Here is a 56100-nt window from a genome sequence, read left to right as displayed (position 1 = left end):
AAATGTTCAATTATGATATCAAACTTATTTATTACCCTCAGATTTAAAACTATTTTTTTTTTTTTAAATTCATTTTTTTTTAATGAAAGACTTTTAAGTTGTTTGTTAAATTTGATACAATATTTCATTTTTTCATTTGCTATTTCCTTTTACGCCAATACTTAGAACAGCGGTTAGGACATCCTAGCTAAGATAATCCTAATTTAGCCTCAATGTCCATGCATGTCGGTCCTAATGTTATCATAATTTCGGTCCTCAGAATATCTAATAGGACCGATCTTAGAACATGCAGTCTTGATAATAGGCCCCAGTTGTCATAATGTTATTATGCAACACATATATTTTTTATTTAAATGAATAAATGTCATTTATTTACTCGCATTTATATTTTAGGCATTAAGCTTAATGCCTGCACACATATTTCAGGATTTAAGCTTAAATCCTAGGATTTAAGACTAATGCCTAACATCATTTAGGCAATAGACTTACTGCCTAGGCGTTAGCTTATTGCCTAGGATTTAAGCTTAATGACTAATTTTACTTATTGCCGCTAACATATATATATAAGCATGGGTCATTTTTCAAATATTGTATATAAGTATAGGTCATTCTTTCTTAAATATTTATATAACTACTAGAACACACCCGTGATATCACGGGTCCGTGACTGAATTAAAGTATATTACTATGCACAAGCCTTATTTTAGTATTATCTTTTTATCTGATAAAGTCATGCCGATTATAAGATACACAGTTTTCTCTGCGTTCAAATCTTTCTGTTCGAACCCGTCGAACTGGAACTTATCAATATGATTGGTAATATTAATTATTTGGAAAACAAAAGGTCCTGGAATGGAGTATTTTTTAATCAATATTGCACTGTCCTATATTAGTTATAAATAAAGTTGAATTCTTTGATTCGCTGTTTAACGTCATGCCTGCTAACAAATTGAAAACTGTATCTATACGCCTTATTTTTAGTCCAGATTCTTAGTATTCGTATTGTTATCTTAGAAAGTCTTACTGATTAAAATACTACAATAGGTAACAGTTTGACTATGATTGAATTTAGTAGTGTCAGCCCTGTGATTATGACCCGTGTATATAGCACAATCCTAAATACACTAGTACTGTTTGGTGGTGCGCCTGTCAGATGCGGAACGTACAGATAAGGTAATAGGTAACAGGTGAATATATACTAGATATTGGTATCGGTATCGGACTCGACCCGGAACTTCTTAATTATTGGCAATATTAATTACGTGGAAAACAAAAGGGCCAGGAGTGGTGTCATTTTTAATCTACACCTTTGTACTATATTAGTTATATATGAAGTTGAAATCTTTGATTCATCGATTTTACGTGATGACGGCTGACAAATTGGACCTCGTAATTTTAGTATTATAGATAGGTACTAAATTGCAGTGAATGTTATATTAAAATGGGTACGTTTTTTGAGGCAAAAATGGCACACCCCTACCAAAAAAATATCGAAGATACCCCCCTCCCCCCTTCCACCCCCGTGGATTTAGGTTTATATTGTGTCATATTTATGTATGCACATAATTTCGAGCTAAAGTTCGTCACGATTTATTTTTTGTTTTATCATGTTAACAAAAAAAAAAAGATTTTCACCTCGCTATTTAGACATTTTTAGGTCCAAACAAGTTACAATTAACAGATGTCCAATTTAATTGTTTCTTGAACATTTCATTATCGGAGCAATTGAAATGCCCAATGTGATGTTGGGGTTATATTATATATATTTAAAAAAAAGTGGTATATTTATTTATAAAAAAATCCAAATTATAACAGACTGAGAGTACTGGAAAAATGAGAACAATCAATATGAAATATGTTAAAAGATATAGAATGTCAATAATTTTTTAATTATGTTGTAAATATTTCGGTTTTCTTCGGAAATATGTGCACTTAATGACTGTATTATAAATATCAATAAGATGTGCGAGTGGTAATGTTTTTGCAGTGCTTTTGTTTATTTGTTCTAAACTTTATTGGTTGAATAAATTGTTTTTTATGTTATTTACAATAAAACCAAGTTTTTGTCACATTTCTTGTTGCCTGGTTATCTAACTTATAAAAAAAAGATATGTGATAGTATTGCCAATGAGACAGCTATCTACCACGGTTCTCTTAAATATAGAAGTAAGAGGAGGTTATTAGTTTCAATGAATCGTCACAACTTGAATGTGTAAAACGTAAACAATTATTGGGTAAAGATCGGCCTTCAACATAGATCACACTCAGGCTCACACCGACCAGCCAGCTATGAAGGGCCCCAACATAACTACTGTAAAACAATTCAAACAGAAAAAAACAAATTGCTATGTTATATATAAACAAGAATGTGTCCACAGTACACGGATGCCCCACTTGCACTATCATTTTCTATATTTACTGGACCGTGAAATTGGAATAAATTCTCTACTTTTGAATTAAAATTAGAATGATCTTATCTAAGGGAACATGTATACTAAGTTTCAAGTTGATTGGACTTCAACTTCATCAAAAACTACCTTGACCAAAAACTTTAACCTGAAGTGTAACAGACGGACGGACGGACGAACGAACGGACGCACAGACCAGAAAACATAATGCCCCTCTACTATCGTAGGTGGGGCATAAAAAAGAGAAATGAGAAACACATACGAACCACATCAACAAACGACAACAACTGATGTCTCTGTTTGTGCAATATTCACCACAACAATTACTTCCTTATAGTGAATCATCATCATTGTGATATATGGCAAGAATCTTCTGTTTTCATATTTTGACTTTTACACAGACCAAGTGGTGATGGTAAACTGTGGTGATGTTTTACAAATGTTATGGCACAAATAATTATATGGAGTATATGATTGTAATTAATGAGACGACTTTCACCAGAGACCGAATGTCGTAAAAGTTAACAATAGGTCATTGTACGTCATTAAAAAATGAACACAACCTTTCTGCACAGTACGTTTTAGCCAGGAGTAAGGGCTTGATTATTTGTAGAATGTGTCACTTTCAAGTACACCATATAACTAAATTGTAAACAATATATTGTATATTATGCTAATGTTTAAGTGTGGAATTTTTAAATGTTGTGCCCTCTTCAAACGTTTAGATGAGTTAGTGGCTTCGGTAATAATTTTAATTTCCACTACAAATTAAAGTAACCAAAATCATTTATTAAAAAAATAACAAATCTGCCAGAAATTAAAAGAAAAATATGCATTATACACTAATAACTTGGCAAACATATGCGTTTAAAAGTTCCTCCTCATTGTGCACATGTTTGATGGTGTATACTAGCTTTACAGATGTTAGTTTTTGATTAGTGCGGCGATCTTTTGGTACAATCAATCCTCTGATTAGCAATTTTCAATTCTGAGTACTCGTAGGAGCTCGAGCCAACCAGTGGCGGATCAGGAATTTCAATAAGTGGGGGCCCACTGACTGACCTAAAAGGGGGCCCGCTTCAGTCACGCTTCAGTGATTCCCTATATAAGCAATCAATTTTTTTCCCAAAAAGGGCGGACCCGGGCCGCCTGCCACCCCCCTAACTCCGCCTCTGCCAACTACCATTTGTCAATGAACTCCTCTCCAAACGAATTTCGAATGGTCCGTGCCTCATACACGATGGTTACTTTATAATTAAAAGATTATTATACTTATTTTGTCACAGATCGACTTAGAAGATTGTTTCCACCAAAAACAAATTGTGATATTTCTGAATTTTCTCTTGTATTCCACTGAATGGGAAAACTCTATTACAAACTTTCCGAAATTGCGGACATACAAAACATTCAAATCAGACGATTCACAATGGGATTGGCTTATTGGTGAAGGCCGTAAGGTGGCCTATAGTTGTAAATTTCTGTGTCATTTTGGTCTCTTGTGGATAGATGTCTCCTTGCGATCGTACCACATCTTCTTTTTTTATAATAAATGCGTGCATCAAAGCACACGCTGAATTAGTTCTTTATTTGAAAAAGAAATGTGAATTTTATTTATCTACAAACTACTGTTGACACTTAATATGCGTTTGCAAATACATATATATAGAAAACAGTGTATGTTTGAGTCACAAGTACATAATTGTCAGTTATTTTTAATTCAATAGAGATACCTTTTTTACAAATAAAACATAATAATACAGGAAACGTTTGATGGTTTATTTATTTCAAAATCTAAATAAGGCGTATAACCAAACAGATTTAGTTTTATTTCGACTGAATCAGCATCCACAATCCTCCGTATAAAGTTATAGTTTAGTGTCGCCGAAAAATTCAATAGGATTTACGTTTTTACCTATAACTGCAGTGGTATTTGAATCTTCTGTGCGCTTTGATTGAAATTTATTGATTAATATTGTCTCATATTTCAGTTCACAATTGTCACTGCTATCAGTTTTTATACCTCCCAGCAAACCAACTATTTCCCATGTTTCGCAGTAATTTTCAAATAGTTGTTCCATTTCTTCCAAAAGTAAAAAGTGGTCGCTTTTAAAGTCGAAAACATCGTCCGATTTGAATAAATATCGTCTCAGAATAAGCGGTATTAATCCACCCCCCTAAAGTTGCTATGGCTTGATAAGTTCCAGGAATTCCTTGTGATTTACCAAAAGCTAATACAATTATAACAACAAATGTTAAGAAACAAAAAATCATCAGAAAATTAAAAGCAGCTTTTTTGTAATTTTCCCATAAAGACCCAGGCGCTCGTAGAACCTTCATATGACACATTTTGAAGAATGCTTTTTCGTTTAAATATGGCTTACTATTTTCATCAAAGAACAAACAAACATGGATATTTTGATTTTAGTAACACTTTGTTGCATGTATCGTCAAATTCAATTTCAAACTGTGATTTATTTGAACTGTCATTTGATAATTTGAATTGAAATGCAGAGTATTTTATGTCTTTTTTTTCTTTAAAGGTTTCAATAACTTGTTTCTGCATGTCAGAAACGGAAAAGTCAATCACAGCTTGGCCAAATGTTTCATACTTTTTCTTTACATTACGTAGAGTATCATAAACATAAAACAAAAGCATACCTCCAAAAGTAACATACGTTAAAACACTAGAAGCGTTTAAAAGAATGCCTATTGTAAAATACATGCCTATCTGGAGAAAAAAAATTACAACCTCCAAGCAAATAAACATTGACGATCCAATAGCCATGAAAACCATAATCAAAATAATTGAACGAAGTAAAAGCAGAAATGCATCTTTACATTTACCATGTTTACGTGTTCTCCTTTCCTCCTTAACCATCTTCATAAAGGCATTCACTATGCCACATAACAAAGTCCATGATACCTTGAAAATTGGGATATATGTCAGTATAAACCTAATGATAACTAGAGGTGAAATTATTATAATATAGAAAGGACTTATTAAACACCCAATCAAACCTAGTGTTCTACAAGGTTTGACAAGTAACTGAACTAATTTCTTAGATTCTGTACTTAATTTCTTACTGTCATTGAAATTCGATTCTTGCATCGCCCATTTTATAAATATTTTATTTAAAGGAACAAAGCAAATAAACCCATAAACGCATATAAAAAATAAATGATTTGGTTTTAGCGAATATGTTAAACTCCATTGTAAAATATTAGGATAATCCAAATTTATTTTTCGGGCAAAATTCTCCCTGTTATTTCTATCTTCCGACTCAAAAACATAAAAAAATAATATTCTGACAACCCATGGTATAAGGAGACACAATAGAAATATATGTTGCATAAGCGGCTGCAAGCAATTATGCCATACAAGACACTTACTGGTTTCTTTTGTACAATATTGAACTTTAAAAATGTCGGTATCGCAGCAATCTTTCACATATTCGTGGTCTTTCACGTGGCATTTAATAAAAGTTCTATACAAATAATGGAATATCCCTGCGGGTACGAAGTCCGTTGAAACTGTGTTCATTTCTAGAATTTTAAGTTGTATTCCGTTTACTACCATGTGAGAATCCAGTTTGTCACTTAATATGTTTACCATGCTAATTTTTGTTTTCAATGGCTTTGCTATTTCATCACTCAGCTTTAATTTGAAGATTCGTTCAATTCGAAGTGTTATTCTATTTATACTTGCCTTATACCAAGATGTTGGTATCAACAGCGGTGAATATAAGAAAACTATAACATAACAAATGTTCATACCAACTAGAAGGACGCCCATCCACTTATTTGTCTCTAATCTGTTGCAAACAAACTTGCCATTATTTTCGACGGTGCAACAATTGTAGTAAAACGATGCTAGTCCATCCACATTTTCTGCATGCGTTTGACATAAACGAGCAAGAGTACCATCATTTTTCTTTTGAAGCAACCCAAGATCATTTTTTACAATTTTGAGTAGTGTTAGTTGAAGCTCCTGTTGTTTTAAACATCTTATTGGCATTATTCGTAATGGAATATGGACGTGTTCTACACCAAACATCAATGTTCCTATCGACAATTGTTCAAATTGAGGATGCATTGCTAAAAGTTCATTTCCAAATCCGCCTATTGTTCGCACTATAGTTAGAATATTGTAAATTGTATCATTTGGTCCATACGAAATTCCTGTGGTTCTATTTGATAAATAACAAGAATTTGTCCTCAGTACACGAATGCCCCACTCGCACTATCATTTTCCATGTTAAGTGGACCGTGAAATTGGGGTAAAAACTCTAATTTGGTATTAAAATTAGAAAGATCATATCATAGGGAACATGTGTACTAAGTTTGAAGTCAATTGGACTTCAACTTCAACAAAACCTACCTTGACCAAAAACTTTAACCTGGAGCGGGACAGACGGACGGACGGACGGACGAACGGACAAACGGACGAACGGACGAACGGACAAACGGACGAACGAACAAACGGACGAACGGACGAACGGACGCACAGACCAGAAAACATAATGCCCCTCTACTATCGTAGGTGGGGCATAAAAATGTAGAAAGATAAGTTCCTTACCCTCAGCCACAAATGACTGGACTTGTTGTTTGATACCATCGTCAGTCATTTTGAAAGAACATCCATGATTAGTTGTAGTGCTCATTGTACCATTGGATACCATGAATGTTGGTTCAGGGGATATACCATTGTTTAGGGTAACGTTAGAATGAATTGTCGAAATTTCAATTGTTGTCTCCTGCTTGTTAGTTGATTTAGTGGACACTTTTAAATTGATACCCGGAAACGTAGTGTTAGCAGCTGTCAATTTTGACTCGAAGTCAAAAGCGAGTAATACGCACATAACTTGTTTAATTCGTAAAGCACGGCTCATTATCTGAAATATATAAAATTCTTTTCTAAAGTGTGCATCACAGGTAAGAGTTATTAAGAAAGAACATAGGTAACGTACGTTGAAGGATATTGGCTAACACATATTTAATCAACAAATTCTAATTTAAAAAAAGAGAGAACATGTGGACGATTGTAAACTTACCACTGAAGAACACATAACGTAGAATTTAACATCTATAAATCATCATGCAGACTACAACAAGGAAAAAATCATATTTAACAAATTATAAAAAAAAATCAACCGAGAAAACTAGCGACCTGATTATGAACAAAACAGAGTAATGAATAGATTTTTAAAAACAATACTTATAGTATTTTTAAAAACATAATTGATAATTGATAATTTAAATTAAATCATTCGTATTCAGCAAGTGCAAACTATTTGATAACCTTGTTTGATTAATTTGAAATACATGCACGGTATTTGTTTAAACCAAGGTCTTTTGTATTAAAAAAAATAAAATAAAATAAAAAATAATATAGAATGATTATTTTTATACTATGCAGGGACAGAGATTTATCAAGGATAGTGACATTGCGTATACAGCACTGTGTGAAGAGTTATTATCAGATGTAACTGTATTCATCAAAATATGTTTATCGTAAATCTGGCTTCTGATTGGTTTTGAATATGGTTCGCGCGCATAGACCAAAATATTGAACATCGCTAAAGTGTTAAATAAATGCAACAGTAGTATACTGCTACAAAAACAAACACCAATTGGATTATTTTGCAGTGTGAATAATACAGATAAAATGACAACATTACGTGACAGGAATACAGTACAAATAAATACCAAACTCTAAAGACAGAGAAATGAATATATATAATATAATTGTACATTGCAACATCTAAACGGCCACATTATGATAACGAACATATCCCATGTTCCCCAAAATAGGATTATAAATTGTGCGTAACACGAATGTATCAACACCACACAAAATGCTGTCATAGGTATTTTAAAAAAAATGCCCTTTAATAAACTTCGTAATTTATTTAGCCTTTTCATCTTTTTGGACTCGAGCGATTGTAGATGAAAGGCGCGTCTGGCGTAAATACAAAATTTAATCCTGGTATCTATGATGAGTTTACATACTACTGTTGTCTATTTGTTTTGTTTTGTTTTTAGGGTTACACGCCATTATTCCGACAGCCCATTAATCTGACAGCCCATTAGTCCGACAACCCATTAGTCCGACAACCCAATAGTCCGACAAACCATTGCTCCGACAGCCCAATAATCCGACAACCCATAAGTCCGACACTTATCAGGGTATCATCAGTGTAAAATAAAATGTGTCTGTCTTTATTATTTCCGTGGGGGGGGGGGGGGGGGGGTTACTGACTGTTAAAAAAAACCTTGTTCTCATCATCAGGGCATAAAAAAACATCCGTGTTCTAACCAACAGGACTTGAAAAAGAAACACGGTTCTAACCAGCAGGGCATGAAAAAGTGACCCTGTTTTGCGGCAAACCTATACCACTAAAAATATAGTAAGTACCCCCCGGGGTATTATTACGTTTAAGTTATAACATATTTGATAAATAACTAGTTCATGAGAAAGATGCAACCAAAGTATTCATGGAACAGACGGACGAACTGATGAACTTACTGACGGATTGGCGGACAGTACCCCTCCCCCCCCCCCCCCCCCCCACACACACTTTTTTAGAATTTGCGGTATAATGATTGAGTCAACATTAAGACATTACAATACAAGTATGATATAATTATCTTTATAGTAGCAGCATAAGCCCCAGTCAGAATCGGAGCCAAAAAAAAAAAAAAAAAAAAAACTAACACATTGATATCCTAACAGTCAGTATCAAGATCTGTGCTTCATAATTCAAAAGAGCTAACAATATAATAAGATTTGTTCCCATAAAAGTTAAGTTTTCTTGTGTTGACATCAAAACAATCGAAGATTCATCATGTTTATTTAACTTTTTAAAGTTCTGACAAGTGCTAGAAATATGCTGAAAGAGTTCATCCCTCCAATATTATAAAGTGAGCATGCGATTGAAAAATGACGCTCATCCTCATCTTTATATCAGCTGTACATGTACAATCCTTTTAAAGTCCTAATGTAGTGGGTGAGAACCGATTCTTAAGCAACACATGAACTGGCTTTTTAAATCACAATATATCTAAATATTTTTCTTCAGAGAACAATTAAAGGTCTTTCCACCTCGATAATAAGAATGAAATTTAAAAAATGATGTTAGAAAATGTCACGCCGTGTTGATTTTATGTGGAAAAAACTGATATAAAAAAAATATATTAATAGGTTTAAGCAGACGACTTTTAAAAATTCTTTTATAATGAATCAGAAAGAATTTTTAGCAAAGGTCAAAATCTAGAACGTCAAATTGACCTTTGACCTTGACCCCAATTTTGAAGTCATATGTCAGTGATCTCAAATCAAAAGACCCCAGGTCAATCACTTGTATGGCTGTGGAGACATACTGATACATAAGGGGAGAAAACTCCTATAAGGGTTAACTAAAACACTTCGACTGAAATAGGTTGAAGTTGCGCCTTATTGTAAACAGTAATTTGGCAAACACATCATACTATTAACTGGAACAGTTTCTTGTGAAACACGATTACAAGCAAAATTCTAAATTTATAACATGACCTTGACCTTTGACCTGGATCTCATTTCCCTTCAAATGCACCAAGGACTTCATATCAAAAGACTGTAGGCCTCTACATCGTATAACATATGAATTTATCCAACAAATCGCCTAACTTAAATTATTTTCAAAGGAAAATACCTCCCATAAGATGTCTTCTGATCAATCCAGTCAAATAAAACCAAATCATTCTTAAGAGTAGACGAACCATTTGGTGAAAACAGTTTGTTAAAATCTTTTACGGTTTTAGAGATATAGCGATAACAAGAAAAAAGGGACGCAGGGAGTTAACTCCTGTAAGAATAAGTGTGCGGTCACACAGGGTGAGTTTTAAAACCCCCATTACTGTACATCATTGGCAAAAAATCCATTCCATATGTTGTAAGACAAAAAAGCATCTCAGACGGCAGAAGGACTAAAAAATATTCAGAAGAAAAAGAAAAAATCGAAAAGTCAAAAGACCTAATAAGTGTCAAGTTTGCTTTTGTCAGTGGTCATTGTTGGATTTTTTTAATAGATGATACCAATATGTATATTTAACTAAAAACATTATAATTTACTAAGTTTTTGAATACAATTAGATAATTCAAGGATTTTTATAGTTATATAATATACTGAGACAAATATCCCACATGAAAGAATATTTGGAATCAAAATGGACAACCACAAATAGTATAGAGAGCGGTCTTTTTAGAGAAAATTTACCCATACACATGAGACAGATGCATTTAGAAATAGTGAGCTGTCGGAATAATGGGCTGTCGGAGTACTGGGCTGTCGGAAGAATGGGCTGTCGGAGTAATGGGCTGTCGGAATAGTGGGCTGTCGGAGTAATGGGTTGTCGGAATAATGGTTGTCGGACTAAGGGATGTCACCGTTTTTTGTTACATGTTGTTGGGTGTTTTTTTTTTGGTAAATACGTCTTTTGGCGTTAAATTTGATCACATCCACATTTGATGAAACCCAGACCATGACAGTTTCAGCTCTTTCAAAATTAAAACGTTTTAAAACCTTGAGGTCCATCAAACATCAGACTCATGAATATCTTCTTTCTCGTGTGTTACAAAAGATTCGAAGTATTATTAGCGTAGTTATTTTGACTTACATCTTTCGGCTATTCACATCATTCACAAGGCTGGATCGGATATTGGGAAAGTGGATGCATAAAAACTGAAGATGATTTATCTTTTGTGCGCATCTTAATTTGTCTTGATTGGTTTGTGTTTCATTTCAACATTAGTAAACTGCTATATATTGTATCACACTTATTCATCCAATTGTAAAGACATGAGAATGACCCTGAGACAGTGACGCGGACGAAGATAACATAATCATACTTACTTTACAACCAATCATGACCATAATGAACCAATTCTATACAGGTGAATTTGTTTTACTGTGCTACATGTCTATGGGCTGATAACAAAAAACGACATCCAATCAGAAGATTCATAACATCAAAACTTCAATAATTAGGTACTAACCCACCTACCATGGATAGATTTAAAATTGAAAAAAAAATGAAAAACAGGGAAAACAAATTTAATAAAAAAAAAAAACATGATAGCAAAAATACTAAAAAAATCAAACAAATTAAAACAGAATTGGTTTGACTGTGATGTAAATAGTCAGGTAAGTCATTGATATAAATCAAAAATAGTATTGGACCTGATACAGTGCAAATTGTCATACCACACATACTGACATATTAAAAAAAGTTAATCAAACACCAAGTCTAGCCACGAACAAACATACCGACAAATTCGATGCAGCAAAGACGGTTACAAATTTTTCTGCCAAACTATAAAAGACTGGAACAAATTACCTGAACCAATAGCCTGCAGAATCACTAGAGGGATGCTCCTCGACACTTATAATATCTACATGTTTAATATGTATCTTGTTTTTATCTTATACCAAAAATTAAAAATAAAAATTGAAAAATATTACTCACATATATTCATTTGTATTCTATATAAAAATAGAAAAAATATTATGAAATCAAAAATATATTTTTATTCATTAACAATATTGTTAAACGAGGCATGCGATGCAAAGTAATCATGAACCAGTTGATGTGTTTCTGTATATAAAGAAAAAGAACCAAAAAAAAAACCATTTTCAGACAAGCTTTTACAAAAGCTAATGCTTTTTTTTCTGTTGACCCTCACAAAATTTACCGGATGTTATTTTATAGCGTAAGAACGACAACTCTGTCTGCGTGCCAGCTGGCAAAGAGAGTTTCAAATATTCAAAACAATTGATTTTCACATTTTGACAAAGTTGACATTTAGTATACATTCGTCTACGGAACAAAGTGGAACATGATGAGTACTAAACTATTAGTGGGAGCCTCTAGAAAAAGTGTGACAAAAAGTTTTTCGACAAGTTCTGCGTCGTTGGGGCGTCATTACAAACTGCTAATTGTTGGTTCCGGTAGTGGTGGATGTGCCACTGCAAGTAAATTTTCAAGGAAACTTGGTGCTGGACATGTTGGAATTATTGAACCAAAAGATGTAAGATATTAGTTTTGATATTGTACAACAAAGTGGGAAAAAATATCATGAAAAGTAGGTGAAGGCCACCCAACATCTTACTACATGTATGTTGCAGTAAATAAATGGTAAACTAGTCCAAATTGTTTATTATTACCTCTTTAAATGCCTTAAGAAAGTGTCACAGAAAACAATTTAAAGTAACTTTTCATTTTATTGGACTTCCGTTTAAAAACAAAATTTAATTTAAAAGACTGAAATTATCTTTTCACAACTCTTCTATGAGGGGGGCAAGGGGGGTCCCCATAACAACACAGGAATGTAAGAAAACTGCTTACATTTCCTTAGTAAGATCTACAATGGAATATGCAGCAACAGTATGGGACCCCTACAGTATTGCAGACTCAAACAAGCTGGAAAGAGTACAAAGACAAGCAGCACGCTTTATAACAGGCGATTATAGAAATAGAGAAGATGGCTGCATAACAAACATGCTTACAAAATTAAAACTACAGGAACTACAATTGAGACGCACGAGCCAAAAGCTTATATTTATGTACAAGGTGGTTGAGGGGCTGGTACCTGCTATTGATCCAGACGACTTCCTCAAATCAGCGAGACCAAGACGAAACATCACAGCTAAAAAGTTTGACAACTATCAAGCCACAAACATTGTTGAAAAACAAGTGAGGAACAATACCAGGTGTTTTGACATTCCTACTAGTAAAACACCGCAACATTCAAATTCATTCTTTGTGTCCACAATAGTAAATTGGAACCATCTAGAAGACACTATTGTACGCGCAACTAGTATAGAGAGCTTTAAATCTGCTCTCGGGAAACGTCAATAAATCGACGGCGCCTTCACTCCCGTTGTATAAAAGCCAGAATTGGTAGCTACGACGTACCCATACAGATACAGATACAGAACAAAACAGTGAATTGATTTGGCGAAAAACAGATAACAAGGAATTGAAAAGGGATAATAACAGATAACAGTAAATGAAATATGAAAATAAATCTGCTCAGGACCAATCCAGTAGATGATTTGTAGATCTTAATATATAACTTGTGGTATGGACCTAGAAAATTGTAGTTTGTGTAAACAAGACTTTCGGCCGTTGAGGCAGTTCTGCCTTGGTTGATTTTTTCTGTAACTTGTACAATAAGTTATAGTATGAATGCTGATTTTTTTAACGAAATTACTAGTTTCTGTTTTTGAGATAGGGATATTTTTAAATTAGGGCATTTGAGGGATCAATTTTTAATGATTTAGGATTTTTTATTTAAGTTTTAAAAATAGTGCAGCCAGTGACACTTTATTATCAATTTGATTTTTAGATAAAAAAAAATCTGAAAAGCAATATATATACTTTATAATAAAAAAAAAAAAAACATTGATGCACAATATATTTTATTTATCCAATGACCTCATGATAAAACTTACTTATAAAATACAAAAATACCCAGATCAGTGGAAACAGGACATGTACAACTGAAACACGCATGCCAGTTATGGTTATTCTGATAATAGAAATTGAGTCAAGTGACAATTCTGATAGTAGAATAGAAATTTACTCAAGTGACAATTCTGATAGTATAATAGAAATTGACTCAAGTGACAATTCTGATAGTATAACAGAAATTGGACCTAGTGAAAATTTGGATGACACCAAGTGAAACACCAATCATGTATCTTATGTGAAATTATAGAATATGGAAAATTTGGGTACAGCATTGGAGAAGCTGTAGGATTTTAAAAAGGGTATTTGTCGAAAAATTAAACTGAAGACACATTTGTATTGCATCAATGGTTTCTGAGCTTCAATATTCGCCATGTGAAGCAGTTAAAAAGCTTTTAAAAGTATGGTGTTCAGGGGGTTCTCTTTCATGTGAATGAAAAGAGAGGGAATAGCACTGATAATATAATGCTAAAAGAAAAAGATGTTGTATAATTCACAAAGCCATAATTCCCACACCACTTAGTTATGTAAAACAATTCAAAGAAGAAAACTAACTGTCTTATTTATCCACAAAATAGTGAACGAGAAACTTAGTAACACAGTAACAAACTACAACCACTGAATCCAGGCTCCTGACTTGGAAATAGGCACATACAGAATGTGACTACGTCAACCTAAGCAAGCTAGTTGCATGGTGTCAAATCCTCCCCTAATCAGGGACAGTGGTGTAATAGTACAGCATAAAGATTATTATGTGGTCATTGAATAAAAAAAATCTATTGGGTGTATCACTGCTTTTTTTTATAACAAAATCCATACTATAAGTTATTGTACAAGTATATTAAGTGAATTATAATTTATACAAAATGCTACATGTTCACAGACAATGTAATTTATTACGAAGGATAATAATAATAAATACTGGAATGATCCTGGGTCCAATTGATTTTATATGTTTATGTGATGTAAGTTACTGACATTCTTCTGCAAATACAGGGCCACTCGATATTACCAGTAGAAAGACCCCAATAGATATACATTGTAAGAAGATGTGGTAAGCATGCCAATGGACAATTATCCATTCAAATCACAATTTTCAATGATCTTCAATTTCTACGGAAGATTGCAGACTGTCAAAATGCTAACATTCCAATTTCCAATAACAGTTAACAGCAAATAGATCCTCACAATAACAGATAACAAAATAGATAATAGTCCTATAACAGCTAACAACGAATAAGACAATAACAGCTAACAGTAAATATATTTTCAAAATAACAGATAACAAAGAATTAAAATGCCCCATAACAGCATAACAGTTAAACCCCTTGCCCCCCCTCTTCTATCATAAACTAAAGGGTGTGCCACAAGTAGGCAAGGAGATAACTCTGGGAAACAACTCTGACCGTCAATAAGTCAACTTGGACTTACTATCCTGACAACTCATTTAGCATTGCCATTTAGTGGCAGCCATTTCGAAAATTTGAAACGGGCAATGCATTAAAATGTATAGGGGGTCTCATTAGGGGGTTCCGATCCCAGATCCCGCTTATTGTTTTGTCAAATTCCCGTATCCCGCTTACACTATGTACGTAAGCGATTCTCATCTTTTCGTCATTTACAGAGACCGTTAGACCTCATTTCCTGTTTTCATGACACAATAATTTGACTTTCACGTATCACGCTTTCAAAAAATAAGCAATCACGGGTCACGCTTAGACCCCAATGAGACCCACTGTATATATGCTTACATTTTTCTGTAAATTTTCAGAACATTAAGAGTATTTTGAAATTTTCCAAACTTCTGCTATTTCCATGGTTATGACAAGGATTTGTAAACAAATCCTTGGTTATGACAAAACAAATAAACATGATACTGTGGATTCATTATTATTCTTTGGATACCAATTTTTCGTGGATTTTGTTGATATAGGTGAACCACAAAATTAAATGTCCACTAATATGCAAGTTTTCCTTCATCCTCGAAAATTGGTGCCCACCAAAATAAATGAATCCACAGTAAGCATGGTAAGTGAATAACAAAAAAATAAATAGATAGACAACAATTATTCTTATTTCAGGACCATTATTATCAACCTTGGTTTACACTTGTTGGAGGAGGTATCAAGAAAGTTGAAGATTCAGGGAAGAAAATGTCAGAGGTCATACCTAAAAAAGCTGATTGGCTGAAAACTACAGCTGAGGCCTTTGACCCTAAGAACTGTACTGTTACCACAGCAACTGGTGAAGAGGTATACTACAAATTGTTTTTTCATGTTTATTGTGCTTTCGATGAATGTTAGTACATGTACAACATGTACAATGTACCAGCAAAAAGATGTAGGTTTCTTGAAATTGTCATGATTGTGACATACTAAAGCTTGACAAATTGTATCCACATTCTTTTTTAAACTGTTTATTTTCCCTTAGATGTATCTTGCTTTTTGTAGGGATGCTGTCTCATTGACATATACCTAAAATCTCCTTTTATTGTTCAATGAAAATAAGCGTACACGGCACAAGTGTTTATGAACCATATTCTATCAACACATAAAACTTGTTTTATAACCTTACTCAAGGAGTTCTGGAAGACCAAAAAAAAATATTTATGCATCTATGATTCGTTAGTTACCAGTGGATAATTTAAGAGCCTTCAACTTAAGAGGATAATTTCGTATTAAGAATATTTCTAACATATGACTACTTATCATTGGGGGATTCAGATTAGAAAAACCTCCACCACCATTATGATTGTCCTAATTTTTATCTGAGTAATGCAAATTATACATGTAATATTTTTTTTTGTAGATAAAGTATGACTTTCTTGTCATGGCTTGTGGTCTTCAGCTTAACTTTAATTTGGTATGTATACTTTTAGAAGAACTTTTGATACATTATACAGCAATTTGGGCATTTACAGGACTGAATTGATGATTCTTCAAATTTTCTGAGAATTTTTTTAACAAAATTGACAAATCAACAGGACTGAATATATGTTTACAGGACATTTCCTGTTGGTCTGGTGCTAATTCAGATGGCTGATCAAAAATTCTTTAGTAATGGACGTAATACTACATCAAATCCATGCTTTTTTACATGTAAAAACAGCTTTTCACATCTACTTTGGATTGGATTTTTTTCATTTTGGACTTTAAAATTGAGCTTTCAGAAGAATAAAATAAAAGATTTTGCAACTGCTTTGAATGTATGATTGTTTTATTCAGATCAAAGGTTTACCAGAAGGATTTGACAAAGATCCTATGCTATGTTCCAATTATGATTATGAGTATGTACAGAAAACATGGCCAGCCATTCAGAAGTTCAAGGGAGGTAATGCTATATTTACTCTGCCAAATACACCAGTTAAATGTGCAGGAGCTCCACAGAAAATTATGTACTTAGCTGAAGAGGCCTGGCAAAAGGTAGGATTTATTTATTATAGTGAAAGCAAATTAACAGATCTAACATTGTTGGGTTGATATTTAGACAAGTTGTATATACATAATGTACACAGCCATGTATCACCATCATTGATGGTGATCCGATGGATAAATCTGTTGTAGAGTTGTCACTGACTCAGACGTACTTGCATATTCATTATAGTATATCTAGAATACGGAGACAATTATTGCGTGCATTTAATATTTATATTTTTAAAGAATAGACAAAAAAGTGAGATTAATAATTGCTATAACTTTGGGAAAACCTGCATACTTGGCATACTGATATATGTATTGAATATCATAATCCAAGGTATTATTATGGATATTCAGTGAAACCTGTGTTATCTGACACACTTGGGGACCAGAAAAAAATAAAGAATTAAGCAGGGAATCCGAATACTCAGGTTTTTTTCTGAAAAGATATGCATATATGGAGACAATGAAAATGTGTCTGTTAAAGCAGGATTTTAGAATAGGTGTTGGATTAGCATGATTAGGCAGGTTGCAATGTATTCTTAACCAGTGTTAGTATTTGCATTTCAAACCATAAACCTCACTATACCCTTGTGATTGTTATGCCCCATTTATGGGCATTATGTTTTCTAGTCTGTGTGTTCATTCATTTGTCTGTGTGTTTGTCCGTCTGTCCAGCTTCAGGTTAAAGTTTTTGGTCGAGGTATAGTTTTTAATGAAGTTAAGAGTCCAATCAACTTGAAACTTAATACGCATGTTCCCTATGATATGATCTTTTTAATTTCAATACCAAATAAGAATTTTTACCCCATTTTCACGGTCCACTAAACATAGAAAATGATAGTGTGGATGGGGCATCTGTGTAAAATTAAGTACCAAGAGGACATAGGAAATAATTATTGGCAACCCTCTATTACTTTGAGGGAAGCTTAGCATGTCAGCATATGTATTCTTGATTTTTTTCAGAGTGGTGTGAGAAACAAGTCAACTGTAATGTATAATACATCATTATCTGTTCTGTTTGGGGTCAAAAAGTATGCTGCTGGTCTACATAAAGTGGTGGATAGTAGGTAGGTTTTATCCTTTATTGTAAATTACAGAGTTTTAACAAAAATACTTTTTGACGGTGAAAAGCTAGGGGCTTTATCACTGAACTAGTATGTATTTGTTTAGGGGCCAGCTGAAGGACGCCTACGGGTGCGGGAATCCTCTCTTCATTGAAGACCTGTTGGTGACATTCTGCTGTTGTTTTTAATATGGTCGGGTTGTTGTCTCTTTGACACATTCCCCATTTCCATTCTCAATTTTATTTCAGTTTAATTAAAGAAAGTGGGATATATTACACTAGACAACTTTTATAAATAGAAAGCTAGAGGCTTCCATGGCCAAGTGGTCTAAAAATTTACTACTGGTATCACTAGCCAGTCAACACTTAGGTTATTAGTTTGAACCCTACTCCTGCAGATGCACTTGACTCCAATCTTAATTGACTAGGATTGTTAGTTTTCCTATCGAAAGGTCTGGTTTTCTACTTAAAAAAAACTGGCTGTCGCAAAATAGCCTAAATGGGGTGCTCAAAATTGGTGTTAAAACACCAAAAATCAAAAATCAAATCAAATATAAAGATTGATAATGTCAGTTAGCAGAACAAATGGAAAAAGATTGTCATATTCCAGACTTTTAGAGGGAAAAGAAAAGTTTACTTAACTATAGAATTTAAAAAATAAAAGAGAACTTAGATCTTACAATATGCTTTCTGAAATTAAATAAAAGTTTTTGTTTCTGCTCTCTATTTCTAGCTACAAAACAAATCCTGTTTATAAAATTATTGGAGTTATCTCCCCTTGCTTGACTTATTTTCAAAATATTAAATAAATTATGTAAAAAGTGGTATAAAAATAAGACAGATCATTAATATGCATTTAAATGAAAAGTCTTACAAATGGATTGAAGACCTGTTGGTGACCTTCTGTTGTTGTTTTTTTTTATTTGGTCGAGTTGTTGTATCTTTGACACATTCCCCATTTCCATTCTCAATTTTATTGCATTTTTTTCTTGATTTTATGCATATTTCATTATATATCTAGACAGAAAACATCTGATATCTGAAACAATTTACATGTTCAATGTTAAATTGCTAATATTATTACAATAATTATAACAATAAGAACAGATCTATCTAGATTGTTTATTCACTCAATTGTTGCGTCTCAACTCATTCATTAAAAAAACAAGAGATTAGTCTCTGGGGAAGAAACTAAATTTTTGAATGAGAAATAAAATTAAATTCAAAAATTTTCCACAAGGATATTTTTAAAATGCTTAATTTTTTTGAAAATTCACCAAATTTTAAGGAAAAAAGGAGCTGCTGTGTACACATTTTCAATATCCGCCTAAGAAAAGGCTAGAGGGATTCCAAATATTTGTTTTATGTTAAAAAAAATGACGAGACAGTTACATCCCTTAATTTACTGTGTCTAATTTACTTTCCAATGTAGCCATTCAGCTGACATAAAAAAATATATTCATAATTAACCATGTGGCTGCGTTCAAAGCATTTGAAGAATGTCACATCAAAATTGAAATAAGGTCATATATATATAAGTCTACGGAATATTTATTAGTTTAGTTATGTTTTTCAGGAATATCAAAATCAATTATCAAAGAAATTTGATAGAAGTAAATACAGATAAAAGAGAGGCTATTTTTCAGAAACTAGACAGTCCTGGAGAAACTCAAACTTATAAGGTAAGGCTATTTAGGCCAAATAAAATAATGATTTGCGTTTTTCCTATTACATCTTTGAAAAATAGGGTAGGTAGGTAGGGATTTTTTTTATTTAACAATTTTATTTACATTGAGTCTATGGTAGATAAATTCTGACTTTAACTGTGCTTATAAAAAACATTAAGGTAGGCCATCTCTAAGGTTAAATTATAGGGTAGGTAGGGAAATAGGAAACACACACATTTTTTTGTTTTGGCCTTATAATATTTTATTGATTGGTGTTTAATAGTACTTTCAACACTTCTGTGCTATTTTATTGTGGTGGTCAATTTTTAAGTTTTGGAGGAAGCCGCCATGTCTGGAAATAAACCAGTTGTGCTATTTTTTGGTGGTCAATTTTACATTTGTGGACAAGTTACTATGCCTGGATAGAACCAGTTGTAATCAATGTTTATACCCAAGACGAACGGAGGGAGCATTAAGTTTCACCTTGTCTGTCTGCAAGTAGTTATCAAAGGTACCAGGATTATAATTTAGTACTCCAGACATGCGATTTGTCTACATAAGGCTCATCAGTGACGTTCATATCAAAATATTGCAAGACCGTCCATATGCCCGTCCATCTATACCAGAAGTTGGTTTCCATTCTCTAACTTCAGTTTTTCTCAACCAAATGTTATGAAACTTATTTACAATGCTATTAACCACATACCACAGATCAAGTTTGAATTTTGGTAGTGTCACTTTAACCATTCTAGAGTTTTTGCCCCTTTTACTAATAGAAAAATTGTTTATTAACCACAAAACTCTGATCAAGTACCAATTTGGGTAGCATCAATTTTACAGTTCTTGAGTTATGTCCCTTTATAACATTATAAATTAGCAGGGCAATCACATGTGTCCCATGGACAAATTCCCCATTTACTTTTTAAATTGATTATATAATTACTTTTTATTGCAGTATGACTTTATGCACATCACACCTCCCATGTCCACACCTGACCCAGTAAGAAAGAGTTGTCTGGTAGATGAAGCAGGTTATGTGGATGTTGATCAAGGCACTTTACAACATAAAAAATATCCAAACATCTTTGCCATCGGTGATTGTTTTAATGCTCCAACATCAAAGACAGCAGCTGCAGCAGGTAAAGTATGACCATTACAGAATCTAATGCATTCTGGGTAATATTTTCAAAACCGTACAAAAACACTGATTGGTTTAAAACATGCTAAACAATGAAAATTCAACCAATGAGGTGATGTAATTTTCATTTTTGTGTATAAACAATGAGATTACCCATAGTACTCTAGATTACGGAAAAGCTAATTGCAGTGTTGTGTATCAATATTGTAAATGACAACAAACAAAAAGATTTGAATCTAAACCATTTGTTTGAAATACATTCATTCCAAAAGGTACAACATAGGGTTGGATCAAAGATTTTGCACAAGGGATAAAAGGAGGGAGATGTAATTTGATAAAAACAAATATATATATATATATATATATGTATAATTCAATATTTTTAAACAAATTCATTCATATCTGATAAATCTTTTCTTGAGGGAAAAGGAATCAAAGGGGAGCTGAGCATACACATACCTGCCAACTGTCACTGTTTGCCAAGGATTGCACCCATGTATGCTCCCATATGGAAATTTTGAAAGATCAATTTTGTCCACATTTAAACAAAACAATAAATTTTACAATGGCTATACAGGCTTGTAATAGTATGAAGAAGCCAAAAAACAACATTACAATATATTTGGAGGCCCCCTTGAAGGTTCTGTAAGACTATAAAAGCCATCTTGAATGTAAAACCCCCATGAGCATTTTGAAAAATTGGCAGGTATGATACACTTTCTATACACCAGAGAGATCATTGGTGAGAGGAGAATATGTTTGCTTGAAGTGCAGGAGAGCTTGGATTAGATCCTCACCTGCTTCAGAGTAAAAACTTGAAACTAGGTATTTGCTGCTGTTCTGCTTGATACGAAGAATTTTGGATAATATTAAAGACTAGCTTGCTCTCAGTCAGGATATTGTGTCTGGGATCTATGGTCCACAAATAGTCAAAAAATAATATAAGGACCTAAGAGGTATGATACCGCAGCTAGGAAAGGGGTATTTGTCTTCCAGTGGACAGTTACCTTGTGAACTACCAATCTAAAAAAAAAATGGCTCAGCATGTAAGTTTTGTACACAGTGAGGTCCAATTTCATATTACATTTATGCATGTAGCCATGTACATGTAATATTTGCTACTGAACCTTAATCCATCTGTTTATGCATCAGCTATCAGATAGATACAGGATTTGTTAAATCAGAATAAACTAGGAATAGATTACTGTAAAATCAGAAATAATTGTGTGCATTTATTATTGGGATTTTGTCAATTGAGTCTTAGATACGATTTTAATTTTTACGATTTTGATAAAAATCGTGTTTAATCATATAATATATTCCAAAATGCGAGTTTAACTTATTGCGTTTACAACTTTCACATTTTTCGCAATAATAAAAACCTCGCAATAATTTCTGAATTAACAGTATAAATTATTAATAATTAATTACTGCTTGCAGCCTCCCAGAGTGGATACCTTGAGAAAAACTTGACAGCTGTAATGAATGGGAAACCAGCTTATGTTAAGGTATAAATAACTAGATGTCAAATATGGAACTAAAATTGAGAATGGAAATGGTGAATGTGTCAAAGAGACAACAACACGACCATAGAACAGACAACAGCAGAAGGTCACCAACAGGTCTCCAATGCAGCGAGAAATTCCCACACCTGGAGGCGTCCTTCAACTAGCTGATCTAGCAGTATAAATAAAATTTACAAAAACCTATTGGAGTAATTTGTAGGTTTAAAGTGTAAATTGCAAAGGGATATTATAAATAGATCTACTTACACTGGATTTAAAAAAAAAATATACATGTAACTTATATATTTGGAATTTGATGCAACTGTTATACAAGTGAGAGGTTTATAGCTCTATAAAACCAGGTTCAATCCACCTTTTTTACATATGACAGTTGTTGTCCATTTATTTCATGTGTTTTATCATTTGATTTTGCCATTTGATTAGGGACTTTCTGTTTTGAATTTGCCTTAAAGTTGAGTATTTTTGTTATTTTACTTTTTCTATAATGGATCAACAAAAACTCAGGCAAAATGATATGTAAGTTGACAGTTTAGTCCACACAGTTTCCAAACCTCATATTTTGTCTTTTATTATAGAATTGCAGTTATAAATGCATGTACCGGTTATGATTTCTGAATGTACAGTATATAGTTTTATTTCAGTATGATGGTTACACTTCCTGTCCCTTGATAACTGGACGTGAAAAGTGTATAATGGCCGAATTTAATTATGATAGTTTGCCATTGGAGACCTTCCCACTTGACCAAGGGAAAGAGAGACGGTCAATGTACCATGTGAAGAAAGATATTATACCAATGATATACTGGAATATGATGTTGAAGTAAGACTTATAAACTAGTTCTTTGCATACCTGCCAATTTTTCAAAATGCCCATGGGGGTTTTACGTGCAAGATGTCTCTTACAGTCTTACAAAACTTTAAGGGGGCCTCCAAATATATTCTTGTGTTTGTTTTTTGGCTTCTTCATACTTTTATAAGCCTATGGCCACTGTAAAATTCATTGTTAAGTTTGAAATTGTGAACAAAATGTCAATTTTGGAGCGTCCATGGGGGAAATCCCCTGCAAATGGTGACATGTAGCAGGTATGTATTTGTTGATTGCTTAGCTGTTGTATGAGGGAAACAATTATTAGGCTGATATACAGACAAAGTGTTTGAAATAATAAAGAATAGAAAAAAAATGGTACATATTTTGACATAATTGTAATATCATCAGATTAAAATCTTTTTCTTTATATTTCTTGCATGACCCTTTACATCTCCAAACATAATCAGTCAATTTTAAATAGTTGTCAAGTATTTTATTTTCTAGGGCCAAAGCAGGGGCTCATTAATTCCCCTACCTTTTTTGACTCATAAGTTTGTAAATTCTTCATTTAAAATTTTAATATGCAAAACATTTTTTTTAACCATGTACCTTTTTTCAGGGGATATTGGAACGGACCTGCTGCCTACAGAAAATTGATGCATTTGGGAACAGATGGTCCAGAAAAAGAAAAAGACTCATATTAAAAAGAAAAGTCCAATAGAAAAGTCTCTGCCTTAAAGTGCTGTATTTCCAATTGTCTAACTATTTAAGGGAGATAATTTGTGATTATAATAATTATAAAATGAATCTCAGTTCATATTACCTATAGCCTATAAGTTAGTTTCAAAATTAATATATTTATACAGTACTCTTGGTGAATTGGTGCATAATAATTTGTAAATGATTACCATATCTACAAATACTTGAATGTGATTAGTGGTTAGAATTTTTGAACTTGGTTTACACTTAAATAGACATTGTTGAGTCTTCTTTCTTGAGCTTTGTACAAACTATGTTGATTTCAATGTAATGTATTCTTTTGTGATACACATTGAATGGAACAAGAAAGTTGAAATTTAAAAAAATAACAAATGGTTGATTTACTAGCTTTTATCGAAAATTTAACAAAATTTTTTTGTGTGTTAACTGAACCCTTAACTCTGACAAATTATTATAAAAGTCCTTCAATTAATTATTCAATTTATGAGTTAATATGACTTATTTCACATCTTGATAACCTCTAAAACAAATGTTTAATCCTTCAAGAGAGATCTGATACATTCAAATACGGTATATTGATACTGTCCCATTTTTTTTCAAATTAATCTTTTTATTAGATTGAAAAATATGTTTTGGTTTCTCTTAAAATGAATGCTGCCATTTTTGTTTATTCTACATATTGATTTTATGAAATAAGTATTAATATATTACCCACCACTCATTAAGCATTATTGAAGTTTTTGCAGAAGTGTCTCCACTGTTTGTTGAGGCGTCAGAGGACCCTTTTTCGGGAGACATTTAATAAGCAGGAATTTAGGAATGGCTAGTTCAAACATTTGGAATAGGTGATTTTAAGATTTGATGATATGATACTGAATTTTTTTTTAACTAGATGTGGGAATTTGGGATTTTTTTTTAGGGAAGTTGTTTGAGACCCCACTTACCACCCCTTTTTGTTGTGTCAAAAATAGGCATTGTTAAACATATAAAAACAAATCTATTATATAGTATTTTGTTTGTTATTTGAAAATTATTATATTTGTAACTTCTATGTCATTGGTCTCTTGTAAAGAGTTGTCTCATTGTCAATCATACCGCATCTTTTTATTTTTATGTTGTGTTGTTAGATTGCCGTCAATATTGTATCATTGAGGTTTTTTTGTATTTTTTAATATTCATAATTTGTATTCTGTATTTTATTAAATTGTGCAATTAGGTTAAATAGCTTTATTTTTATTATATATTTGTATGCAATAGTAATTATTTAGAGTCCGGTGCTGGTCTCAAAAAGAGGAAGTTCAATGACCAATCTGCTTCAAACTGTGTGCCTGTTCACTTATTAATCATACTATTGTGCCCTTGTTCCACCTCATAGTGCAGGATTGATTGATAAAACTGAGAATGGAAATAGGGAATGATTGCTTTACCTTGCATTAGCGCTAAAAGGCTATTTCCCCAGTAATTTATATTAATTGTCTTATTTTTTTTCCATTATTACGTTCATTTATTTTATACTAATAAAGATAAATTGCCTGTGATGAATATTGATATTTCAATAAACAAAGTTGATGGTTCTTTAAAACGATGGATGACCATATTGTTCGGGCAAGTTATTTTTAACTTTTGCTTTCGTTTCATAATCATGCTATAACAATTCAAGGCTATAAGAATAAAATGCATAGAACATAATTTAATGTAGGAATCTAGGTATGATCTGATTTTTTTTTTTTAAAGATATGGAGTTATTTCCCTTACAATGTACTTTTCTGTAACAAGTTTTTCATGCTGGTTACTCCTTTATACAAATACATTTCAGCTTTTGTATATGTTTTTTTTCTAGTCTTAACTTAAGTGCCATAATATTGAAAAATTTTATAATGTATCTTTAAACATGTTTTTTTTAATGAAGTCTTTTAAAGGCTTAGTGCCATAGCACTTGAAACTATTTATTGTAACACTGAATCATTTTTAAAAAAAATGAAGTCTTTCAAAGACATGTATTACTGTATGAGCCTTGATATATACTATATACAGGTTTTTAAATATGTGTTGGTTTAAGCTTGTGTTCCATATGTTGTTGTTAATATGTGTTGCCATAAATTTGTGTTCTTTATATTGTTAAGCTTTATCTTTACATGGTAGAAATTCTATTTTTTATTCTGTGGTATTTAAAATCAAACATGTTAACAGACCCACTTTATATCTACCATAACAATGATCTGATGTATTTTTTCTGAGAATTTGTAAATTTATATATATTTTATTTTTACTCCTGCTAGAAGCCAGGAGTCAGTTTCATAAAACATCTTATTACTAAGATTAATTGCAAGTATACTGAATTGAATATGACTTACAATCAATCTTAGTCGAAAGTTTTTTTGTGAATCGACTACTGGTACTTTAATAATACCAATTGTTAATCATTGGCATAAATCAAATAAAGATCATTTTGTAGTGGCCAAATAAATCATTGCCTTTGTATTTTCAATAAATTGTAAACACTTGCTATGAAATTACAAAAAGGGAGATAATTTTAGATTGGTTTTCTTCTTCTTAGTGTTTTCAATGAACTTGAACACTCACTACTTTATACCAAAAGTGAGAGAATTCTGGTATTACTAAATTTTAAAATGTTAATAAATTTATGTTGGTTGAATAAATAATTGCGTAGAAGTATTTTTCAATTAAATTTAAGCATTTATTGCAATTAAATTGGTTTAATTGATAATTGCATTTAAGTGTTTTTCAATGCATTCAAACATTTATTATGAAATAAACAAGGAGATAATCTTAAATCGGTTGAATAAATAATTGCTTTTGCGTCTAAGTGTTTTCTAATGACTTTTAACAAGGATTACAAAATAACAACAAGGGAGATAATTTTTAATTGGTTGAATAGTATTTGATACTGAAGAGTTTTCTGAGACTAGCATAAAACATTTCACCTTATTCTCACTTGAATAAACCATATTCTGGCTATTCTACTTATTTTCTGACATGTTTATTTTGAAATAGCTTTTCTGATATTGTTATAGTTAAATTTAAGAATTAGTTAAGCAAATGGATCTACAAAACCTTTGAACTATAAAATCATATATGGACCTTATAACCATGATAATAAAATCAAGTTCAGATGTTGCCTGCCTGAAAAACCTAAAAAGCATTCCATATACCAAATATAGGTTACCTATTGCTTATAGTATCTGAGTAACAGGCCAATAGAAAAAAAAAGGCCAATGAACAATGAAAAACTAACCGAAGACAACTAGCCTTTGAATTAATTTAAAGATTAATATTTTTCTACAAAGTTGATATTTTTCTAAATTTCTTTTGATTTTTATTGAAATCAATTCAGCTCAAGTTTTACTACATTCAAAGTACTGCAGAAAATACCAATATTTCAATTAAAGTGGGTCTCATTGGGGTCTAAGCGTGAAGCGGGATTGCCGATTTATTGTAAGCGTGACACGTGAAAGTCAAATTATTGTGAAAACGGGAAATGCGGTCTTGCAGGACCCGGGAAATGACAAAAAATGAAAATTGCTTTAAGTATATAGTGTAAGCGGGATACGGGAATCTGACAAAACAGTAAGCGGGATCCGGGATCAGAACCCCCCAATGAGACCCCAATTAAAGGTTGTTATGATTTGTAAACTTGTTTAATTTTTGTTGAGATATTTACTGGTGGAATTTATTATTTACTGCTATGTTAACTGCTTGTTCAATAAAGTATAACACTAATTTTAGTTACTGTGAATATTACTTACCGCCATGTATATCATTTTTGCGTCTGTCCCAAGTCAGGAGCCTCTGGCCTTTGTTAGTCTTGTATTATTTTAATTTTAGTTTCTTGTGTACAATTTGGAAATTAGTATGGCATTCATTATCACTGAACTAGTATATATTTGTTTAGGGGCCAGCTGAAGGACGCCTCCGGGTGCCGGAATTTCTCGCTACATTGAAGACTGTTGGTGACCTTCTGCTGTTGTTTTTTTATTTGATCGGGTTGTTGTCTCTTTGATACATTCCCCATTTCCATTCTCAATTTTATACAATTGTAGATTTTTTTTCAAAATCAATTCAACAATCTCAGCATTAATGATGAGTTTGTGAACATTTGATTAAGCATACAAGAGCATACTAAAGTTGTTCACAGTAAAACCTAGCCCATAGAAGCCAGAAACACCATGTCTTAGTCTTGCTTTACAACTTTGTCAAGACAAGACCAAACCAAGAGTTGCAAATGGCTTGCTTAATTATGTAGTATGAAAAACAAACTAGAGGCTCTTAAGATCTTGTGTTGTTCACCTTGGCCTACGTTCTATTGTTAGCCATGTTGTCAATGACGGTTGGCAGGCAGGGTAATTGGACACATTTATTAAATCAAATACAACGTTAATTAAATTTGCTCAAGTAGTTTAAGCAGATTTTTGTACAAGTTAACCGACGATGACAGTATACACAAAGTGATGAGAAAAGCTCACCTGGTCAACTAACAGAATAACAATAGATACAAAGCACTGGTAGTTTCTGAAAGCTACATGGAATTACAAATATCAAATGAATCATGTTATCCTAGTCTAAAAAATCAATCCTTAGCAATTATAAGAGAGGGATCTTCTTCTTATGATGAAACAATGTATTGAAGATCCATTGGAGGCCTTCAACTGTTTTCTCTTTGTTCAGGTTGTTGTGTCTTTAACACATTCCACATTTCCATTCTCAATTTTATCCAAGTTTTGGTCCAATACAGGCATCACCCATTCATTTAACTCATGAGTCTTTGTTTTAGTGTCTGGCCTTCAGCTTAATCTAAAAATTCATGGGTTTTACCACCTTCTGTGACTCCATGCCAACAAATCTTTGCTTTAACTCCTAAATACTTGGCAGAAAAGTACTAAATACAATTTTTTTTGTTTGAAAAAGGCAGAGATTGAACAAAAGGCCCCCAACATTCAAGATGAACTAACTGTGATAAACTTGCATTTTTAACAAGTGACTTTAAAAAGAAAACCACCAACATTGCATATTGTTTACCATAAAAAATATACATTATGGATAAATTACTCATTGTGGAAGGCAATACAGTGACCAGTATTATATCTGATGTTTGTCCTTTGGTTTTATGAATAGTTGTCTCATCGGCAATCACACATCTCCACTTTTTAAATAACACTTATCACAGAGGCGTTAAGATTTGGAATGCACAAATAAATAATACTACAAATACAAATGCAGAGTGATGAACTGTTGGAAGTGGGTCTCATTGGGGTCTAAGTGTGACACGGCATTGTCAATTATTTAGGTAGCTTGACATGTGAAAGTCAAATAATTGTGTTGTGAAAACGAGAAATGAGATCTTTCGGGAAATGACAAAACTAGAGGCTCTAAAGAGCCTGTGTCGCTCACCTTGGTCTATGTTAATATTAAACATTGTACACAAATGAATTCATGACAAAATTGTGTTTTGGTGATGGTGATGTGTTTGAAGATCTTACTTTACTAAACATTTTTGCTGCTTACAATTATCTCTATCTATAACAGTAGTTTCTGTGGAAAATGTTAGTGAAAATCTACAAATATTGTGAAAATTGTAAAAAAATGACTATGAAGGGCAATAACTCCTCAGGGGGTCAATTGACTATTTTGGTCATGTTGACTCATTTTTAGTTCTTACTTTACTGTACATTATTGCTGTTTACAGTTTATCTCTATAATAATATTCAAGATAATAACAAAAAAACAGCAAAATTTCCTCAAAATTTCCAATTTAGGGGCAGCAACCTAACAACCGATGATCCAATTCATCTGAAAATTCCTGGGCAGATAGATCTTGACCTGATCAACAATTTCAACTCTGTCAGATTTGCTCTTAATGCTTTGTTTTTTGGGTTATAAGCCAAAAACTGCATTTTACTCCCATGTTCTATTTTTAGCCATGGCCGCCATCTTGGTTGGTTGGCCAAGTTACCGGACACAATTTTTATACTAGATACCCCAAAGATGATTGTGGCCAAGTTTCAATTAATTTGGCCCAGTAGTTTCAGAGGAGAAGATTTTTCTAAAAGATAACTAAGATTTACGTAAAATGGTTAAAAATTGACTATAAAGGGCAATAACTCCTACAGTGGTCAACTGACCATTTTGGTCATGTTGACTTATTTGTAGATCTTACTTTGCTGAACATTAATGCTGTTTACAGTTTTTCTCTATCTATAATAATATTCAAGATAATAACCAAAAACAGCAAAATTTCCTTAAAATTACTGATTCAGGGGCAGCAACCTAACAACGGAATGTCAGATTCATCTGAAAATTTCAAGGCAGATAGATCTTAACCTGATAAACAATTTTACCCCATGTCAGATTTGCTCTAAATGCTTTGGTTTTTGAGTTATAAGCCAAAAACTGCATTTTTAGCCATGGCGGCCATCTTGGTTGGTTGGCAAGGTCACCGGACACAATTTTCAAACTAGATACCTCAATGATGATTGTGGCCAAGTTTGGTTAAATTTGGCCCAGTAGTTTCAGAGGAGAAGATTTTTGTAAAAGTTAACGCCGGATGCAGGACGACGACGGACGACGGACAACGACAGACGACGGACGCCAAGTGATGAGAAAAGCTCACTTGGCCCTTCGGGCCAGGTGAGCTAAAAATGAGAATTGCTTACGTATATAGTGTAAGCAGGATACAGGAATCTGATAAAACGGGATCCGGGATCGGAACCCCCCAATGAGACCCCCTTGGAATATGACTGGACAGAACAACTGGATGTTACTACAGTTTAACCTGTGTTATATGACACACTTCAGGACCAGAAAAAAATGTTGGATTAAGCAAGGTGTCAGAATACTCAATTTTTTTCTGCAATGATAGGCATATTTTGGGACCATGAAAATGTGATGGTTAGATACTCAGGATGTTGGAAAACTGATGTGTCAGATCAGGCAGGTAACACTGTAGTTAACATTGTTCAACCCTCCTTTTGCCTGAACAAAAGTTAAACAAGACCGCATTTGATTTTCAAAAGAAAAAAAAACAAATCCTCTAAACAAGCCATTCTAAAATCCATACAGATAAATCACTACGTATCTAAACTGTAAAATCTGAAATTATTGCGATTTTGTCATTTAAGACTTAAATGGGATTTAAATTTTTACAATTTTAAGAAAAATCCTGTTAAATTCATATAAAATATTTCAAAAGGCGTGTTTAAATTATTACATTTACAACTTTTTCAAAAAGAATCTCACAATAATTTCTGAATTTACAGTATACATGCATAAAGGAGCTAAATCATATGAAAGACAACAAACAAATTTCTTTATAATAATGTAATAATTTATTGTATTTAAACAATTTTTATAACATGGACAAAAGGTTTCAAACACCATTTTTTTATAATTATTAAATTCATATTGAACATTCCTCACTTATATATAGTTGCTTTCCTACAATTGTATATAAAAAAACATGACATTAAGGTGGTACCTAACACAACAGGGAGATAACTCTGTAATATCAGCTAAATGTTTTAATTACGTTGCCTTGTGAAGGCAATATTAAGCTTCACAATGATCAAAATTAGTGTTTGTAAAACTACAATATAACCAGTGTAGTTTTTCTGATAAAACTCTTGGTTCAATTTTTCGATTTTTTTATATTTTTGTAAAAAGGTCAAGGTAAATAATTTGTCAAAATTTTATGAAAATTAAACGAGTCAAATTAATTTTAGTGAAAGTGTTGGGTACCACCTTAAGAATGTCTTATTTGCTACTTTTGTGTTTACATTTTCTTTATGGATAAATGCTTAATAAAGTTCATACAATAATACTCTTTGAGGCTCCAACATGGTAAAACATAGAGGGCAACAGGCCTGTAGCCAGGAATTTCAAAAGGGGGGAGGGGGTATTTGGTCTCACAAACTTGACTTTAAAAGTCACAACTCGATCAGAACATTGACTTTAACAATGCTTTTTTGTTTTCAAGGGGGGAGGGGTTGTCTGAAACCCCCGAAACCCCCGAAACCCTCTGGCTACAGGTATGGGCAACTTTCCACCTGAGGTCTCACTTCAAAGGACATGTGACTTTTTAAAATGTCTAAAACAGAGAATCAGTTTAAATTAGAACTGTATAGAATTTGAAATGTGACCATGCGACCTGTGAGGAGTATTCTACTACTGGTGACCCCTTTCAAATATAACAATACTAAATTGGTATCAAAATATTTACAACAGTTGAGGTAAAATCTAAACTTTCTCAAAAATAGCAACAGTATAAAAATATCTTTAAAATCCATCAGATGGACAAATAAGATTGATAATTATATAATTGTGTCTTTAGTTTTGGGATCATAGAAGTAACATACAAGTTGATTTCTGACCTTGCAAAAGTTTGTGTATAAAACATGCAAACTGTAATTATAGAAAACTAGAGGCTCTAAAGAGCCTGTGTCGCTCACCTTTGTATATGTGAATATTAAACAAAGGAAGCAGATGAATTCATGACAAAATTGTGTTTTGTTGATGGTGATGTGTTTTTAAATCTTACTTTACTAAACAGTCTTGCTGCTTACAATTATCTCTATCTATAATGAACTTGGCCCAGAAGTATCAGTGGAAATGTTAATTAAAAATTGACTATAAAGGACAATAACTCCTTAGGGGGTCAATCGACCATTTCGGTCATGTTGACTTATTTATAGATCCTACTTTGCTGAACATTATTGCTGTTTACAGTTTATCTTTATCTATAATAATATTCAAGATAATAACCAAAAACAGCAAAATTTCCTTAAAATTTCCAATTCACGGGCAGCAACCCAACAACAGGTTGTCAGATTCATCTGACAATTACAGGGCAGAAAGATATTGATCTGATAAGCAATTTCACCCCAAGTCAGATTGCTCTAAATGCTTTGGTTTTTTGAGTTTTAAGCCAAAAACTGCATTTTACCCCTATGTTCTATTTTTAGCCTTTGTGGCCATCTTGGTTGGTTGACCTGGTCACGCCACACATTTTTTAAACAAGATACCCCAAAGATGATTGTTGCCAAGTTTGGATTAATTTGGCCCAGTAGTTTCAGAGGAGAAGATTTTTGTAAAGATAACTAAGATTTACGAAAAAATGGTTAAAAATTTACTATAAAGGGCAATAACTCCTAAACGGGTCAACTGACTATTTCGGTCATGTTGACTTATTTGTAGATCTCACTTTGTTGAACATTATTGCTGTTTACAGTTTATCTCTATCTATAATAATATTCAAGATAAAAACCAAAAACAGCAAAATTTCCTTAAAATTAACAATTCAGGAGCAGCAACCCAACAACCGATTGACCGATTCATCTGAAAATTTTAGGGCAGATAGATCTTGACCTGATAAACATTTTTATCCCATGTCAGACTTCCTCAAAATGTTTTGGTTTTTGAGTTATAAGCCAAAAACTGCATTTTACCCCATTGTTCTATTTTTAGCCGTGGCGGCCATCTTGGTTGGTTGACCAGGTCACGCCACACATTTTTTAAACTAGATACCCCAAAGATGATTGTGGCCAAGTTTGGATAAATTGGGCTCAGTAGTTTCAGAGGAGAAGATTTTTGTAAAAGATTACTTTACTTTACGAAAAATGGTTAAAAATTTACTATAAAGGGCAATAACTCCTAAACGGGTCAACTGACCATTTTGGTCATGTTGACTTATTTGTAGATCTTACTTTGCTGAACATTATTGCTGTGTACAGTTTATCTCTATCTATAATACTATTCAAGATAATAACCAAAAACAGCAAAATTTCATCAAAATTACCAATTCAGGGGCAGCAACCCAACAACCGATTGACTGATTCATCTGAAAATTTCAGGGCAGATGGATCTTGACCTGATGAACATATTTACCCCATGTCAGATTTGCTCTAAATGCTTTGGTTTTTGAGTTATAAGCCAAAAACTGCATTTTACCCCTATGTTCTATTTTTAGCTGTGGCGGCCATCTTGGTTGGTTGACCAGGTCATGCCACACATTTTTTAAACTAGATACCCCAATGATGAGTGTGGCCAAGTTTGGTTTGATTTGGCCCAGTAGTTTCAGAGGAGAAGATTTTTGTAAAAGTTAACAACGACGACGGACGCCGGACGACGGACGACGACGGACGCCGGACGCAAAGTGATGGGAAAAGCTCACTTGGCCCTTCGGGCCAGGTGAGCTAATAAGGCATCTGTATACATGAGGTTTCAGAGTTTTAACCTTCTGAAATGTAAATTAAAGCTTAAAAATAGTACATTTCTTCTATCACCACATAAATAACCCTCAGGGGGTACAAGTCTTGCAATCTGTGAGTTTTTTATCATGATCACACGCAAAACAAACAAAATTACTTAACAAATAACAAGCATGTTGTCTTTAATAAATAACCAACATGAACTAAACAAAAACAAAATAAACGCATTTTCATGACTTTGGAAGAAGTGTATTAATTGAAATAACTCATTGGGTAAAAACTTTGAAATTGTGCTGTTAAAACAAATCAAACACACAACAAATTGCATGCAACAATTAAAAGTTTAATTAATTAATATATTTTGTTTTTTAATGTTGACAACCTTTGATAAAACAAATTTTTAATTAACTTCCTGATGCAGGAAAAAATTGTGAAACAAAAATTCATTTAATTGAGGAACCTGAGGGGGTTTTCAGATAAGCAAAAAGTGGGCAAAATCTTTAGGAATGTGGGAATGTGAGAAAATCACAGTATCATGATCATTGTTCATTGGATGCTAATTTTCATGGGATTTGTGGGTACAAGCAAAGCGTGATGCATGAAAGTCAAATTATTGTGTCTTGAAAACGGGAAATGAGGTCTAGCGGGACCCTGGAAATGACAAAAAAATGAGAATTGCTTACGTACAAAGTGTAAGCGGGATACAGGAATCTGACAAAATAGTAAGTGGGATCCGGGATCGGAACCCCCCAATGAGACCCCCTTTAATGTTCAACAAATTTACTATAGGGTTTGTTTGCACACATTAGCAAAATCATGAAATAAATATCCATGAAAATGTAAATTTTCCTTAATCCATGAAAATTGATGGTTATGAAAATCAGAGTATCTCCTTAATATTTCAGCTCAGGATGACTTGTTCAAAACAAATCCATGTAAATCTTACAAACATCGATAATTCCTAATCACAATAACAGATTATTCAGCTTGACAAAAATCTGGTTAGACAATACTTAATATACATAGACTTTCAAACTAGTTCAATTTACATTTTACTGCAGTTTTAACATTTGTTTAAAAGTAGAATATTTACACTTTAATATAGTCCTATACAAAAAGACAAAACATACAAAATAATTATATATAAACCTGCAGTGTGTAGTTTTTCTGTAAAAAAAACTTTATAAACATTCTACTCAATCAATCTTAAATACTGTAAATTCATAACACTCTAATCATTATACAAAACAATAATAAGGTGTAACACAATTTATAAAACTGGCCTGCATTTCTTTTTAAAGCTAATAAAAATAGTTTCTTTTCCTGTCTCCTAAACTTTACTAAATATTCATGACTACTCTAACACATTTTAACAGATATTTAAAGTTTAGAAATGTTCCAAACAGGTAGTCAGGTAGTAGTGTATACAAAATAGTTCTTAAAAAAGCTACCCTAACCTTTTAAACAGGAGGTAGGATTCAAGCGAATCTATTTTTGGGACATAAAGTAAGAAAACTTTCTCTAATTCAACAATAAAAGAACATCAATATCATTAAATACAAAAATACAACTTTTGTGATTTTGGTTTAGTAAGCACTCATCACTCCAAAGTGATGGAGCTTTTTTTTAATATATTTTATTGTTCAAAATGATATCAACATTTGTTATTTTCAATGATAAAATATGCTTAAAATCACTTCAAAGTGTTTGTATCAATCTGTATTTAATCACAGAAGAATAAACTTGATTGTTTTTCTCAAAATTCTTCTCCAAACGTCATATAGTCTCTTCCATCCTAAGCAGAGGCTGCCTGTTTTTCTGGACCATCCATTCCCAAGTGCATTAACTTTCTATAAACACCAGGCCCATTCCAATGCCCACTGAAAAAGAAAATAAGTTATTCCTATTAAAAAAGATTTCTTTTAGAAAAATATTCACTGCATTTGATTTTTTTTAACGATCTTAAAAAAATCTTAGTAAAAATTCCTAAAATACAGACTTTCCGTTTTTAATGTTCCTCAAGGTTCAGAATTTTTGTGATTTTACTTTTTGTGTATTCATTACTTGTAGTGATTTTTTAACCATGAGAGATTAGCTACTGTGACTCGAGAAAAGGAGTAACTACATATATCTCTTTGAGTCTAAATTCCCAATAAAATATTGAACAAATGAATTTACAAGAACTTAGTGGTTGTTCTCGGTTACTGTACATTATTTGTCTCTTGCTATTATTTTTCTTGTTTGATTTGTTTTACATACATGCATGCGATTAATAGTCCTTTTAAAGCTTTTTACGGGGGTATAGAATGTTATCCATCGTTGAAGGCTGTATGGTGAACTATAGTTACTTACTTCTTTGGTATTTTGGTCACTAGTGGAGAGGTGTGACCGTGTCTCTTTGGCAATCATTAACCTCATCTTCTTATATTTATTACACAAAACAAAACCACACCTAAAAGCAATATTCTATAAAGCAGATTTCATTGAGTGTGTGGAGAAAGGTAGAATCCTTGGTTAGCTTGCTTGTAAGCTGAACCTTCAAGTCATTTTAGGTTAGGTAACCGTTCCTTATTTAAGAGTAGACTAGTCCAACAGATAACCAATATATCAGTTTGTAGGACTAGACTACTCTAAAAGGAGGGTAGTATACATTCATTATCACTGAACTAGTAAATATTTGTTTAGGGGCCAGCTGAAGACCTGATGGTGACCTTCTGCTGTTGTTTTTTTCTATGGTCGGGTTGTTGTCTCTTTGACACATTCCCCATTTCCATTCTCAATTTTATTTACCAAATAATGACTTCAGGCCTAACGGTCATAAAACTTTCGAGCATGATTTATGTACTCAGACTCGAAAATCAACCAATCAAATTGCTGGATTTCATGTTTCGAGCATGATTTTTGTGCTTCGAGCACTGAGCCAAGTTTTATGCCTTCAAGGCCAGGGCTGAGCTCACAAGCAAGCTAGCCAAGTATTTTACCTTTCCCTACACACTCAATGAAATACGCTGTAACTTACTTCATCATCATATGCCAGTAGATCTGAGGCATTACATCTTTCTTCATATGATACATGGTCATCCTCTCCTTCCCCTGGTTTATTGGGAAGGTTTCCAGGGGGTTACCGTCAAAATCAAACTCAGCTAGAATACATTTACCTCTTGCTGTGATTAATGGACAGGATGTGTAGCCATCATACTGAGAAAATAATGTCAAAATTTACATAAGTATTGCAATTTTTAATATAAACGGACTATATACAAGATTATCTATTGTGATACCATGAACATGAAACTGCAATGTATCTTAATTTAAATAGAACTTCTAAGAGGGTGGTAAAGGGTTATTTTCGTGCAACGTTTTCAGTGTTTTATTTCTCGTTTTCTCGTGTTTGGTTTGAAGTGCGTGCTTCGTGTTGGCCCCTTATTTATTTTCGTGTTTCGTGTCGGTGCTCTTAATTTCTCGTGCTTGCATTGCTCTGCATTTGATTAAAAAGTAAATTGGAACTAATTCAAAGTCAGTGTGTTATAATACCTTCTAAAACTTGTGTAATCAAATAGAAATTGATGTATATTGTTACCATTCTACTTTTTTATTGTATATGTATGCTATTTAATAAAGTCCATCAAATTACTATGAATTTAAATCAGATGTAAGTAGCAGACACTAAAAGGTAACCACACGATCTTCATGTCCATTAATAAGGGATACATGATCTCTAAGTAACAACTTTTGGTACTCTTTTCCTTGATAATTACGATTTTATTTCTAGTGCTACGTTTTTCCTGATTTTTCGTTTTTTATGCAACGTTTTTACAATTTTTATTTCACATGTTTCCATGTTTAGTACCCCCCTTTACCACCCTCTTCTAAATGTTTGATAAACCTATCCAGTTGAAATATACACAAAAAATAAAAACACTGCAAAATGTAATTCATTGTACTCCTAAAAATATGAAAAGTGTGCAAATCACCGTTGCAATGTATTGTAAAAAAAAAAATAAAGAAATCAATGACATTGGTACACATTTATATTGACTTCGTTCTTTTCATAATCTTGTGATTTTGGTTTATTTAATAATATTGATTTTGAATGTAAACATACAAAAACCCAACTCGTTTTCATGAGTGTTTTAATTTTTATACTCTCTTGAGAATAGAAATAATGTGAATATATATTGAAAATTGCAATGCGATTCATCTCACTGTTATTTCATTTATGGTTTGTAAATTATGTAATAATATAAGAAGGGGGGTCTCATTGGGGGGTTTCGATCCTGGATCCTGCTTACTGTTGTGTCAGATTCCTGTATCCCGCTTACACTATGTATGTAAGCAATTCTCTTTTTTTTGGTCATTTCCCAGGTATTGCAAGTTTTCTGATTTGTGCAATGGATTCTAAAATTAGTTTGAATGTAACAAATCTCAGACATGTGACAGAGTTGTCAAGTCACAACTGGAGATTTGGAAATTTTCAGCTGGAGTTTGGGCCTCATAACTGGAGATTTTTTATCGACGTACGCAATGGTTTTTTGGTGTTTAAACTGCATATTTTCCTTTTTTGTTAATGATTTTATAACTCCATAGCCATTTTTACTTGATAGAAATAGAGGATCAGGGGTTTTTAAATATTCATTTATTCTATATAAAGTTCAAGATAAAGTGTTCAGCCTTCATATATAGGTGGTAAAAAGTATCTCTGCTTAAGCATCATTGTTAATTTTGGTACCACTAACTGAACTGTGGTGTAGAATTGATAGAGTTGTGAGCTTTCTGGTGGGTTTGTTGTCTCCATATGTTAGGTCAAGTCATTAGAGTCACCATATATTAGTCAGCTTTACAACAAGTGTAGTAGACATACATATCATGTCTCAGTTCATTAAGATATTTGTCGTGAGGTTAAGTATTACAACTGTTCGATGTTTTTAACAGCATCACAAAAAAGTCGTTGTTTATACAACTTTAATTAATCCATAGTCAGTATTTCACTTTTAATCATCAAGGCATGTGTCTTAAACTTGCTAGTTGATCATCAGGTAATTACCAATACTCTTTTATTGCTGTATACACAGTCTAATCATTAACACCTTCGTAGATAACTCGAGGCTATTTACCTTTTGACATCAAAACAGTTAAAGGAAACTTTTGTTTTTCTCTGACTTTTCAGATATGAATTTCGAGTTTCTCGGACTTTTTCTCTGTCAGTACCACTTTTGTAAACAAAAGGCCCAAATTTTTCGAGGGGTTGACATTTTCAAAAAGCGGAAGATTTCAAATTTTAACGGGAGGGACGGAAGAGGGTCTTAAAAGCGGCAGATTTTGACTCCCGCCGGAAGAATCACATGTATGAAATCTTGCATGACTTGTTTTCAGATCTAAGTTTACCTGTGCAGTCATTGGTTTGTTGGCCATCACAGCTCGTAGATTTGTCTCTAGAATCCCACACTGTGCAGCTACAATTATATATATAATGTATTCAGTATAACATAAGGTTTAGGGTTGAACTCTTGCTTTTTTTTTATGACAAAACACTTTTCAAATCTAGATGAATTAAACGATTGACTAGTAAAATATCTCCAAATAAGTCCATATATCAGAAAATACTGAAAATGAAAAAAATATCATTCAACATGTTCAAAGGTTTGCTTCAGAGAATATCTCTTAATCGTAAAAATGCCTCTGACAAAGTTTCATAAAATAATATGAAGGTTTGACAGAGTAAGAGATGTGTAACAAACATTAACCCAATACTACTATTCACTTGTTAAATTAAAAAAAAACTAAATAAAGTCTATATATCATTAAATATGGAAAAAAAAAAAAAAAAAATATTCTAAATTTTGCTCTGAATAATATATTTTGGTCAAAAACAAGCTGTTGTCCAAATTTCCTAAACTTCCATGAAAATTTGACAAAGTTATTGATATCTAAAAAAAAAAAAAAATCAACCACAAATTGAATCTTAGTGTTAACCCCACAGAAGACAGGATCTAGGATCACTATGTCTTGCTTTTGCATCATATGAGGGAGGGTAGGAGGGGTCCTGATCCAGAAATCCCAGGCTTAAAAATACGAAATCCCAGGCTTAAAAACACGAAATACTGAGGTCCCGAGATTTGAAAAAAGAATTCCTGGATCCTGAAAGGGTCAATCCCGAAATCCCGAGCTTAAAAACACCTGATCCCGGAGTCGTGATAAAGGTCCTATCCCCCCTCTCATATGTATGAATAAAGGGAGGTATGTGGCATTATCAATGGAACAGCAACCGAAAAAAAAAAAAAAAAAATATATTGAGGTCAATATATGTGTGTATTCTATATATTTAAAAAAAAATATTTTTAATGTCATTTTGAACAAAAAATATCAATCATATTTTTGTTTATAACCTTGATACAAAAAGGATGCTCAATATTACCTTTGTTCCTCTGCCCTAAACCCCTATGGATTTTACTAACCATCTATGGATTAATCCTTAGGGGGTCAGTAGCATACCATATACAGAATTTATTGAACATGGGATTTTTCCTGCTGCATTTCGTAAAAACTAAACAATGAAATACGATAACATCAATAGATGAAATCACCATTAATAGTAGTCATGACATCATGAAACCATATGAAATTTACTGGCCCCCGATGTATCCATAGGGGGTCACTATGTGATGGCATTAAACCAATCACAAGGTCATTATTTACCAGCAGTGCAATATAAACATACCTGCTGCAGCCATGTGATGGCATTAAACCAATCACATGGTCATAATTTACCAGCAGTGCAATATAAACATACCTGCTGCAGCCATGTGATGGCATTAAACCAATCACGTGGTCATAATTTACCAGCAGTGGAATATAAACATACCTGCTGCAGCAGCAGTCTTTGAGGTAGGAGCGTTGGTGCAATCACCAATACCAAATATATTGGAGTATTTCTTATGTTGTAACGTGTTTTTATCAACATCCACAAAACCAGCGGCATCTACCAGTGGACTATCTCTCACTACATCAGGTGTGGACATCGGTGGAGTCACATGGAGAAATTCATACTGAAAACACACAAAAAATTCATACTGAAAACATACATAATTACTGTAAACCAACTTATTTTCGCGAGCGATTTATTTTCGTGACTTTCGCGAGTTGAAAAATAACGCGAATATGTCAATCTTTAATTTTTCCTTCACAAACTTCATCAAGTAAATCAGATAGTCGCGAAATTAAATAGCCGCGAAGTGTTCAAAAAAGGGTAAAACGCGAAATAAAGTATCTGCGAAAATAAGTTGGTTTACAGTAATGGATTTTAAGGTTACTCATGAAGGATGTCACATCAGTACTTGTGAATTCACTAATAAAACATAAAAAAAATCTTTTTTTTTTAAATAAGTTCAAAAACCATCTATATTTGTGTATATTATATGCACTGCCTATATACTTATTGTCTTTTAGAGTTAAAGCGATGTGAACTTTAAACACCTTAAGACAAATGTAAGACGGTACTGTAAATTTCCAATTTGTTAATTGTATTTTTTATAAATATTTTTATATAAAGGAAAACCATGTGAGTTAAGGTGGTACCTAACACCTTGACTAAAATTAATTTGGCCTTGTTTAATTTTCATAAAATTTTGACAAAGTATTAACAAAATTACACTGGTTATATAGCACTTTGACAAATACTAATTTTGAACATTAAAAAGCCTAATATTCCCTTATAACGCAACGTAATTAAAACGTTTAGCTGATTTTACAGAGTGATCTCCCTGTAGTGAAAGGTACAACCTTAACTACAATGTATTTATGATTTCAGGAAGTACTGCATATAATTAAATGCTTTAAACTTTAGAATTCAAACTTTTATTTTATTTATGAATTGGCATGATCTGTTTCTTAAAGATTCACTTTGGTCTTAGGTAAATTATCATCACAATTAAAGAACCTTAGACAGTGAGCACGCTCGCATACCCTACGTCCCCACATTGTCATTGGAGAAATTAAATAAGTGTAATAAAAAAAAATTGTATAAGAAAAATCAATTTCCTGCCAATATGCATATCTAAATAGTATGTCCTTATTATCTACAAAATTTCATGAAATTCTGTTGTGTGGTTTCAGAGGAGTTGAGATGACAAACTGTTGCAGAAGTACATTGAAGCAAATAAGTTCAAAGGGGCGCAACTCCTAGAAAAAGAATTGAATCGCAATTTCTTGAGATATGCACAACTACATAGTATGTCCTTATTATCTGAAAAGGTTTCGTGAAATTATGTTGTGTGGTTTGAGAGGAGTTGCGATTACAAACTGTTGCAGTAGTAAATTAAAGTAAATAAGTTCAAAGGGGCGTAACTCCTAGAAAAAAAATTGAATCGCAATTTCCCGTCGATATGCACAACTACATAGTATGTCCTTATTATCTGAAAAGGTTGCGTGAAATTCTGTTGTGTGGTTTGAGAGGAGTTGTGATGATAAACTGTTGCAGTAGTACATTAAAGTAAATAAGTTCAAAGGGGCATAACTCCTAGAAAAAAAATTGAATCACAATTTCCCATCGATATGCACAACTACATAGTATGTTCTTATTATCTGAAAAGGTTTCGTGAAATTCTGTTGTGTGGTTTGAGAGGAGTTGCGATGACAAGAAACTGGACTGACGGACTGACGGACAGACGGACGGACAGGTCAAAAACATTATACCCTACGCAACTCGTTGCGTGGGGTATAATAAAGTTTATTGACAGCTGTCATGTTGATCAATCAAGTTCTTCCTTCAACTTCAAAGAGGTTTTTCAATATTTTAATATTTTAATAGGTGTTGATACTTTATAAGTATGAGAAGACATCACAACAGTCATTGATTGTGCCTAATACCTTAAATGTTTCTGTTTCTCCTGTTGGACTGTCTAAGTTTTGGAAAATAGCTTCCCTTGTTTCTGGACGGACTTCTATTAAATTTCGCTTGTAGTTAACTTTCATACCTCTACAAAATAAAAGAACATGTAAGATCAATGTATTCCATTATTAATGATGAAATATGTTCAGGCTCAGATTCCTTTTAATTTAGGAAAAAAAGGTTCCATTTTTTTTTATTTTCACAAAGAAATTAATGAATTATTTAACAGGTAATCCTTTCTCCTCTCAAATGCCAATATGCTGTAATTTTTAAGTGAATATATGATTTCTAAGGTTTCAACTTGGTTGTATAGAGTTGATTTAAAGAAGATTTTAGTAAATCTGTAGGAACCCTGTTTTGGTTTTTGATACTCTTAAATGTAAATCATATATTTGTCCTCCTAAACATTTATCTTAAATAAATGTACTGGATAAAAGTGTGAACATTAATGTGTGTCACACACAACTAAATTATATGGCCTTTTGACTTTTTTATTCATTGGACACTTGTCTTGTGAAGATGAAATCTGCATCCAGCAAAACAAAAACAATAAGCCTTTGATGATTTAAAAAATAAAAGTTATACCTGTTAGAAAAAATCCATACTTAAAATTCTCTCCTATTTCGCTGTATATTGGTGGTTTTCCATGTTTATTTTCAGTGCATTTCTCTGGATTTTTTTTTACAAACAACCCCAACACCAGCCCTATTTTTGAGGACACCTGAATCCTTCACTGGCATGCCAAGGTAATCTCAAATAAAATTCAAAAAGATCATCCACACATGCAGGCAAAAACTATAATCATAGAGACTGATGTTGCATATCATTGAGCAATGTTCATACAGGTAGTGACATACTTACCGACTTTCTATCACTTTATTTAAACTGTTGGCATATTTCTTTACACCAAAGATCACACCCAATGAGCTATTAAATATAACATTGGCTTTTTCTCTCATACCATTCTGTAAAAGAAGAAATCAATTTAACTGTTTTGTTTCTTTTGGGAATTTGATTGATTGTTTGGATTTTAACACGACTTTCAACATTTCAACATTATTGGCTTATAATCTAATTTTGGATGTAACACGTCTTCTGATTGGCTGACGTTATTTTGTTATCAGCCAATATACATAATTTAGTCTTGTGACGGTGACGTCATCAACGTTTTTTCATGGTTTTCTGCAGTATAATATGGAATTTAGAATTAAATTATTAGAAATGACTGTAATATTTTTTCTGTCTATTCAAAATATTTTTATGTTATTTCTTCATAGACCGAAATTTTTTTACAGTCATTCCTTAAGGTGGTACCCAACACTTTAACTAAAATTAATTTGGCTCATTTATTTTTCATAAAATTTTGTCAAAGTATTTACTTTAATCCTCTAACAAAAATATAAAAATTTCATAAATTTAGAAACCAACGGTTTTGTCAGAAAAAATACACTGGTTATATAGCAGTTTGACAAACACCAATTTTGATCATAGAGAAGTTTAATATTCCTTTTACAACACAACATAATTAAAACGTTTAGCTGACTTTACAGAGTTATCTCCCTGTAGTGTTAGGTACCACCTTAAATGGTAGCCAGTTTTTATTGGTGGAGGAAGCTGATGTGTCTGTAGAGATACAAGACCCACCAAAGAAACTAATATTTCTAGTCAGTTAAGATTGGAGTTGAAACCACTGTCACATGTGGAATTTGAAGCCACAACCTCAGTATTGACAGTTTAGTGATATAGTCAATTAACCCTTAAACCACTGATGCACCTTAGGAATTTGAAAATCAAAAATTATTTCTAAGCAATAAAAAACATCTTTCCGATACTGAGAAGGCATTAGTTATGTAAGACACATGTGTATTTGAATTTTGCTTTGCAGCATTTAAAACTCACAAAAACAAATATGATCATCATGACCAGCTGATATTTTTTACAGGAACATCCAAATCACTCCAGCCCTTTCATATATAAAGCAGTGGTCAGGGCTAAGTAATATCTCTGATTAAGGTCTACTCATATTTTTAGAATATTCAATGAATATACATTTACCATTAATTTGAATATATATTTATCTGATAATTGGATAATTTTTGCTGACATTTTGGTATACATATTGCTGAGGGGGGGGGGGGGGGGGGGGGGGGGGGGCTACTGTACTATAATGTTACCTTTCTCCACCAGTCTTCAGCTAAATACATTATTTTTTGTGGTGCTCCTGCACATTTTATAGGTGTGTTAGGGAAAGTAAAGATAGCATTGCCTCCTTTAAAGTTCTGAATGGCTGGCCATGTTTTCTGTACGTAGTTATAATCATAGTTAGAGCACACTGTAGGGTCAGTGTCAAAAGCTTCTGGTAGACCTTTAATCTACAAAAAAAAACATATCGAAAACTGTTAAATGATTTAGACATGTTTTCTCGTTTGAATTGTTTTACATTGTCTTATCAGGGACTTATATAGCTGACTATGCGGTATAAGCTTTGCTCATTGTTGAAGGCCGTATGGTGACCTTTAGTTGTTAATGTCTGTGTAATTTTGGTCTTTTGTGGATAGTTGTCTCTTTGGCAATCATACCATATCTTCTTCTTTATATGTATACCTAAAAGAGTTATTCCCCTTTTTAACTGACAAGATGATGATATACAACCTTACAGGTTATGCTGATATTCTTTACTTGTATGATTTAGGAATATGAAAAAAGAATTTATTGATTTTCGGGAAGTTGCAGTTTTGTTGAAAATAAAAGCATGTGCATACAAAAAGTCACTGATGTCTTTTATGTAAGTGCTATAAATACCTCTTAGCTGACTTGTCTATTTACCTTGTTGTAATTCAGCTGTAAGCCTGTTGCTACTATAAGATATTCATATTTAACCTGGAAAAAATAACAAAAAAACATGGTGTTATAAGGTGCAGTTTAAAATAATAAGATAAAATCAAATCTTAAAAGGTAATGGATGTTCTCACTCAGTTCTGTTCGTGCGTAGCGGGTTATTTAACAGTGTGCACCACATTTTTTATGTTATTTCGAATAGACAGAAAAAATATAACAGTCATTTCTTATAATTTAATTCTAAATTCCATTTCAAACCGTAGAAAACCATGAAAAAACATTGATGACATCATGGTCACATGACTAAATTATGTCTATGGGCGGGCAGATAACAAAATAACGTCAGCCAATCATAAGATGCGTTACATCCAAAATTAAACTATTCAAAGATGTAATCTTCATATTGCAAAATGGTGGTTTTTTAATTTAATAGTAACATTTATTGCAAGAACATCAAGTGTGCCTGTTAGGGTGAGCCTTTATTCAAGCTGAAGTCAGTATTTAAATACAAAAATGACATTATTCTTTAAATCCTCATTTGTCTTAACAATATTGCTGGTTGAAAATGTATAATATTAGTTATATTTAACCCATGCACAATGTTGCTTGTTGTTCAGTTGTATCAATGAAGTAATCTGTTTTCACAATTTTTCAAATTTACAGGCTCATGCAAAGCAGATTTTTACGAAAATTTTTAGTTCAAATTGAGAAAGGAAATGGGGAATGTGTCAAAGCAACAACAACCCGACCATAGAGCAGACAACAAATATGTATACTAGTACAGTGATAATAGATTGTTTTGACTTGTATAATTTTTACAGGCCTGACAGCATTTTTACAAGCCTGGGCCTGTTGCTATGCACTTAGATTGGAAATTGCACATGCATTACATTGATAAATCAACAACATTTTTTCTTTTTCTATGTGATAGCTCTGTTCATGCTGTAAATCATACTTCGCCAAATATACAAAAATAAAATTAGCATTCTACCTCTTCGCCCTCTGCTGTAGTTACTGTACATTTTTCGGGGTCAAAGGCCACTGCTTTTGTTTTCATCCACGTTCCTTTTTTCGGTAGTAACTTAGACATCTTCTGTACAGAATCTTGTAACTTCTTGACACCACCCCCAACAAGTGTCCACATTGGTTGGTAGTAATGCTCCTGTTAATACACAAAGTCATAGTTGTTTAAGGAAAATATTTTGTATGCCCCTGTCGTAGCGGAGGGGCATTGAGTTTTACCTATGTCTATCTGATTGTCTGTCTGTATGTATGTTCATTCAGAAATTGGTATCTTTCTAGAGCATGAAGAGTTAAGCCCATTTACAAATGTAAAAATTGTTGAATTTTTAGTTTCAGTTATCTAACTTAAATTTGCCTCAACCAAATGTTACTGATTTTGGTGTTATAGCTAAGAATGTAAAAAAAAAGCCAATAGAAACAAAAATTTCATTGGATATTTAAATTTAATGTTCACTTATATCCAACAAAAATCTTGTCCATATTACATGTATTAAAGTAAGGTATGGGTACATAGAGTAAGCAGATTTATTTACATACATGTACATGTAATTTAAAGTGTTATTTAATCAAAGTGATGGAAATCACTCATAGAAAGATTAGAAGAGTAGTTTGAATAATTTCATATTAAGTATGGTGGGGGAAAATGAACATTTATTATTAATTAAGCACTATTGCTGAAAATTGCAATAAAAGGAGGTCTTTAGAAGGATATAAATATATGTACTAGTATAATTATGTAACACTAAGGTTGAAAGGTAATGTGGTCAATTTGATTGACAGTCCTAGAGGTGGGACATTGTAATTAAGGGTATACCTTGTCTCTGATTGTTTGTCGATAATTATAGTTGTCAATCATACTAGTATTGTATCAATACCCAATGTAACCTAATCAAAATGTTTAAAAAAAGCCTGCACATCAACACACCTTAATGACATACATTCTTGACTAAACTGCTCTAAAAATATACCCATTTTGTCAGGTTGTATGTGTATTATGTGCACATACACGAGAACTAAAGGGAATTATATTTCAGTGTGTTTACATTTAGTAATGGTAGCTAACCTGTCATGTTGTTAGGGAGGCCAGTGCCTAAGTAAAGATTTAGAACAAGTTCTAATCTTTCCAAAAATACTCTTCACATGTTGTTGATACTTGGGTATTTTTCTAATCTAATTAGTTATCAAAGGTACCAGAATTATAATTTAGTACGCCAGACGCACGTTTCGCCTACATATTAAGACTCATCAGTGACGCTCAAATCAAAATAGTTATAAACCAAACAAATACAAAGTTGAAGAGCATTGAGGATCCAAAATTCCAAAAAGTGCCTTTTTTTATCATTATTTATTGTAATATAACTCTTTGTGAGCCCATTTGATGAAAAATAAAACTTTTTTTTTTCATTTTAGTTGTTTACATGTTTTGACTAAGTCTGATAATTAAACATTAACATGATTAACAAAATTCTCTAAACACTTTTGCCAAAAGTTTATATGTCAGAAAGCATCATAAGCAATTAATTTATTATTTAAATTTAGCATAAACATGATCATGATAGAGCAATATTGAAAATTAGGTACATAATATGTTGTTAGCTGCCCCATGAGCTCATTGCAATTTGTATGCCAAGCACAATGCAGTCATATATTTTAAGAATAAAGTTCAATTACTTTTCAACATGCATTGACATGGTCAATGTCATATTAGAAATTTATGAAAATTAAATGGGAACAGCTGCCAACTTACATCAATAGATACATGTATAAACAATTAAATTTCACCAAAATTTCATGAGAAATGCTGAAAGCATTTTTGAGTTATTGTCCAAACTGGAAAATCACCCTTTATTTAACACGTTTATTGAATGCATGTACATGTAGTACCCAATAACTCAGAAATGTAAAATCTTAAGTTATAAAATTCCTCATCCCCTACAAAAAAACAACACTTGTTAATCCCTTGTAAAATGTATTTATCATCAGAGAGGGTTCTATAAGCATAATAAGCTAATAAAGTAACTTAATTATATATATATAAAAAAAGAAGATGCGGTTGTGATTGCCAAAAAGACAACTCTCCATAATAGATATAGGAAGATGTGGTGTGAGTGCCAATGAGACAACTCTCCATCCAAATAACAATTTAAAAAGTAAACAATTATAGGTTTAAGTACGGCCTTCAACACAGAGCCTTGGCTCACACCGAACAACAATCTTTAAAGGGCCCCGAAATTTCTAGTGTAAAACCATTCAAACGGGAAAACCAACTGTCTAATCTATATAAACAAAACGAGAAACGAGAAACACGTATATATTACATAAACAAACGACAACTACTGTAAAGCATGATAAGAGACCAAATGACACAGAAATTGACTTGAGATTTCTAACAATAAGACTATTTTAATTGATCAAGGCTAAATTTGACTTTTATCTTTTACAGGTCAATAAATAGAGCAACATGTGCTACTGCCTACATATTATTTCGGTTTCATAATAAATGCAATGCTAACTCTGTTTTTGAGCAAGGACTCAGCAATACATACATCATTAGGTTCAATAACTCCAACTTTCTCACCACCAACGTGATGCGCAAATTTGTTTGCAACGGAACATCCACCGGCGCCGGCACCAACAACAAGAATTTTAAAGTGTCGCTGCAAGGACGCCGGTCCTGTGGAAAAGTTCTTTGATAGGCTTTGAATACAATTCCCTGGAAGTATCGCTAGCAATTTCATGCTCTTCATTGTTTATACGTTCAAGATTTTAGCAACTTAAGTGATGTCAACACGTTGAACAATCGTGCGCACTATCAGAAAATATGGCCTTGAAACCTCAAATATTTGTTTTGATTCAAACAGGAAGTTGTTGAAATGGAGTAAATAAAACGCGCATGTTAGTAGGAATAGACATGTCACGTTTCAGTATACATTGAAACAAATGACCTGTGACAAACATTCGGTGCGGTCGTGCTCGGTAAAACAGATCACGTTTACCATTTTTTGTTTGCCAAAATTAATTGGCCTAATGACAAAACGAAGATATATAGTTTTTGAAAATTAACTTTATTCCACAGGCACCGTTATATATAACTAACTTTGTCACTCAGGCACAGATTAAAACTGAATATTAATTACTTGAATCTATACATGTTTGAACTTTCTGTGCTTTGTTCATAGTCCTAATTTTACGTAGCACAAAAATGTTTCACCGGAGAATTCAGGTTCTTGTACAAGTTAACGACAACAGAAAAGCTCAGTTGGACCTAAGTACCGCATTTTTATCAAATGTACGCGGGGCGCAGCTTGATACGACGACAGCAGAGTGGTCGAACCATTAACAGTTGGTTTAAGTGTGTACAGTACATTTAAACTTAATACACCTCTGAACTTAGATTTGGATTAAATATTTGACACCCGTCACTGATGATAATTTTCAGACACAAAATAAACGTGGTCAAGGTACTGAACATTTTTTTTGAAATTGGACTTTCCGACTTTTTATGATTCATTATCAAAAATCTAAATACACTCTTAAATTCGGCATATTATATATAGAACCCCAAATAATTCAATTTTGGATCATTTGGACCATTATATTGACCAATTTGATGAAGAGACTTAAAAATTCAAAAACTCTATATTTCAATGCCAAAAACTCTTGTCTTAGATTGACTAACTAAACAATTGTAATTTGTTTACTTGTTTGTAGATCTTGTCATGCTGTTCGTTTCCCCCTTCTATTCAGAGTTTCTTTTTTATCTGTTGAAGTTTTTTGCACACTCACAAAACACAAATGTGGTTAAAATCACCATACAAAACACAAATGTGGGTAAAATCACCGTACAGGGATGCTATCTCCTATATGAAATAAACTGACCGTCAGTAACTAGTTGCTTGTATCGGCTTATCATTCATTGGTCCCTAGAAAACAATGTTAGTCAAACGGTCATTTTTATCTTAACATTATCTGAATAGTCTTGATTCAATTTTTAGACTGATCCACTGCTGAAAATTCAGTACCATTAAAGCCTTTCGATTATGTTTCTTACTGTTCATACAGTTCCTTTCCATCAAATTCAGCATAATGTTGATGTATATACACAGACACTTGTTTCTATATCCATGGGAATTAAGATCGACTATCCATCGTATATATAGAAGCTTCTATATATATGGATAATCGACCTTCCCATGGATATAGAAACAAGTGTCTGTGTGTATACATGTAATAAAATAACAACGATGAAGACGGAATTAGGTCCAACTGCCTATAGTATCTGAGAAACAGACTTAATCATGAAAACTTAACATTGACAAGTATACCATGAAAATGAGGTCAAGGTCAAATAATCCTTGCCATACTGACATGTCACGGTACATTTTAATAGTTCCATATTCTAAATGCTGTTAATTCAGAAATTATTGCGATTTGTTTACAATTGAGAAAAATACGACATGGGTTATATTCGGAATAATTTAAACTCGTATTTTGAAATGTATTGTATGTAATATACAGTTATGAGACAGTTTATCGCCCCAGTTTACACATCAAACCTCCCGAGAAAATGTGTTTAATCCTAATACAATGTAATAGCAGTGGCGGATCTAGAAATTTTCATAAGTAGGGGCCATCTGGCTGCCTTAGAGGGGGCATGCTCTTGTCAGGCTTCAGTGATTCCCTATAAAAAAAAAACTTCTTTTTTTTCTCAAAAGGGGGTCCTGCACCCCCCCCCCCCCCCCCCCCCCCCCCTAAATCGGCCTCTTAAATAGATATAACTGATATTAAAGCAACATTTATTGTCCTTCAACATAATCAGGGTATCTAGAGAAATTTGAAATCAAAGATGTAAACACACATATATATACAATATATATACATTCCACATAAATATAAACATTGATAGAAATATAATTCAAAAGTTAATACAGGATCTTTCTCAATATCGCAAAAATTAAATTATCATCATAGTTAAATCGTATTTTTTGTCTAAAATGGCAATATCGTAATGATAAATGCAAGCACTAATTTCTGAACTTACAGTATTATTGGCTTATTAACTGTTGTTTTTGCAAATATGACTTTACCACGAAAACTAAACCTTGATCCCTGATCAATAAAACAAGTTCGAAATCAAGTAACCCTGTCTGATAAATAAACTCGTCATAGATACCAGGACTAAATTTTGTATATACGCCAGACGCGCGTTTCGTCTACAAAAGACTCACTCAGTGACGCTCGAATCCAAAAAAGTTAAAAAGGCCAAATAAAGTACAAATTTGAAGAGCATTGAGGACCTGAGGGACATGCATGAATCCCATATATTTGATCTCTTATGAGTAAATTCAATTTACACAAAATAAATGTTAAGCACTTTGAACACTGAAATTGCAAGCATAAACAAATATATTACATTTAGCTTCATAGATATAGGAAGATGCGGTGTGAGTGCCAATGAGACAACTCTCCATGTAAATAACAATTTAAAAAAAGTAAACCATTATAGGTCAATGTACAGTACTCATTGAAATCGGCTGTAAACCACTGTCTAAGGTAAGGGGACGGGAAGGCTTGATGTAGAGCAAGGAACCTGTAATTGAGTTGTAGTCATTTTTCTTTATTGTAATGACAAGGATTTGTATAGTTAGTCTAACTTTACAAATCCTTGGTTTTGCTTAGTTTGTTCTCGTGCTGTGCCCTACTCAACGGACTCGTGTAGGGGAAGGCTGGCGCCTCCAAACATGTTTAAACCATAAAAATTGTGTATATGCCTCTCCCAAGTAAGGAGCCTGTAGTTAAGGGGTTGTCTTTGTTTCATGTCTGTAATATTTTTTCGTAAATTATTTTATTTCAAGTTTTCTCAATATTAACCGTTTCACATTTTTTATGTATTAGCCTTTTATAGCTGACTACCATCTTCACTAGCCAAGGGTTACGATCCACTCCCGCACCAAGAGAGCGGTAGTGGATCGTAACCATTGGCTAGCGAAGATAGCCGACTATAGGATGTGTTTTATTCATTGTTAATTGCTGTACAGTTGACTGTTTACACCACCTTCATTCGAACTTTGGTTGATAGTTGTCTCATTGGCAGTAATGCCCTCTTTACTATCATTTTACTATTTACCGGATTTGTTATCACATAAGCAACACGACGGGTGCCACATGTGGAGCTGGATCTGCTTTCCCTTCCGGAGCATCTGAGATCACCCCTAGTTTTTGGTGGGGTTCGTGTTGTTTATTCTTTAGTTTTCTATGTTGTGTCATATGTACTATTGTTTGTCTGTTTGTCTTTTTCATTTTTAGTCATGGCGTTGTCAGTTTGTTTTAGATTTATGAGTTTGACTGTCCCTTTGGTATCTTTCGTCCCTCTTTTATACACAAATTATATATATAATGGCCCTATTTCTTATAGAACGAGAAAGAGACCAACACAAACACTTAACCATGACAAATGAACCATGAAAATGAGGTCAAGGTCATATATCAACCAAATTAGAGATGTACACACACTTTAGTAGTTAGGTTTTTTTTCCAACAATAAGTGCCTGTAATAGAGTAAGAGAAAACTGCACATAATTGAAATGGGAGCAATCTGTCAACCTTTGACCTTTGACCTAGAAAGTTGTTTGATAAACATGTCAAGTATAAACTTTGAAACCATAAGGGTTCTCAACAGAATGAAACAAACTTTACCATAGGTCATGGGGTTGTAAACTGTTTACGACCTTTGATCCAGGAAATTGTTCAATTATAACAGTTCTCTAGATATACAGCTGACACAATTTGTTACAGACCGATGGAAGGACATACATACTGATCACTATATATAGGGGGCCACACATTCGGTGGAGCCTTTACAAGAATGTGTCAAAAGTACACTGATTCCATACTCACACTATCTTACATTGTCTTATCGGGGCCTTTTATAGCTGACTGTGCGGTATGGGCTTTGCTCATCACATTGTTGAAGGCTGTACGGTGTCTGTGTCATTTTGGTCTTTTGTGGATAGTTGTCTCATTGGCATTCATACCAGATCTTCTTTTTTTATACCTCAAATTAGAGTGTTGACCCCAATTTCACGGTCTTCTTAACATAGAAATGATAGTGCCTGCTTCTGGTTAAATTTTTAGTCAAGTACTACATTGTTTTCTTGTATTATTTTAATTTTAGTTTCTTGTGTACAATTTGGAAATTAGTATGGTGTTCATTATCACTGAACTAGTATATATTTGTTTAGGGGCCAGCTGAAGGACGCCTCCAGGTGCTGGAATTTCTCGTTACATTGAAGACTTGTGGCTGTTGGTGACCTTTTGCTGTTGTTGTTTTATTTGGTCGGGTTGTTGTCTCTTTGACACATTCCCCATTTCCATTCTCAATTTTATACTAAACCATTCTTAGAAGAAAAGAAGAAAAGCTGAAAAATAATTTATTTGTTTGAAGACAAGTGGAACATCAATACATGAAGACCAATGAAGCTATATTATAACAAAGTGTTGTATTTGTACACTTACCAACAATCTGTACATTTGTTCTTTTATTTTTGTTATACATGTACATGTCTATATTAAAAATAGATAACTAATCATTGTGTATTTGTAGATTGGTATTGTTTAATCAGGGGCGGATCCAGCCATTTTAAAAAGGGGGGGGGGGGGTTCCAATTGCACATCCCAATTCAAATGCATTGATCCTCCAAAAAAAAGGGGGGTTCCAACCCCCGGAACCCAATCCCCCCCCTTCTGGGTCCACGCCTGTTAATTATGTAGTTCAGGGTCTAGAGAGCCTTATTGAAAAATGAAAATCGTTGAATTCAAATGAGATATTTTCTTAATATAAATTAGGCAACAGTAGTATAATGGTGTGAACAATGTCGCTTTTATTTTCTATATTATTTAAAAATTTTGTCTACAAATCTCTATTCTTTATAAATTTTGCCATTTATTCTCCATTCTTAATTTTTTGGGGCCTGTTTGCAGTTGCAGATCCTCAACTTTTTGTAAGGGGGCCCACTGACTCCATCAGTGAATCCCATAATAATCAATAAATTTTTTTCCACAAAAAGGGGGGGACTAGCCCCTTGGGGGCCCCTGATCTGCCTATGATTCAAATGTCTCTATCCTACATGTATTCAGACCCTCATATTCTCCAAGTGAAAAACAATATCAAGAAATGATGTGATACATGTACAATCACAAATGAGGTTGTGTAGGTAAAATCAGATAATCACAATTTTTTGGCCAATAAAATCACATATACATTAATTATGTTTTTCAACAAGATATTCAGATAATCAGAAATAAAATCCTAAATAATCAAATTATCAGATAATAATTAAATACTTCACCAAGAAATCACATAATTAGAAAACCCCACGAGTAAACTCACAAGTGAGGTTCCAAACAGACATGAGGCAAATAAATATTTGGCAGGAATAAAGTAGATTTTTGAAATCTCACCCCTCTCCATTTTTTTTCTGTAATTTTTATTGCAAAGGCAATCAAACATTTCCCTGAAACATTTCCCTGAAACCAGTTTTAGTTTTAAATTTTTGCAAAGGATTTTTTTTGTACATACAAATTTAATTGATGTTTTCTCAAGGTGATAGTTCCCAATGAACTAAACAGAGATCAATAACTATAATTGTATTCATCTAATGAGATAGTACACTTTTCAAACACTACAACTGATTCTGGGGATAGTTTTGATCTAGGCCTTCACAATAATGTGTGCATGACTTTTGAGTTTACACAGGCTTTAGGTAACCACAAATCTAACCTTAGACCTGTGTAACTGTACATAACATAAAGGAAGCTGGCTTGTCATGTTGTATGTTTTTTGTCAGATTTTCAGAATCCTCTAGTTTTATCCATT

General features: G+C 32.9%; 3 protein-coding genes across 3 annotated transcripts in view; 1 reads left to right on the top strand and 2 right to left on the bottom strand.

The window, feature by feature from the left end:
* Positions 1–12169: 12169 nt before the first annotated feature.
* On the top strand, positions 12170–26280 carry LOC134718767 (sulfide:quinone oxidoreductase, mitochondrial-like). The gene is made up of 10 exons (XM_063581470.1): positions 12170–12474; positions 15998–16168; positions 16725–16778; positions 17141–17338; positions 18299–18402; positions 19975–20080; positions 21021–21204; positions 22644–22711; positions 23371–23549; positions 24157–26280. The coding sequence occupies exons 1-10, from the start codon at positions 12283–12285 to the stop codon at positions 24239–24241; spliced, it is 1341 nt and encodes a 446-aa protein (XP_063437540.1). The 5' UTR covers positions 12170–12282; the 3' UTR covers positions 24242–26280.
* An 8352-nt stretch (positions 26281–34632) lies between these two features.
* On the bottom strand, positions 34633–50098 carry LOC134718770 (sulfide:quinone oxidoreductase, mitochondrial-like). Its single transcript, XM_063581474.1, has 10 exons — positions 49772–50098; positions 47194–47364; positions 46191–46244; positions 45539–45736; positions 44226–44329; positions 43343–43451; positions 41340–41523; positions 39863–39930; positions 37497–37675; positions 34633–36357 (listed from the first exon to the last, which is right to left on the bottom strand). The coding sequence occupies exons 1-10, from the start codon at positions 49970–49972 to the stop codon at positions 36273–36275; spliced, it is 1353 nt and encodes a 450-aa protein (XP_063437544.1). The 5' UTR covers positions 49973–50098; the 3' UTR covers positions 34633–36272.
* Positions 50099–54638: 4540 nt separating this feature from the next.
* The window catches only part of LOC134718769 (lysophosphatidic acid phosphatase type 6-like), a gene marked incomplete in the record, with an annotated part of 38447 nt that continues 36985 nt past the window's right edge, over positions 54639–56100 (bottom strand). Inside the window, 1 exon segment of the mRNA XM_063581473.1 lies at positions 54639–56100. This exon segment is cut by the window's right edge and continues 1528 nt beyond it.

The sequence above is a fragment of the Mytilus trossulus genome, chromosome 5 (genome assembly GCF_036588685.1).
Source record: "Mytilus trossulus isolate FHL-02 chromosome 5, PNRI_Mtr1.1.1.hap1, whole genome shotgun sequence".
NCBI lineage: Eukaryota > Metazoa > Mollusca > Bivalvia > Mytilida > Mytilidae > Mytilus > Mytilus trossulus.
The sequence above is the reverse complement of the archived record's forward strand: the minus strand, read 5'-3'. Positions and strand labels throughout refer to the sequence as shown.

Coding starts and splice junctions, on each gene's coding strand:
- LOC134718767 (XM_063581470.1), top strand. CDS start 12,283: ATGATGAGTACTAAACTATTAGTGGGAGCCTCTAGAAAAAGTGTGACA. Junction 20,081..21,020: donor GAGAAACTCAAACTTATAAG/GTAAGGCTATTT, acceptor TTTTTATTGCAG/TATGACTTTATGCACATCAC. Junction 23,550..24,156: donor TACTGGAATATGATGTTGAA/GTAAGACTTATA, acceptor ACCTTTTTTCAG/GGGATATTGGAACGGACCTG.
- LOC134718770 (XM_063581474.1), bottom strand. CDS start 49,972: ATGAAGAGCATGAAATTGCTAGCGATACTTCCAGGGAATTGTATTCAA. Junction 47,365..49,771: donor GAGTTATTGAACCTAATGAT/GTATGTATTGCT, acceptor GTGTATTAACAG/GAGCATTACTACCAACCAAT. Junction 44,330..45,538: donor CTGAAGACTGGTGGAGAAAG/GTAACATTATAG, acceptor CTTCTTTTACAG/AATGGTATGAGAGAAAAAGC.